Source organism: Spinacia oleracea, chromosome 5 (assembly GCF_020520425.1).
Source record: "Spinacia oleracea cultivar Varoflay chromosome 5, BTI_SOV_V1, whole genome shotgun sequence".
Taxonomy (NCBI): Eukaryota; Viridiplantae; Streptophyta; class Magnoliopsida; order Caryophyllales; family Amaranthaceae; genus Spinacia; species Spinacia oleracea.
In genome coordinates, this window is record NC_079491.1 from 82,852,197 (window position 1) to 82,924,285 (window position 72,089).

A 72,089-nucleotide genomic window follows, 5' to 3' on the forward strand; every position below is an offset into this window, starting at 1 on the left:
TAGTCTTACTTGTTGAAAGTAACAAAAGATATGAACTATTGTAAGAACGCCTAGACGATAGAGTTCAAAGCTAAAGAAAGGTTTTATGACTTTATTATTTCACACAGATTTGAGTGAATATAGGTTTATTTACTCAATGTGATATAAGTTTGAATCTGTTTGGCTAGTTCAAAGATTCAGAAGTATAAATCCCACTTGGCAAGAAATCATAAAGATCTAGGTTAGATCATGTTGATGATTAATTGAGACCAAAAATCATCATCAATGATAGCGTGTTGTAATTTCACGATCTAGCTGAAGGAAATAATGCCCTTGGTCCAATTATGCATTTAATGTTAAGTCTAATAAATGCGGTTCAGTATTCATTAAACAAGTTAATAATTCAGTGAGATCAAGTGAGTTGAATGCCTAGCTAGAGGCCGCTTCAGTTAAAGTGGAATTAATGATATTAATCCACAACTTACTCTTGACTGAACCCGTAGGGTCACACAAATAGTACGTAAACGGATCAAGTATTTAATGGCATTAAATACTCCATCTATGGATATTTGGAATCGACGGACCTTGGTTTCAGTGGGAGCTGAGATCGTCAAAGGCAAGTAAATGAATACTCCGAAAACGATGATATTGCCGGAAACGGAAATATGGATCGTATCGGAAATATAAATATTATCCAAGTCGTAGATGTTGCCAGAAACGGAAACATGGTACGTATCGGAAAATATTTTTGGAAATGGAAATATTGCCGGAATCGGAAATATTGCCGGAAACAGAAATATTGTCAGAATCGGAAATATTATCGGAATCGGAAAATAATTCCGGAAACGGAAATATTAAATATTTGTTCGAAACGGAAATTAATTCCGGAATCGGAAATGTTAAATATTGTTCCTATCGGAAATGAATTCCGGAATCGGGAATTTAATCGGAAGCGCATCGTACGAATTAGCATCGGACGAGACTTGCTAGACGAAGGCCCAGCATGAAGCCAGGCCGCGTCCAGCAAGCCAAGCGCCCAACACAATGCAGCCAAGGCCACGCCAGGCCCAGCGCAAGGCCAGGCCCAGCCTAATTAAACTAATTAGTATCCTAATAGGATTCTAAATCCCTTTCCATAGCCTCTATAAATATGTGGCCTAGGTTCACAATTTAGGCACGAGAATTGAAGTATTCAAAGGTAAGATTTTGAAGCAAAAAATCAGCCAAACACTTGCAACCATTTAGCCGAAAATCCTAGGAACCTTAAGGGCGATTCTAGTTGGTCAAACTTAAGGCGGATCCGGACATGCTGTGGACTATCTACGGAGGGACGACACTTGGAGTCCTAAACACTTGTTCTTGTTCGGTTTGGGCGCAGCTAGGGAGGGCACGCTACAAAGTGTATGCATCCTAGACTAATTATATGATTATGTGCAATTAATATGATTTCTGGCATTAAGGTTTTTCCGCATGATTTATGTTGTTCATATGTATCATAACCCAACTATGACAGCACGAGCCTATTATTATTTGCATAATCTATTATTGCTTAACATGGTTAAATTTTACAAATTTGCAAATAATTAAAAGGGGTGATTAATTTTCGTAATTGTTAATTAATTGCAAATTGCGTTTATTTAATTATATGTACGCAGTTTTTCGGCAGTTTATTCGTTACTCAACCAAATCGAGTGATTTTTGTGTCAATTCCGCATGTAAAAGGCATTCTAAAATTTTGACAACACTACTTTTTTCCGCCGCACGCAGAATTCCCAAATTCGAAGCCTAACTATGACTTTTCGGAGGTTTTAGTTTTTCTAACGCAAAAGTTTGTAAATTTAAGATGTTAAATTGAATATTTGCGATTCTTGTTGATAAATCTTGAATTTTTGATTGACCTACTGTATATGTTTAACAAATTTGAATGCCTAGACTTGTTAATTATACAACCTAATTTGTAATTATGATTAATTTGTTGAAATTCGAATAATTTAGAATTGATTTGATTTCATAATTAATTAATGATTTAATTAGGTATCCATGATTAAAAACCACCATAAAAATTGTTAATTTATGATAAATTTTTTATTTTTATGACCTAGATTTGAATCCAAGTTAATCGGAAATTAATTGATTAATAAATTTTCGATTTTTCGCCCTAAAATTATGAAATTAATATGATTTATTAATTTGTCATTGTTAATTTTGAATTAAAAATTTTAAATTTTTATGACAATGGCTCATAAATGTTGCACGCACAAAGCAATGTACGCTACGTGTTACCCTAAAGAGGTGTTGTATAGTGCGGGCACGCGACGACGAGCAAGGGAGCTCGTCGCCCGTGCGGTACGAATGCAACAAGCAACATAGCATGGTGCGCGTGCGAGGCAATGGTGCTGGCCGTGTGTGCTATGCGATGGGCGATGAGCGATGGGCGACAGGCAAGGCACTATGAGCAGTCGCGTGTGGGCAGCAAGCGTGCTGCGCCACAACCCGCACTCCCTCGCGCCAGCGAGCGTTGGCTCGCGTGCAGCGAGCGATGCCTCACGATGGGAGCTGCTGCGATGCGATGCGGACGAGCAGGCTGCGCGCAAGCGTTGCTTGGCTTGCTGCATTTGCGCGTGGCTGCTGCTACTCGTGCCTTGTGCAACGGTCAGTCGAGGGGCGATGCGGCCTAGTGGCTCGATGGGGCTTGGGCGCAAGCCCAAGTGCCTCTGAAGGAAATAATGCCCTTGGTCCAAGTATGCATTCTATGTTAAGTCTAATAAATGCGGTTCAGTATTAATTAACAAGTTAATAATTCAGTGAGATCAAGTGAGCTGAATGCCTAGCTAGAGGCCGCTTCAGTTCAAGTGGAATTAATGATATTAATCCACAGCTTACTCTTGACTGAACCCGTAGGGTCACACAAATAGTACGTAAACGGATCAAGTATTTAATGGCATTAAATACTCCATCTATGGATATTCGGAATCGACGGATCTTGGTTTCAGTGGGAGCTGAGATCGTCACAGGCAAGAAATGAATACTCCGGAAACGATGATATTGCCGGAAACGGAAATATGGATCGTATCGGAAATATAAATATTATCCAAGTCGTAGATGTTGCCGGAAACGGAAACATGGTAAGTATCGGAAAATATTATCGGAAATGGAAATATTGCCAGAATCGGAAATATTGCCGGAAACGGAAATATTGTCAGAATCGGAAATATTATCGGAATCGGAAAATAATTCCGGAAACGGAAATATTAAATATTTGTTCGAAACGGAAATTGATTCCGGAATCGGAAATATTAAATCTTGTTCGTATCGGAAATGAATTCCGGAATCGGGAATTTAATCGGAAGCGTATCGTACGAATTAGCATCGGACGAGGCCCGCTAGACGAAGGCCCAGCATGAAGCCAGGCCGTCGCCCAGCGAGCCAACGCGCACCATCGCACGCCAAGCCTCGACCAGGCCCAGCGCAAGGCCAGGCCCAGCCAAGGCCTTGGGCGCGCGCGCGAGAGCACAGCAGTGGGCCGAGCGCTGTGCGCCTAGCGTGGGCCGCAAGGCTTGCGCGGGTGTACGGTGCTCGTGCAATGCTTGTGCGGGAATCCTGAAGCAATCAGGATTCGAAGTGTGATTAAATCCTAAAACTATTAGATAATGATTATTTAATTAGAGTCCTAGTAGGGTTATAATTAAATAAATTAGTATCCTAATAGGATTCCAAAACCCTTTCCATAACTCTATAAATAGGTGCCTAGGGACACATATTTTGAGAGATTATTCAAGTATTCAAAGTGAGTTTTTGAGAGAAAATTCAGACACATTCCTTGACTAAAAGTGCCGAAAATCTTTAGTACCTTAAGGGCGATTCTAGTTGGTCAATCTTAAGGCGGATCCGGACGTGCTGTGGACTATCTACGGAGGGACGACACTTGGAGTCCTAAAGACTTGTTCTTGTTCGGTTCGGGCGCAGCTAGGGAAGGCACGCAACAAAGAGTATGCATCTAAACTATGCTATATGATTATGTGTAAATAATATGTATTCCTGGCTAAATGGTTTTTCCGCATGATTTATGAATTGTCATATGTATCATAACCTAACAGTGGTATCACGAGCCTCTTATTATTTTCATAATCTAAATTGCATGAACATGGTTAAATATTACAAATTTGCAAGAATTAAAAGGGGTGATTAATTTTCGTAATTGTTAATTAATTGCAAATTGCGTTTATTTAATTATACGTACGCAGTTTTTCGGCAGTTTCTTCGTTACTCATCCAAATCGAGTGATTTTTGTGTCAATTCCGCATGTAAAAGGCATTCTAAAATTTTGACAAAAATAGTGTTTTTCTGCCGAACCCAGAATTCTCAAATTCGAAGCCTAACTATGACTTTTCGAAGGTTTTAGTTTTTCGAATGCAAAATTTCGTAAATTTAAGATGTTAAATTAAATATTTGCGAATCTTGTTGATAAATCTTGAATTTTTGATTGACCTACTGTATATGTTTAACAAGTTTGAATGCCTAGCCTTGTTAATTATGCAATCTAATTTGTAATTATGATTAATTTGTTGAAAATTAGAATAATTTAGAATTAATTTGATTTTCATAATTAATTATAATTTAATTAGATACCTATGATTAAAAACCACCATAAAAATTGTAAATTTATGTTAAATTTTAAATTTTTATGACCTAGGCTTAAATCCATAATAATCGGAAATCAATTGAATAATAAATTTTCGATTTTTCGCCCTAAAATTATGAAATTAATATTATTTATTAATTTGTCATTAATTTTAAATATAAATTTTATATTTTTATGCGATTCGTTCATATAACTTGCACGCACAAAGCAATGGACGCTTCGTGTTACCCTTAAGGGGTGTTGTATAGTGCGGCACGAATGCAATGAGCAGGGGCATGGTGCACGAGCACAAGGCAGCAGCCCTGCCTTGTGTCGTGGGCCACGAGCTATGGATGAATGGGCATGGGCGAAGGCAAGGCATGGCAGTCGCGTGAGGGCAGCAAGCGAGCTGCGCCACAACGCGCACTGCCTCGCGCAAGCGCGCGGAGCCTCGCGCGCAGCGAGCGCAAGCTCGCGTGCCACGAGCGCTGCGCCCAGCGCTGGTCGCGCGCAGCAAGCAATTGCTCGCGCACAGAGAGCGATGGCTCGCGTGCAGCGAGCGCTGGCGAGCGCGCACAGCGAGCGATGGCTCGCGTGCATCGAGCGCTGGCGCGCGCGCAGCGAGCACCACTTGTGCGATGGCTTGCGATGGGAAGATGCAGCAGCTATGCGACGAGTGCATGGGCTGCGCGCACATGGCCAGTGATGGCTGTGTGTGTGTGGCCCATGGGCGTGCGATGCGTAGGGTGTTTGCGTTGCGATTAGATCGTTTTGAATGTTTAATTTGAAATTTTCAGTTTACTTAATTTTAATTAATTTTAAAATTAATAAATTATTTTCTTGTATTTTAATTTTGAATATTGTAATTATAATAAATTTTATTTATTCTAATTATTTTACTAAAATTAAAATCATGAATTAATTTAAATACGACTGAAATTCATATGAGCTTTAAATTTTAATTAAATTTGTATGTTTCCGGTTAGACTAGAAATACATTTTTATGTTTAAAATTAGTAAAACATACGAATTTATTGGTTTAAGTGGGAGCCCTTTTAGTCATAAACTCTTGATTAGGTCTACAAATCCTTAAGGTTAAAACAACTTGATTAGAATTAATAAGGACTGAATAATTGGTAGATTATTGGTGCCCTTGATTAATTGCTGCAAATGTTTACGTGATGCATAATGTGTTTTACTAACCAGCTATGTGGGCCATTCATGATAATGAATGGGTGAATGGTATATATTGTATATGTACTGTTTTGCAGGTTATGAAGTGACTAGTATGGCCCAAATAGGATAGAAAATATGGTCTGCGTACCATTAATTTGAATGTAATTGATCTAAAGTACCAAAGTCGTTTTTCAATTCAAATATGGTCTGCGTACCATCAAATAGTTGTAATTAGTTTTAATTATAGTTTATCCTATTTGAAGAAAATGGTGCCTCCCACGGAGATTTTCGAGACGGACTTTGAAGTTAAAGCTTCAAGATGAAGTCGGGCCATACTAGATCACATTTATCTTATGCATGCTTTAAGTTATTTATTGCTTTAAATATGTCTTAATTATGCATGAGATTGTGGCTTGATTATGTTGTATGATTAAGGATTTTAGTTCACTTAAAATCTAACCAACATAGTAAGACCCTTAAGTTCCAAATTTAAAAATTGAGTTAAAAGGTGCCATGCCAAAATATACACTTGCTTGGATATCCTTTACATCAATCTAGTAATAGTTTTCGCTCAGCGAGGTGTTACTTATTGGTCCTAAAGGGGCAAGGTACACAAATAATTGTGAGTACACGTTAGTTTTGGTGAAACTCAACGATATAAGTAAGGAGTCCTTTTATGTCGTGGCAAAATCGATAGGTTTACCTAATAAGTTCTTAGACGTACCTATCAACCAAGAGTAGTTTCTAGACTATTAGCAAAAGGCTTTTGCTTACCTAAAATGTTTTAGAATTGAGTCGACAAACTGTGCTTAATTCTTCAATGGTTTTAGGGTCTTGGAATCATTTTATTCACACCTGCCGGAACAATAAATTCGAATAAAATGCTAATAACTTGTTGAAATTGCATGATTGCTTTAATTTTCAAGTTATTACTCATGATAAATGTTTAGACTTTGCATGCTTCAATGTATGTTTTAATTATTGTTTATAATTAAATATCTTGCACTGCAGTAAATCCTTTTAGAAAGGTAACAGTAAATTTCCTCGATTGGTAGTGAATCCAAGAACGATTCACGGAAATGAGAAAAAGTGAGCAATTTAAAATGTACGTTTCTTATAGCGACTTTTATGGTTGTTTTCGAACATCAAAGTCGAATGGCAAACCAATTGGTGCTTGTGAATTCAAAATACACTGTAGTTTTGAGATCATAAAGCATTGAGTTTAATACGCTCAGCTTTACCAATGGTTAACAACCTAAACATCTTTGTCCATTTAATTCTCGAATGAGTCTAGTCCCTAGACATTCGAATAGATCGATGCTTAGAGAACTTTAGAAGCTTCTGGTAAGATCATCTAGTTGAAACAGAATATTCAACATAAATAAAATGGTAAGAACTCTGTTGGAATGACATCGGACATGTCTAACAAAGTATAAAAGTCAACGCTAAAGAATTCAATTCTTAAGACTATAAGAAAGGTTACAAGAAATAGGAAAACGAGGAACAAATGAAAGGAATTTACGATTCCGTTTCTACCTATAAGTTTATGTTTAAAGAGAAGTGACCTAGCAATCAAACTTCCTTGGTATCATATACCGCTTGAGGTTCTTACTTCAGTAATAACTCAAACAATGGAAGCTAGGATACACTAATGACCTACAAGTGGGAAATGAAGCATGGCAATGCTACAATAGTTGTAGGGTCATCTAGTTTGTTTTAAGTCCTTTCAAAGGCTGGAACTTAATGGCTATTTTGTTCCATAATCAGCATACCTAAATTTCTGCTTCAAACACAGAAAGACTCACATTCAGAAGAACAAAAACAATGCTTGTTTGTTTGTTTATTTGAATGAAATGGTCAATTACAGGTTGAGTCAATATGCTTGATTAAAACAAACAACTCTTTAAAGAACTTTACTAGGTTCAAATCAAGCCCTTGATTTGAGTTCCACTAATCTTTGGCATTGTTGCTTAGACCATGTCAACAAGTTAACATTCACAAGCTCTATTTTAATGGACTTTTGAAAGTTGATTGATTTCTAGTAACAAAAGATATGAACTATAGTTAGAACGCCTAGACAATAGAGTTCAAAGCTAAAGAAAGATTTTATGACTTTATTATTTCACATGGATTTGAGTGAATATAGGTTTATTTACTCAAATGTGATATAAGTTGAATCTGTTTGGCTAGTTCAAAGATTCAGAAGTATAAAATCCACTTGGCAAGAAATCATAAAGATCTAGGTTCGATCATGTTGATGATTACTTGAGACCAAATATGATCATCAATGATTGTGTGTTGTAATTTCACAATCTAGCTCCATAAGATATGGAATATCTACGTTGGAATGATCGAAGTCAATTGGTACTTGATTCGATCAATGATGAATCATAAAGACTTTTCCTATAATTTCTAAAACAAAATGCTCAACTACCACCAAACTAAACCAAATTCGTCAAAGCTATTGAAAAGAAATTTCAGAATAACTTTTCATAAAATATATCTAGAGAGTTGCAAAACTCAGTGGGAGCTTAGTGTTTGACAAACTAAGGCCCAAGTATAGATATATGTTTCATTGTGATTTATTCAAATGAGACACAAGGGTATTGTTTCTACCACGAATTTTTTAGAACATAATGTTTGTTTGCTCGAAATAATGTCCTTTTGGAGATTCGTTTCCAAAATGACAAGTGGGAGAAAATAGACCTCGAAAGTTTTCGAGGCGAACAACAAACATAAATGGACATTCCGGAGGCTTTTCGAAGTGCTTCATAAAATCCGAACTTATTCTTTAAGGACTTTAGAAGTGGCTTTTAAAGAATAGACATCTCTTAGAAGACTTTACAAGTGCTTCAAGGAGAACAGAATATTCAAAGGACTTTTAAGTGGCTATTGATATTCTGTTGTTTGATGTTCTATACCCTTGTAGGCATAGAGTTCAAGTCAATGAAACTATGAGATTCTTCTATTAGATAGTGAAGAAACATGGAGTTCAGGTCACTGAAACTATGCAATTCTTCTATTAGACAGTGAAGAAACCTACAACTTGCAGTCAAACTATTATCATGTAGATTAATGAGTTTGTGACCTGTAAGAAAGCTATGACGAAACCCAGATTCCCTAAAATGGTTAGAGGCCATATATAGACTCAAATGTTTTAAATGGTTAGAGGCCATAAAACATACTCAATGTTTTGATGATAAAATTCAAATTTTGTTGATTTGCAAGAATAGTTTCACACCTAATGGTTGCAAGTTTGTTTTAAGGATAAAAACCATCAAACATGAAATTGTGTTCACACACAAAGCTAGATTAGTTGCTAAAGGTTACAAGCAAATTCACGATATGGATTGTGTTGAAACCTCATGCAAAATCGTAATGCTTAAGTCTATAATTCAAGCAATGATTGCATATTGGTACATATGGCAATTGGATGACAAAACATCTTCCTCAGTCAAATGTTGGAAGAAACTATGTACATGGCATGTCATAGGATTTGTGGATCCAAATAAATACTTGAAAAGGAATGCTAACTTATGAAATCTAAGTACAGATTTAAGCAAGCAATTGGAATTGGAACTGTATTTTAGTGAAGCTAATAAGCATTTTAGTTTCATAAAATATACATAATTCTTATAGATATATAAGAAGTTTAGTGGGAGTACGTAAAACTTAATTGGTCCTATGTGTATCACACACATATCTCTCTATTGAGAAATAACATTCAAATACTAATGACTTAGATTTGAGATTATTCATCAATGATGGACCATGGCGGAACTTAGTACATACTGGGTATTAAGATCTATTTACAAAGATCTTATATTATTGTTTTGGATTAAGTAATGGCATTTACTAAATCAAACACGAAATACTCCATTGGAGATATTCGACCCATGTGAATAAATCTAAGTAATGAATGTTTGAACTATGTATAAGCATTTACTAAGTTAAACATCAAAGAATCTAATGAGATTCTTCACCTATATTATATGTCAAAGAATTTAGTTGGATTCAGTATCTACTGTAACTGAATGAGCTAAAGTTACATGAATAGAATTCAATTGGGAATTATTCTGCAAAAAATTTTATCATGTATGATATAATATGAGGATCGCCAAAAACGTATCGTATGACTTTAGCCATGACGAACATATACCAATCTCTATTGATCTAAGTAAAGATCAACTAGATTGAGATCAAGAATACTTATGGTACTTGAAAAGGTACATAGGAATAGTTCTTGATTCAAGGAAATAAAGATATGCTAAATATTGATGCTACACGCATAAACACTGGCAAAGGATCAAGCAAGACCCTTTGGAGTTAACCATTGATAAGGACGAGCTATAGAGCATCGTGTTTTGAAAATGGCAACATGGGTTGGAGACCATGAGTTGTTGCGTGGGAAATTAAAATATTAATTTCTATGTTCTAAGATACAGCTGGAAAGTCTTCCACATGTCTGTGAACTGCTTGGATAAGTAAATCCAAACAAAGCATCACTAGCAACCTAAACAGTTGAAGTAAAAGTACTTATTTCCTAAGAAACAATAAAACAGAGTTGTTTATATTAATGAGTTCTTCATTGAACTTGGGTAGATCACATGTCTGCTAACTTGATGGCTCTTCATTGCAAAATGCGTAGAACCACTATCGAAGTAAGAAAGACTAGATCACATAATAAACAAACTCAAAAGATCTTATCATCCTATCTCGAATATCATTCGATGAAAAGGATATTAAGATTGGCAAAGCATGATAACTAAACCTATGCAACAAGTGAGAAGCAACACTCACATTGTAGCACTGGAAATCAAGCATAGCTTTGAATTCCATGAAATGTTTTAAAGATGGGTTAGAGGCCCATGGTTGTAAAACATTGGGGTTGAACATTTATCATATATGAAATGTATTTTCATATTCCATTTAATCTTGGTTTAGTATTAAATGATGAGTCCCTTCAAATTTGACGAAATATTCAAGGTAGACTGTCAGGACCAGTCCTGTGACTAAGGAATGTCTATCAAGTGAACTTGAATGTCAAAGGTTGAAAATGGTCCCTAGTCGGAGTTTTCTATAAAATTGGACGCATAGAAAACGTTAGACGACTAGAATGCAAGATGACTAGTAGTTCTGTTTCTTGAACTATGTGGACATGGCAATGTCATAATCATTTGCATAGATACTTACTTTGAGAAGACTAGTATCGGACAAGACCTATGAAACTTTACTGTAAGAGATGAAAATCTGTCATAAGTAAATTTCATTAAAATTATTAGACACTAAATCCTCAATACCTGAGTGATTTGAGATTACTTGTTTGAGAACTGGTTGCTTTGACGTTGACCAACCGTCGCACCGTAAAAGGAGGCTATAAAGGCAACGCTCAGGTAATCACCTATCAAACGAAGTCTAATCTCAAGATTGCAAGATTGGGATTGTCCTCCCATAAATCGGGATGAGATGCTTAAAAGTTGTACAAGGCCACTCGGAGAGCTAGAAACTGTGAAATGCATGGCCGTGCTCGGATGAATCATAGGCTACGATTATCTGTTTATTTGATCAGTTTAACTCTGAAACCAAGAAACACCTCTAGACATAATAAGGATGACAACTCTTACCTTATGTTCAAGAGCAAGCATCGAGCGACAAAGGAATTAGGAAATGCACACTTGTCCCTAAGGACAAGTGGGAGACTGAAGGAAATAATTCCCTTGGTCCAAGTATGCATTCTATGTTTAGTCTAATAAATGCGGTTTAGTATTAATTAACAAGTTAATAATTCAGTGAGATCAAGTGAGCTGAATGCCTAGGTAGAGGCCGCTTCAGTTCAAGTGGAATTAATGATATTAATCCACAGCTTATTCTTGACTGAACCCGTAGGGTCACACAAATAGTACGTAAACGGATCAAGTATTTAATGGCATTAAATACTCCATCTACGGATATTCGGAATCGACGGATCTTGGTTTCAGTGGGAGCTGAGATCGTCACAGGCAAGAAATGAATACTCCGGAAACGATGATATTGCCGGAAACGGAAATATGGATCGTATCGGAAATATAAATATTATCCAAGTCGTAGATGTTGCCGGAAACGGAAACATGGTACGTATCGGAAAATATTATCGGAAATGGAAATATTGCCAGAATCGAAAATATTGCCGGAAACGGAAATATTGTCAGAATCGGAAATATTATCGGAATCGGAAATTAATTCCGGAAACGGAAATATTAAATATTTGTTCGAAACGGAAATTGATTCCGGAATCGGAAGTATTAAATATTGTTCGTATCGGAAATGAATTCCGGAATCGGGAATTTAATCGGAAGCGTATCGTACGAATTAGCATCGGACGAGGCCCGCTAGACGAAGGCCCAGCACGAAGCCAGGCTGTCGCCCAGCGAGCCAACGCGCACCATCGCACGCCAAGCCTCGACCAGGCCCAGCGCAAGGCCAGGCCCAGCCAAGGCCTTGGGCGCGCGCGCGAGAGCACAGCAGTGGGCCGAGCGCTGTGCGCCTAGCGTGGGCCGCAAGGCTTGCGCGGGTGTACGGTGCTCGTGCAATGCTTGTGCGGGAATCCTGAAGCAATCAGGATTCGAAGTGTGATTAAATCCTAAAACTATTCGATAATGATTATTTAATTAGAGTCCTAGTAGGGTTATAATTAAATAAATTAGTATCCTAATAGGATTCCAAAACCCTTTCCATAACTCTATAAATAGGTGCCTAGGGTCACATATTTTGAGAGATTATTCAAGTATTCAAAGTGAGTTTTTGAGAGAAAATTCAGACACATTCCTTGACTAAAAGTGCCGAAAATCTTTAGTACCTTAAGGGCGATTCTAGTTGGTCAATCTTAAGGCGGATCTGGACGTGCTGTGGACTATCTACGGAGGGACGACACTTGGAGTCTTAAAGACTTGTTCTTGTTCGGTTCGGGCGCAGCTAGGGAAGGCACGCAACAAAGAGTATGCATCTAAACTATGCTATATGATTATGTGTAAATAGTATGTATTCCTAGCTAAATGGTTTTTCCGCATGATTTATGAATTGTCATATGTATCATAACCTAACAGCCTCGTCTTGCGACGATTGACACGTTTTGGTTTTGGTTTTAATTTTAGATTTTCAGTTCGGAAATAATTTTAATTAATTTTAAAATTAATAATTTAAATTGTTTTCTCGGGATTTAATTTTGATTAATATAATTATTATAAATTTTAATTTATACTAATTATTTTACTAACATTAAACCTTGAATTAATTTAAATTCGTTTAAATCAACTGAAAATAAATTAAAATAAATGGATTCGATTATAATTTTATATGAGCTTTAAATTTTAATTAAACTTGTATGTTTCCGGTTAGACTAGAAATACATTTTTATGTTTAAAATTAGTAAAGCATATAAAGTAATTGGTTTAAGTGGGAGCAATTTTAGTCATAAACTCTTGATTAGGTCTACAAATCCTTTAAGGTTAAACAACTTGATTAGAATTAATAAGGACTAATAATTGGTAGATTATTGGTGCCCTTGATTAATTGCTGCAAATATTTATGTGATGCATAACGTGTTTTACTAACCAGCTATATGGGCCATTCATGATAATGAATGGGTGAATGGTATATATTGTATATGTACTGTTTTGCAGGTTATGAAGTGACTAGTATGGCCCAAATGGGATAGAAAATATGGTCTGCGTACCATTAATTTGAATGTAATTGGTCTAATGCACCAAAGTTTGTTTTTCAATTCAAATATGCACCAAAGTCGGGCCATACTAGATCACATTTATCTTATGCATGCTTTAAGTTATTTATTGCTTTTAAATATGTCTTAAATATGCATGAGATTTTTGGCTTGATTATGCTGCATGATTAAGGATTTTAGTTCACTTAAAATCTAACCAACATAGTAAGAGCCTTAAGTTCCAAACTTTAAAAATTGAGTTGAAAGGTGCCATGCCAAAATAACACTTACTTGGATAACCTTTACATCAATCTAGTAATAGTTTTACGCTCAGCGAGGTGTTACTTATTGATCCTAAAGGGGTAAGGTACACAAATAATTGTGAGTACATGTTACTTTTGGTGAAACTCAATGATATAAGTAAGGAGTCCTTTTATGTCGTGGCAAATTCGATAGGTTTACCTAATAAGTTCTTAGACGTACCTATCAACCAAGAGTAGTTTCTAGACTATTAGCAAAAGGCTTTTGCTTAGCTAAAATATTTTAGAATTGAGTCAAAATACATAAGTGCTTAATTCTTCAATGATTTAAGGGTCTTGGAATCATTTTATTCACACCTGCCGGAACAATAAATTCGAATAAAATGCTAATGACTTGTTTAAATTGCATGATTGCTTTAATTTCAAGTTATTATTCATGATAAATGTTTAGACTTTGCATGCTTCAATGTATGTTTTAATTATTGTTTATAATTAAATATCTTGTACTGTAGTAAATCCTTTTAGAAAGGTAACAGTAAATTTCCTCGATTGGTAGTGAATCCAAGAACGATTCAAGGAAATGAGAGAAAATGAGCAATTTAAAATGTACGTTTCTTATAGCGACTTTTATGGTTGTTTTCGAATATCAAAGTCAAATGGCGAACCGATTGGTGCTTGTGAATTCAAAATACAAATGTAGTTTTGAGATCATAAAGCATTGAGTTTAAACGCTCAGCTTTACCAATGGTTAACAACCTAAAATATTTTTCCATTTAATTCCCGAATGAGTCTATTCCCTAGACATTCGAATAGATCGATGCTTAGAGAAATTTAGAAGCTTCTGGTAAGATCATCTAGTTGAAACTTAATATTCAACATAAAATGGTAATAACCTTGTTGGAGTGACAATGGACATGTCTAACAAAGTATAAAAGTCAACACTAGAGAATTCAATTCTTAAGACTATAAGAAAGGGTACAAGAAATAAGAAAACAAGGAACAAATGAAAGGAATTTACGATTCCGTTTCTACTTATAAGTTTATGTTTAAAGAGAAGTGACCTAGAAATCAAACTTCCTTGGTATCATATACCGCTTGAGGTTTTTACTTCGGTAATAACTCAAACAATGGAAGCTAGGATACACTACTGACCTACAAGTGGGAAATGAAGCATGGCAATGCTACATTAGTTGTAGGGTCATCTAGTTTGTTTTAAGTCCTTTCAAAGGCTGGAACTTAATGGCTATTTTGTTCCACAATCAGCATACCTAAATTTCTGTTTTCTAACACAAAAAGACTCACATTCAGAAGAACAAAAACAATGTTTGTTTGTTTATTTGAATGGTCATTTACGGGTTGAGTCAATATGCTTAATTCAAAAAAAACAACTCTTTAACAATAAAAACTTTACTAGGTTCAAATCAAACCCTTGATTTGAGTTCCACTAATCTTTAGCATTGTTGCTTAGACCATATCAACAAGTTAACATTCATAAGCTCTATTTTGATGGAGTTTTGAAAGTTGATTGATTTCTAGATCAATTCAAGACAAGCTAGTCTTACTTGTTGAAAGTAACAAAAGATATGAACTATTGTTAGAACGCCTAGACGATAGAGTTCAAAGCTAAAGAAAGGTTTTATGACTTTATTATTTCACACAGATTTGAGTGAATATAGGTTTATTTACTCAACGTGATATAAGTTTGAATCTGTTTGGCTAGTTCAAAGATTCAGAAGTATAAATCCCACTTGGCAAGAAATCATAAAGATCTAGGTTAGATCATGTTGATGATTACTTAAGTCAAGAATGATCATCAATGATTGTGTGTAGTGAAATTCACAAATCTAGCTCCATAAGATATGGCATATCTAAGTTGGAATGATCAAAGTCGATTAGTACTTGATTCGATCAATGATGGACCATAAAGACTTTTCCTATAATTTCTAAAACAAAATGCTCAACTACCACTAAACTAAACCAAATTCGTCAAAGCTATTTGAAAAGTAATTTCAGAATATCTTTTCAACAATATATATATCTAAAGAGATGCAAAACTCAGTGGGAGCTTAGCGTTTGTTATTCAACAAACTAAGGCCCAAGAATAGATATATGTTTCATTGTGATTTATTCAAATGAGACACAAGGGTATGGTTTCTACCACGAATTTTTGAGAACATAATGTTTGTTTGCTCGAAATAATGTCCTTTTGGAGATTCGTTTCCAAAATGACAAGTGGGAGAAAATAGACCTCGAAAGTCTTCGAGGCGAACAACAAACATAAACGGACATTCCGGAGGCTTTTCGAAGTTCTTTAGAAAATCCGAACACGTATTCTTTAAGGACTTTAGAAGTGGCTTTTAAAGAATAGACATCTCTTAGAAGACTTTACAAGTGCTTCAAGGAGAACAGAATATTCAAAGGATTTTCAAGTGGTCGTTGATATTCTATTGTTTGATCGATGTTCTATACCCAAGTAGGCATAGAGTTTCTTCTATTAGATAGTGAAGAATCATGGAGTTCAGGTCACTGAAGCTATGCGATTCTTCTATTAGATAGTGAAGAAACCTACAACTTGCAGTCAAACTATTATCATATAGATTAATGAGTTTGTGACCTGTAAGAAAGCTATGACGAAACCCAGATTCCCTAAAATGGTTAGAGGCCATATATAGACTCAAATGTTTGAAATGGTTAGAGGCCATAAAACATACTCAATGTTTTGATGACAAAATTGAAATTTTGTTGATTTGCAAGAATAGTTTCACACCTATTGGTTGCAAGTTTGTTTTAAGGATAAAAACCATCAAACATGAAATTGTGTTCACACACAAAGCTAGATTAGTTGCTAAAGGTTACAAGCAAATTCACGGTGTGGATTTTGTTGAAACCTCATGCATAATCGTAATACTTAAGTCTATAATTCAAGTAATGATTGCATATTGGTACATATGGCAATTGGATGACAAAACGTATTCCTCAATAAAATGTTGGAAGAAAACTATGTACATAGCATGTCATAGGATTTGTAGATCCAAATAATGCTTGAAATGAATGCTAGCTTATGAAATTTAAGTACAGATTTAAGCAAGCAATTGGGAATTGGAATTGTATTTTAGTGAAGCTAATAAGTATTTTAGTTTCATAAAATGTACATGATTCTTATAGATATATAAGAAGTTTAGTGGGAGTACATAAAACTTAATTGGTCCTATGTGTATCACACACATATCTCTCTATTGTGAAATAACATTCAAATGCTAATAAGTTAGGTTTGAAATAATTCATCAATGATGGACCAAGGCGAAACTTAGTACATACTGGGTATTAAGATCTATTTACAAAGATCTTATGATATTGTTTTGGATTAAGTAATGGCATTTACTAAATCAAACATGAAAGACTCCATTGGAGATATTCGATCCATATGAATAAATCTAAGTAATGAATGTTTGAACTATGTATAAGAATTTACTAAGTTAAACATCGAAGGATCTAAGTGAGATTCTTAACCTATATTATATGTCAAAGAATTTAGCTGGATTTAGCGTCTACTAAAACTAGAATGATCTAAAGTTACATGAATAGAATTCAATTGGGAATTATTCTGCAAAAGAATTTATCATGTATGATATAATATGAGGATCGCCAAAAACGTATCGTATGACTTTAGGCATGACGAAGATATACCAATCTCTATTGATCTGAGTAAAGATCAACTAGATTGAGATCAAGAAAAACATATGGTACTTGAAAGATACATAGGATTAGTTCTTGATTCAAGGAAATAAAGATGTGCTAAATATTGATGCTACACGCATAAACACTTGCAAAGGATCAGGCAAGATCCCTTTGGAGTTAACCATTAACCAGGACGAGCTATAGAGCATCGTGTTTTAAAAATGGTAACATGGATTGGAGACCATGAGTTGTTGTGTGGGAAATTAAATATTAATTTATATGTTCTAAGATACAGATGGAAAGGCTTCCACATATCTATGAACTTCTTGGATAGGTAAATCCAAACAAAGCATCACTAGCAACCTATACAGTTGAAGTAAAAGTACTTATTGCCTAAGAAGCAATAAAATAGGGTTGTTTATGTTAAAGAGTTCTTCACTGAACTTGGGTAGATCACATGTCTGTTGACTTAATAGTTCTTCATTGCAAAATGCGTAGAACCACTATTTAAGTAAGAAAGACTAGATCACATTATAAACAAACTCAAAAGATCTTATCATCTATCTCGAAGAACATTCGATGATAAGGATATTAAGATTGGCAAAGCTTGATAACTAAACCTATGCAACAAGTGAGAAACAACACTCACATTGTGGCACTGGAAATCAAAGCATAGTTTTGAATTCCACTAGTTGTTTTAAAGATGGGTTCGAGGCCCATGGTTGTAAAACATTGGGGTTGAACATTTATCATATATGAAATGTAATTTCATATTCCATTTAATCTTGGTTTAGTATTAAATGATGAGTCCCTTCAATTTGACGAAATATTCAAGATAGACTTTCAGGACCAGTCCTGTGACTAAGAAATGTCTATCAAGTGAACTTGAATGTCAAAAGTTGAAAATGGTCCCTGGTCGGAGTTTTCTATAAAGATGGACGCATAGAAAACGTTAGACGACTAGAAGGCAAGATGACTAGTAGTTCTGTTTCTTGAACTATGTGGACATGGCAATGTCATAATCATTTGCATAGATAATTACTTTGGGAAGACTAGTATCGGACAGACCTATGAAACTTTACTTTAAGAGATTAAAATCCGTCATAAGTAAATTTCATTAAAATTATTAGACATTAATCCTCAATACCTGATTGATTTGAGATTACTTGTTTGAGAACTGCTTACTTTGACGTTGACCAACCGTCGCACCGTAAAAGAAGGCTATAAAGGCAACGCTCAGGTAATCACCTAACATACGAAGTCTAATATCAAGATCGCAAGATTGGGATTGTCCTCCCATAAATTGGGATGAGATGCTAAAAGTTGTACAATGCCACTCGGAGAGCTAGAAACTGCAAAATGCATGGCCGTGCTCAGATGAATCATAGGCTATGATTATCTGTTTATTTGATCAGTTGAAATCTGAAACCGAGAAACACCTCTGGACGTAATAAGGATGACAACTCTTACCTTATGTCCAAGAGAAAGCATCAAGCGACAAAGGAATTAGGAAATGCACACTTGTCCCTAAGGACAAGTGGGAGACTGAAGGAAATAATGCCCTTGGTCCAAGTATGCATTTAATGTTAAGTCTAATAAATGCGGTTCAGTATTAATTAAACAAGTTAATAATTCAGTGAGATCAAGTGAGCTGAATGCCTAGCTAGAGGCCGCTTCAGTTCAAGTGGAATTAATGATATTAATCCACAACTTACTCTTGACTGAACCCGTAGGGTCACAAAAATAGTACGTCAACGGATCAAGTATTTAATGGCATTAAATACTCCATCTATGGATATTCAGAATCGACGGATCTTAGTTTCAGTGGGAGCTGAGATCGTCAAAGGCAAGTAAATGAATACTCCGGAAATGATGATATTGCCGGAAACGGAAATATGGATCGTATCGGAAATATAAATATTATCCAAGTCGTAGATGTTGCTGGAAACGAAAACATGGTACGTATCGAAAATATTATTGGAAATGGAAATATTGTCGGAATAGGAAATATTGCCGGAAACGGAAATATTGTCAGAATCGGAAATATTATCGGAATCGGAAAATAATTCCGGAAACGAAAATATTAAATATTTTTTCGAAACGGAAATTAATTCCGGAATCGGAAATGTTAGATATTGTTCGTAACGGAAATGAATTCCGGAATCGGGAATTTAATCGGAAGCACATCGTACGAATTAGCATCGGACGAGACTTGCTAGACGAAGGCCCAGCACGAAGCCAGGCCCATGTCCGGCAAGCCAAGCGCCCAACACAACGCAGCCAAGGCCACGCCAGGCCCAGCGCAAGGCCAGGACCAGCAAGGCCAAGGCGCGTGCGCGCGGGCTGACGCTCGTAAGCTGCGAGTAGCGCCTGCTCGTGTGGGCCGCAAGGCCTGCACGGGCTGTGCGTTACGCTCGTGGTCGTGCAACGTTTGTGTTCGATACGAATCCTAAAGCTGATGGAATTCGTTCATTGATTAAATCCTAATCCTAATAAAGATAGAATTAGTTTAAAAGAGTTTTAATGAAATTCTAATTAAACTAATTAGTATCGTAATAGGATTCTAAATCCCTTTCCATAGCCTCTATAAATATGTAGCCTAGGTTCAAAATTTAGGCACGAGAATTGAAGTATTCAAAGGTAAGATTTTGAAGCAAAAAATCAGCCAAACACTTGCAACTATTTAGCCGAAAATCCTAGGAACATGAAGGGCGATTCTAGTTGGTCAAACTTAAGGCGGATACGGACATGCTGTGGACTATCTACGGAGGGACGACACTTGGAGTCCTAAAGACTTGTTCTTGTTCGGTTCGGGCGCAGCTAGGGAGGGCACGCTACAAAGTGTATGCATCCTAGACTAATTATATGATTATGTGCAATTAATATGATTCCTGGCATTAAGGTTTTTCCGTATGGTTTATGTTGTTCATATGTATCATAACCCGACACTAGCTCCACAAGATATGGCATATCTAAGTTGGAATGATCGAAGTCAATTAGTACTTGATTCGATCAATGAGGAATCATAAAGAATTTTCCTATAATTTCTAAAACAAAATGCTCAACTACCACCAAACTAAACCAAATTCGTCAAAGCTTTTGAAAAGTAATTTCAGAATATCTTTTCAAAATATATATCTAAAGAGTTGCTAAACTCAATGGGAGCTTAGCGTTTGTTATTCAACAAACTAAGGCCCAAGAATAGATATATGTTTCATTGTGATTTATTCAAATGAGACACAAGGGTATTGTTTCTACCACGAATTTTTGAGAACATTATGTTTGTTTGCTCGAAATAATTTCCTTTTGGAGATTCGTTTCCAAAATGACAAGTGGGAGAAAATAGACCTTGAAAGTATTCGAGGCGAACAACAAACATAAACGGACATTCCGGAGGATTTTCGAAGTTCTTTAGAAAATCCGAACACGTATTCTTTAAGGACTTTAGAAGTGGCTTTAAGAATAGACATCTCTTAGAAGACTTTACAAATGCTTCAAGGAGAACAGAATATTCAAAGGACTCACAAAGTTCCTGTTGATATTCTTTTGTTAGATGTTCTATACCCAAGTAGACATAGAGTTCAAGTCACTGAAACTATGAGATTCTTCTATTAGATAGTGAAGAAACATAAAGTTCAGGTCAATGAAACTATGAGATTCTTCTATTAGATAGTGAGGAAACCTACAACTTGCAGTCAAACTATTATGAAGATTAATGAGTTTGTGACTTGTAAGAAAGCAATGACGAAACCTAGATTCCCTAAAATGGTTAGAGGCCATATATAGACCCAATGTTTTAAATGGTTAGAGGCCATAAAACATACTCAATGTTTTGATGACAAAATTGAAATTTTGTTGATTTGCAAGAATAGTTTCACACCTATTGGTTGCAAGTTTGTTTTAAGGATAAAAACTATCAAACATGGAATTGTGTTCACACACAAAGCTAGATTAGTTGCTAAAGGTTACAAGCACATTCATGGCATGGATTATGTTGAAGCCTCATGCATAATCTTAATGCTCAAGTCTATAATTCAAGCAATGATTGCATATTGGTACATATGGCAATTGGATGACAAAACATCTTCCTCATTCAAATGTTCGAAGAAACTATGTACATGGTATGTCATAGGATTTGTGGATCCAAATAAATGCTTGAAAAGGAAAGCTAGCTTATGAAATATAAGTACAGATTTAAGCAAGCAATTGGGAATTAGAACTGTATTTTAGTGAAGCTAATAAGTATTTTAGTGAAGCTAATAAGTATTTTAGTTTCATAAAATGTACATGATTCTTATAGATATATAAGAAGTTTAGTAGGAGTACATAAAACTTAATTGGTCCTATGTGTATCACACACATATCTCTCTATTGTGAAATAACATTCAAATGCAAATGACTTAGATTTGAATTATTCATCAATGATGGACCATGGCGAAACTTAGTACATACTGGGTATTAAGATCTATTTACAAAGATCCTATAATATTGTTTTGGATTAAGTAATGGCATTTACTAAATCAAACACGAAAGACTCTATTGGAGACATTCGACCCATATGAATAAATCTAAGTAAAGGATGTTTGAACTATGTATAAGCATTTACTAAGTTAAACATCAAAGGATCTAAGTGAGATTCTTAACCTATATTATATGTCAAAGAATTTAGCTGGATTTAGTATCTATTGAAACTAGATGAGCTAAAGTTACATGAATAGAATTCAATTGGGAATTATTCTGCAAAAGAATTTATCATGTATGATATAATATAAGGATCGCCAAAAACGTATTGTATGACTTTAGGCATGACGAACATATACCAGTCTCTAATTGATGTAAGTGAAGATCAACTAGATTGAGATCAAGAAAAAAAATTATGGTACTTGAAAAGGTACATAAGAAAAGTTCTTGATTCAAGGAAATAAAGATATGCTAAATATTGATGCTACACTCATAAACACTGGTAAAGATTCAAGCAAGATTCCCTTGGAGTTCACCATTGGCACGAATGAGCTATATGCATTGTGTTTAGAAATGGCAACATGGATCGGAGACCATGAGTTGTTGCGTGGGAAATTAAATATTAGTTTTTGTGTTCTAAGATACAGCTGGAAAGTCTTCCACATATCTGTGAACTGCTTGGATAAGTAAATGTAAACAAAGCATCACTAGCAACCTAAACATTTGAAGTAAAAGTAATTATTGCCTAAGAAGCAATAAAACAAGGTTGTTTATGTTAAAGAGTTCTTCACTGAACTTGGGTGGATCACATGTCTGCTGGCTTAATGGTTCTTCATTGCAGAATGTGTAAAACCACTATTGTAGCAAGAAAGACTAGATCACAAAAAAAACATACTCAAAAGATCTTATCATCTATCTCGAAAAATATTCGATGAAAAGGATATTAAGATTGGAAAAGCATGATAACTAAACCTATGCAACAAGTGAGAAACAACACTCACATTGTGGCACTGGAAATCAAGCATAGCTTTGAATTCCATTAATTGTTTTAAAGATGGGTTTGAGGCCCATGGTTGTAAAACATTGGGGTTGAACATTTATCATATATGAAATGTATTTTCATATTCCATTTAATCTTGGTTTAGTATTAAATGATGAGTCCCTTCAATTTGACGATATATTCAAGATAGACTGTCAGGACCAGTCCTGTGACTAATAAATGTCTATCAAGTGAACTTGAATGTCAAAAGTTGAAAATGGTCCCTGGTCGGAGTTTTCTATAAAGATGGACGCATAGAAAACGTTAGACGACTAGAATTCAAGATGACTAGTAGTTCTGTTTCTTGAACTATGTGGACATGGCAATGTCGCAATCATTTGCATAGATACTTACTTTGGGAAGACTAGTATCGGACAGACATATGAAACTCTACTGTAAGAGATGAAAATCTGTCATAAGTAAATTTCATTAAAGGCATGGCCGTGCTCAGATGAATCATAGGCTATGATTGTCTGTTTATTTGATCAGTTGAACTCTGAAACCGAGAAACACCTCTGGACATAATAAGGATTACAACTCTTACCTTATGTTCAAGAGCAAGCATCGAGCGACAAAGGAATTAGGAAATGCACACTTGTCCCTAATGACAAGTGGGAGACTGAAGGAAATAATGCCCTTGGTCCAAGTATGCATTTAATGATAAGTCTAATAAATACGGTTCAGTATTAATTATGCAAGTTAATAATTCAGTGAGATCAAGTGAACTGAATGCCTAGCTAGAGGCCGCTTAAGTTCAAGTGGATTAATCCACCGCTTACTCTTGACTGAACCCGTAGGGTCACAGAAATAGTACGTAAACGACTCAAGTATTTAACGGCATTAAATACTCTATCTAATGCATATTCGGAGTCGACGGATCTTCGTTTCAGTGGGAGCTGTGATAGTCAAAGGCAAGTATGGATGATATTGCCGGAAACGGAAATATGGATCGTATCGGAAATATAAATATTATCCAAGTCGTAGATGTTGCCGGAAACGGAAACATGGTACGTGTCGGAAAATATTATCGGAAATGGAAATATTTCCGGAATCGGAAATATTGCCGGAAACGGAAATATTGTCAGAATCGGAAATATTATCGGAATCGGAAAATAATTCTGGAACCGGAAATATTAAATATTTGTTCGAAATGGAAATTAATTCTGGAATCGGAAATGTTAAATATAGTCGTATCGGAAATGAATTCCGGAATCGAGAAATTAATCGGAAACGCATCGTACGAATTAGCATCGGACGAGCTTGCTAGACGAAGGCCCAACATGAAGCTAGGCCCGCGTTCAGCAAGCCAGCGCGCCACACGAACAGCCAAGCCCAAGCCAGGCCCAGCAGGCCGTGGCTGCGCGCGCAGTTGCGAGCAGTGGGCTGCGAGCAATGTTGCTGCGCTCGCGTGGGCTTGTAGCTCGCGTGGCCGAGCGGCCATGTGGGCTGTGCGCGGCCATGGCCTGCACGCTTGCGGGTCATGCTCGTGTAGTGTTTGTGCTTCCATATGAAACCTAAAACGTATAGGATTTGTTTGTTGATTAAATTCCTAATCCTATAAGATAAATTAATTAAATAAGAGTTCTGCTAGGATTCAAATTTAATTAATTCGTATCCTAGTAGGATTCGATTGCTTATTCCATGGACTATAAATATGAGATCAAGGCTTATAATTTATAACTAGTTTGAAGTATTCAAAGTTAAGAATTTGAGCAAAAATTCAGTCATACACTTGCCCATAATAGCTGAATATTTTAGTACCTTAAGGGCGATTCTAGTTAGTCAATCTTAAGGCGGATCCGGACATGCTGTGGACTTTCTACGGAGGGACGACACTTGGAGTCCTAAAGACTTGTTCTTGTTCGGTTCGGGCGCAGCAAGGGAGGGCACGCTACAAAGAGTATGCATCCTAATTATGCTAATTGTTATGTGGCAATTAATTTGGAATCCTGGCTTTTATGGTTTTTCCGCATGATTTATATTCAATTATATGTATCATAACCTAACAATTGGAACTTTAGTATAACCAGAATAAACATCAAGAAAAAAGAAAAATGACTGACCAGCAAGTTTTTCTAGCATTTGGTCGATAAAATGCAAGGGAAAGTGGTCTTTCCTAGTAGCTTGATTAAGTTTCCTATAGTCTATGCATACTCTCCAACCATTAGGAACTCTAGTGGGGACAAACTCGCCTTTGTTATTCTCAACAACTGTTATTCCACTTTTCTTAGGGACCACATGAATAGGACTTACCCATTGAGAATCAGAAATAGGATAGATCACATCCGCATTTTTTTTTTGGCAAGCAAGTAATAAAATTTATTGATCACCCAAAACAGTTTACACACAGGCTAACCTGTTATCAACAGGAGCATACAAAAAAGCTAAGAAACCTTACCTAAACAGACCCACCCTTTACAGGTTGAAAAACCAGTCCCTATCCCTTGTACTTGCTTTACTACTTATGAGATTAGTCACTCTACCCTTCACTTCAGTTTGTACAGCCTGAACAATACACTTGATACTAGGAACCTTCAAGTTCCACACTGTAGAGTTCCTTGCCTTCCATATGTGGTACACCAGACATGCAATTTCAGTGTATAAGATGGTTTTATGAACCTTGCTTCTACCATATCTCTGGATCCACTTCAAGAGAGGTAACATGGAGTTTCTGCCTTGTTGGAATCCCAACCAGGCCAAGACCTGCTGCGTGCAAGCAGTGCCAAAAGAGCACTCAAAAAAGAGATGCATTGTGGATTCAGTGCCAGTCCCACACACAGGGCACAAATCATCAGTGCTGATATTTAACTTATACAATCTGTCTTTAGTCTTTAATCTGTCCAAAAGAGCAAGCCATAGAATGAATCTATGTTTAGGAACACTCAACCTGTTCCAGACATAAGATTGCCATTGAACTTTGGCTCCTTGAGTGCAAACTCACTGTAGGTGTCCCTGATGGAGTACTTGGGCTTAGCCAGCCATTGAGTAGAATTGAGTTGGTGATTGCAGTGGCTTTTGATTTTGCATAGTACCTTTACTACCCAGCTAGCAGCAGTGGGGGCAGTGAAATGGCTCCAATCTTTGTCTTTCACATAGACAGTATGGATCCACTTGACCCATAGGTTGTCTTGCTTTTGAGCAATAGCCCATACCTGTTTCCCAACAGCTGCTTGGTTCCAAATTAAGATGTTCCTAAACCCAAGACCCCCCTGTGCTTTTGGTTGACATAAATTATCCCAGGCAACTGCTCCTGGTCTGCTATCATCATAGGTGCCAAACCAGAGGAAAGATCTGCATACAGCTTTAATTTTTTTAAGAATAGCACTAGGAAGCAAAAACATTTGAGACCAGTATACACAGATGCTCATCAGGACAGAATTCACTAGTTGAGCTCTACCAGCAAAGGAGAGATTCCTAGAGCTCCAAATTTTGATTTTGGAGGTCATTTTATCAATGAGGCAATCACAATCCTTAGCTTTCATTTTCTATGGACTGACTGGAACACCAAGATAAGAAAAAGGAAGAGATCCCAACTTGAAACCAGTAAGAGTGGCCATTTCCTGTGATTGAGAATCAGACATGCCACGGCAATAAAGAGATGATTTATTGGCATTAACCTCTAGCCCAGTGGTGTCAGAAAACCATTTCAAACCTTGTAGAGCTAAATTCACAGACTGAGCATCACCTTTACAGAATAGAAGAAGGTCATCTGCAAAGCAAAGGTGGTTAAGCTTTAATCTTCTCCATCTAGAGTGGAATCCAAAATCAGTTTGATCACCAATGGATGTCATTGCTCTTGTGAGATACTCCATGCAAAGAGTAAAGAGCAATGGTGACAAAGGGTCACCTTGTCTCAACCCTCTTCTTGGGTGAATCAGTTCTGTAGGTGCTCCATTGATCAGAATTGAGTATTGAGTGGTTGTCAGGCAAGTCATGATCAATTGAATAAAATGAGTAGGAAAACCCAGGTCCAGTAGAACTTCCTCAATAAAGTCCCACTCAACTATATCATAAGCTTTTTTGAGATCCAGCTTCATCATACAGTTAGCTTGAAGTTGACCTTTCCTGTACATCTTGATTATATCCTGGCACACCAGGACATTGTGGAGAATGGATCTCCCTTTCACAAAGGCTCTCTGGTTAGGACAAATGATATCTGGCAGCACTGAACCCAACTTATCACACAAAAGCTTGGATATGCATTTGTACAGAACTGAGCAACAGGCTATTGGTCTGAAATCACTTACTGTAGAAGGAACATTTATTTTTGGGATCAAGGTGATTGAAGTGACATTAATCTCTCTTAGCATTTTCCTAGTTTCAAAGAAGTCATTCACTGCAGCAAGGAGATCATTCTTGATGATGTCCCAGGACCTTTTGTAGAAGTGGCTATTGAAACCATCTAAACCAGGAGCTTTATTGCTTGGTATGCTATCCAGAACTCTCTTGACATCATTCAAAGAGGATTTACAACTGAGAGAATTCCTGTGGGTCTCAGTGAGCCTTGGCCCTCTATCCATGATGCTTTTCTGGATGGGAATCCTGTTGTCTTTTTTGTAGCAAAAAAGGTTCCTGTAAAAGTCCAAGAAAGCAACTTGGACCTCCTTAGGTGAATTCACCCACACCCCTGCAGCATTTTGAATGGAATGGATGGTATTGTATTTCCTTCTTTGTTTGATGCTCTGATAAAAGGCTTTGGTGTTTTCATCTCCCTTTTCAAGCCAATGCACTTTGGCTGTTTGGTGTAGGAAAGACAACAGATTGTCTTGTGCTTTCCTTAGTCAGCTGCAGCATTTTTCCCTGCTGTAGATAAATCAATGTTGGTGGGATCAGAGTTAAGTTTATCCTGAATCTTAGCCAGATGGGCTTGTATCTGAACTTTGGTTGCCTCAACATTGCTGTAACCAGTTTTGTTTAGGAGTTTCAGATCATGCTTGATCTATTTCAGCTTCTGAATGATTCTGAACATCACACAACCATAAATATATTTTGACCAGTTCCTTTCCACAATGGGTATGAACTCATCTGATGATGTCCACATGTTATAAAATCTGAATGGCTTCTTCTGGTGTATGGTGGGGTAGGAACTCAGAACCATGGGGCAATGGTCATAGGTGCCTCAGGGAGGTATAAAGCTTCTGCATTGGGGAACATAACATCCCATGCAGAGTTGGAGAGAACTCTGTCAATTCTAGAGAACATAACATCACATCCGCATTTATCCATTTAGTAATTTCCTTTTGAACAACTTCCCTCATTGAAGGGTTTAACCTTCGTTGAGTCTCTCTAGTTGGTTTAGCATTCTGTTCAAGAAATATTCTATGCATGCATAAGGTGGGACTAATACCTTTTATGTCTGCTAAAGTCCATCATATTGCCTCTTTATAATTTTTAAGCACATTCAACAACTTTGCTTCTTGAATTTCATTTAATGAGCTTGAAATAATCACAGGCAATGTCTCATTAGCATCCAAATAAACATATTTCAGATTAGAGGGCAAGGGTTTTAACTCTAAAATAGGTGCTTGCACAATAGAAGGAATCAATTTAGGCACAGATAAAGGCAAAGAAAAATCTGACTTTTCATTCACATCAACCACATCAGACGCGGCTAGAACAGAAGAATAAGAAATTTCACGCATATAATCAGGAACATCATTTTCAAACAGTTTGTCACACCACTTATCAAATACATCTTGAGCCATCCAATCAAAAGCATCAAAATTATCTATAGAACTGACATTATTGATATCACTTGGGTATCTCATAGCATCAAAAATATTAAATATAATTATTTCCCCATCAAATTCCATAGTTAAGTTACCCTCATGAACATCAATTTTAGTCTTAGAAGTTTTTAGGAATGGTCTACCAAACAACAGTGGAACACTATCGCTTCTATAACCCATATCAAGAACATAAAAATCAGCAGGAAATACCAATTCATTCACTTGCACAAGTACATCTTCTAAGACTCCTATTGGAAATGCGTTAGATCTATCAGCTAACTGAATAACAATAACAGTTTTAGACAACGAACCCACATTTAAAGTATCATAAACAGATTTCGGCATAACTTTAATGGAGGCTCCTAAATCTAGCATACACCTATCAAACTTAGAATCTCCAATTTTGCAAGGAATACAAAACATGCCAGGATCCTTACACTTAGGGGGAAGTTTCTTTTGAATAATAGCTAAAATATTTTCCCCCATACTTACCTTTTCAGAAGGACGAAACTGTCTTTTGTTAGTACATAGTTCCTTAAGAAACTTTGCATAACGAGGTACTTGTTTAATGGCATCAAGAAAGGGAATATTGACTTCAATTTTCCTAAAGTTTTCTAGAATTTCATTGTCAAGACTCTCTTTCTTAGCTTTAGCAAATCGAGAAGGGAAAGGAGGCAATTCTTTAAAACGAGAAACAACAGAATCAGATTCGGTTTTACTCTTCCCTTCATTTTCTTTTTCATTGTCCTTCACAGTACCCTCACTTTCCACTCTTTCCCCTGATCCAACTTTAGGATTGACTTCTATCTCTTTTTCAACTTCATGACTTTTCATTTTAGGCCCAGTTAATACTTTACCACTCCTAAGTGTGATAGCTTTAACATGACCATTGGGATTAGGGATTGTTTGTGATGGAAGTTTACCTGATAGTTGAGTTTCAAGATTACTCAGAGAAGTGCAAATCTAACCTATTTGAGTGTCTATGTGATGAAGGCGCGTGTCAGTTTTCTTTTGATACTCAACACCCTGGTTATGAACTTGCCCTATTTGATTAGTGAGTTGTTTAACTAAGTCTTCTAGTGAAGGACCAGATTGGGGTGGATGATTAGGTTAACCATATTGCCTTGGTTGATTAGATTGTGGAAGTTGTGGTCTATTTCCAAACCTTAGATTAGGGTGGTCTTTCCAACCTTCATTATAAGTCTGTGAGTAAGGATCATATTTTCATTGACCAGAATAACCACCTATAGCATTCACATCTTCAGATTGCAGGTCAGGGAATTTATCAGTAGGATGAGACTCATTATAGCAAATTCCACAAACTCTATCTTTAGACTCGTTACTAGCAACAAATTTAGACACGGGAGTAGTTAAGGTAGCAATTTGTTGAGCATTTTCTTGTAATTGATTCTGAATACCAATTAAATCAACTCCATTTACTCTTTTAACATCATTTCTAGTACCATGTTGTTGGGTGTTTTGAGCCATATTAGAAATTAAATCCCTAGCTTGGGTTGGTGTTTTATCCACTAATGCACCCCCACTCAAAGCATCTATCATAGCCCTATCAGTAGGCAATAGGCCTTCATAAAAGTATTGAATTAATAGTTGGTCACTAATCTGATGTTGGGGACAGGATGAACATAATCTCTTAAAACGTTCCCAATACTCATACAAGGAGTCATTATCATGTTGCCTAATGCCACATATCTCCTTCTTGATGGATCCAATTAGACTTGCTGGAAAGTACTTTCCTAGAAAAGTTGATACCATAACATTCCAAGTCGTAATTGATCCAGCAGGAAGATCATACAACCAATCTTTAGCCAAATCTTGCAAAGAAAAAGGAAAAGCATGCAATCTAATATGATCTCGTTCAACTCCTTCAAGATTCATAGAAGAACTAACAACCTTAAACTCTTTAAAATGTCGATGAGGATTCTCACCTGATTTCCCATAGTATTTGGGAAGAAGATTAAGGAAACCTGAATTCAGTATGAGGGGTTTGTCTAGCTCTGGAAACACAATGGACAGAGGATCATCACCCGTATTTGGGGCTGCCATCTCCTTCAAAGTTCGTTCACCCATTTTCGCTCCTTTTAGACTATCTTCTGTTGGTTTAACTTCCTATGGTTTCACCTCTTCTGGTTGATCTATTTGAAAGGCGTGGATTAATCTCTCGTGACTTATGATGTTCACAGAATCGATATACTTCCTGATTCGCTTGAGTTTAGGATTAGGTGTTCCACCGCTCATTCACCTGAAAAGTAAAAACTTAAAAAGTTAGTTACTATTCTCAAGATTTAAATGAATGCATTTAAAAAAAGAAACTGGACATTCTAAAAAGCCTTATTTGTTGTTATGATTTAATCTTTCTGAATATGGGGTACAAAATATAAACTGAATACATAATGGATTTAAAACAGATAAAACTTTCACAATCTTAATTATGGGGTGGTACGGTAGACCTGCAATATAATTCAACATAGAATCCTAGACAAATTCAAAAGTTCAGGATTTCGGGTCATAGACATAACTCAATAAGAACATAACCCTTAGTGATACTTAGGATTCAAGAATAACCTTGTATTGATGCTTTTATACTTTCTGAAATCCCAAATTTATGTGAGAAAGGGATACAGAACGTTCAAGGAATTTAAATAAGACTCCTATCATGCCATTAAGTTAATGAAAGGTAGTAATGAAAGCAGGTAGCAGATTGCTATTTAGTTAAAGCCAGTGCTTTATGTTAAAACAATACATTAGCTAACTGAGAAAGTGCCTTTAGTTTTAGTTGTCTTTTTGAAAATAAGAAAATAAACATGAGCTAGTTTTAGACTCATACTAAAAGATAAGACAAGCACTTGTTAATATTTAGAACAATCATCCTAATCATATCAGAGTTTTCACTTCGTACACAATGTTAAAACAAGATAATATCATGCAAAAAGAAAATCACGCAAACAAGACATTAATATGTTACTGTTATGTACTAGAAAATGGCAATTTCATTAAAACAAAGTTGCTTACAAAAATTAGCCAAAGTGAAAAAACGTAGAGTATATACATGTACTCACAAAAAAAGAAAAAAGAAAAAAGAACCGGCTACCATAGAAATTACAAACTTGGCCCATAGCACAAGACAAATGCCTACATTCCAATTTTTCCTTTCACCTACTTTTATTAAAATAAAAAAAACCACATATTAAGATATACAAAGACATATTAATTATCAAACTTGGTATAAATTATCTACGTCTAAACTGATATGATTTCACCAATACAGATCATCGCAAATACCGAAAATACGGTGTCAATTAGACCAAGCAGACAAATTCAGATTCTATAAGTTCTCATTATTAAATTCCAAAGGTTCCTAGATAATTCAACCCTTATAGCCATCTTCCAGTGAGCTAACCACAGTACAAGACACTTGAAAACTAGATATTAAAATAAAAACTAATAGCACCAGTCACTCAACAGAGTCAAAATAAACCAATTTAATTGCTTAAGAGCCAAAAACGGGGAGTGTAGATGGAACTTATAAGTCACATAATAAGCTCATTAAGAAATACATACTTATATAAAGCATCCAGACCCCCCCCCCCTTTTTTTTTGTGCTACGCAAATGTAAAATAATTATGTCATTAGGAATCATTTCAAGAACACTCAAATTCTTAAAAATATATATACTAAGCTATAGAACCTGATACTAATGACATAATATAAACTAACTAGCAGGCATAAAACAACAAAAATAGAAAGGATTCAAGTAACTTACACACATCATTTAATTAGTTACTCATGGAAATTTGTATACGTAGTGCATGATTGAACCTTAGGTAGAGCTATGAAGGAAGTTATCTACTGACTATACAAGTATATTTATAAAGGATTAACTAGACTTTGACATTTAAATTAAAAATAGTCTCCCCGGCAACGACGCCAAAATTGATACGTGTCGTTTACCGTATTAAATTAAAAACCTGTCTTAGACCTTTAAAAATATTAACAAGTAGTAAAAGGGTAAGAAATAGTCGATCTCACGAAGAGACTACTAATTTCTAACATCAAAGTTTAACTAATCAGAGTCTTAAAACCAAACCGACATAATCATAGGATACACAACTTATACAATTATTTACCTATTCACATAGAGGGGGGGGTGTTTGAAATTCATACTAACAATCTAAGTGAACGTTAAATTACTAACTAAACAATTATTTACAAATGACAAGAAAACAAGCCCAATTGGTATGGTTTGATTATAGAGAAATCAGACAATTTAAAGTTCCTTCTTCCATGTACCAAAATCTTATTTAATACTTCGTTTGGCAAATAGGTCGTGCATTTACCGCCACGATAAATCCAACCCTAATAAACTTGTTTCATTAGAACAATTTATATACTTAATAAAATTAAAGTGATCCGCTCACTCCTAACAATACTAAGTTGTTTACTCTAAATAATCACTTAACGCCGCGTCAAGTAGTAATCTAGCATAGTCTAATTACACTATACCTGTGATCGTGCACTATCACAAATATAAATATCAAACACAAAAAGATGAATCCAACAATCATATAACTTGAATAAATACCAAACTCAATATTAATCATGAAATACTCAACGTTTTTCAAGTAAGACCACTCCATGAACATCAAAACTGAAAATTAAATCTGATTGTAATGAATTGTAAGTACAAAGAAACAATATAAAAACTCTTAATTGAAGGTAGAGAAGGAGAAAACTCATTAATTAGGAACTAGACCGATGCAGCAGCTGCCTTCCGGTCCGCCGTCAATGGAGATCGCTCACCTTCAATACTGTCAATATCAACAATCCAATCTCACAAACCCTCCTAATTTTTGCTGTGTTCCCTGTGTATTTCTTGACGGTTTGAGTAGCAACTTTATAGGAGATAAACCCTAGTTTGAACGGAGATCTCGGAACCAGAAAATCACCCATGTGATGATTGAAATAATTGATAACCGTGCTCCGAATTTGCAGCAGATATGCCGATCAGATCTTTAGAGGAGGAGTTTGTTATGCCCATGATAAATGTTTGACAAATTCAACTCCCTATTTGATGCCTCTAGCAGAAGGAATTTGAAAGGAGTTGAGAGTGATTGCTGATTTCTAGCGTGATGAAGAAGCATTAACTTGGGCTCTTTGTTTTCTCGGAGATGGAGCTGCGGTAAGTGAAAGTAATGGGCTTTTGGAAGTTACTTTGTGTGCTCAAGGGAATTAATTACTCCGTAGTACTTAACTTTCCCATTAATTTTCATTAATTCTCATGTGTAACCCAATTACCAAGAGTTGACTCTTTTTGTATTCTTCGATTCCCTTATTAATGTTGTTATCGTTAATGTCTCGTGTGCAACCAACAGGCATGAAATTAGCACCGGTAACATAACCGAGTAATATTTAGGCTAATTTAACAATAAAATATAAAACAAAGAAAAATATATTTATAATTATTAAACGTAATTAAAGACCCAAAATGATAAATAAAGGATTACTACATAGCTAAAATAAGGGAATAAATATATGGTAAATAATGCCCTTATCAATATATTAAAGATAGACTGTCAGGACCAGTCCTGTGACTAAGAAATGTCCATCAAGTGAACTTGAATGTCAAAAGTTGAAAATGGTCCCCGGTCGGAGTTTTCTACAAAGATGGACGCATAGAAAACGTTAGACGACTAGAATGCAAGATAACTAGTAGTTCTGTTTCTTGAACTATGTGGACATGGAAATGTCATAATCATTTGCATAGATACTTACTTTGGGAAGACTAGTATCGGACAGACCTATGAAACTTTACTGTCAGAGATGAAAATCCGTCATAAGTAAATTTCTTTAAAATTATTAGACACTAATCCTCAATACCTGAGTGATTTGAGATTACCTGTTTGAGAACTGCTTACTTTGATGTTGACCAACCGCCGCACCGTAAAAGGAGGCTATAAAGGCAACGATCAGTTAATCACCTAACAAACGAAGTCTAATCTCAAGATCGCAAGATTGGGATTGTCCTCCCATAAATAGGGATGGGATGCTAAAAGTTGTACAAGACCACTCGGAGAGCTAGAAACTGTAAAATGCATGGCCGTGCTCAGATGAATCATAGGATATGATTATCTGTTTATTTGATCAGTTGAACTCTGAAATCGAGAAACACCTCTGGACGTAATAAGGATGACAACTCTTACCTTATGTTCAAGAGCAAGCATCAAGCGACAAAGGAATTAGGAAATGCACACTTGTCCCTAAGGACAAGTGGGAGACTGAAGGAAATAATGCCCTTGGTCCAAGTATGCATTTAATGTTAAGTCTAATAAATGTGGTTCAGTATTAATTAAACAAGTTAATAATTCAGTGAGATCAAGTGAGCTGAATGCCTAGCTAGAGGCCGCTTCAGTTCAAGTGGAATTAATGATATTAATCCACAGCTTACTCTTGACTAAACCCGTAGGGTCACACAAATAGTACGTAAACGGATCAAGTATTTAATGGCATTAAATACTCCATCTATGGATATTCAGAATCGACGGATTTTGGTTTCAGTGGGAGCTCAGATCTTCAAAGGCAAGTAAATAAATACTCCGGAAACGATGATATTGCCGGAAACGAAAATATGGATCGTATCGGAAATATAAATATTATCCAAGTCGTAGATGTTGCCGGAAACGGAAACATGGTACGTATCGGAAAATATTATTGGAAATGGAAATATTGCCGGAATCGGAAATATTGCCGGAAACGGAAATATTGTCAGAATCGGAAATATTATCGGAATCGGAAAATAATTCCGGAAAGGGAAATATTAAATATTTTTTCGAAACGGAAATTAATTCCGGAATCGGAAATGTTAAATATTGTTCGTAACGGAAATGAATTCCGGAATCGGGAATTTAGTCGGAAGCGCATCGTACGAATTAGCATCGGACGAGACTTGCTAGACGAAGGCCCAGCACGAAGCCAGGCCCGCGTCCAGCAAGCCAAGCGCCCAACACAACGCAACCGAGGCCACGCCTGGGCCAGCGCAAGGCCAGGCCCAACAAGGCCAAGGCGCGCGTGCGCGCGCTGACGCTCGTGGGCTGCGAGCAGCGCCTGCTCGTGTGGGCCGCAAGGCCTGCTCGGCCTGTGCGGTACGCTCGTGGTCGTGCAACGTTTGTGTTCGATACGAATCCTAGAGCTGATGGAATTCGTTCATTTATTAAATCCTAATCCTAATAAAGATAGAATTAGTTTAAAAGAGTTTTAATGAAATTATAATTAAACTAATTAGTGTCCTAATAGGATTCTAAATCCCTTTCCATAGCCTCTGTAAATATGTGGCCTAGGTTTACAATTTAGGCACGAGAATTGAAGTATTCAAAGGTAAGATTTTGAAGCAAAAAATCAGCCAAACACTTGCAACTATTTAGCCGAAAATCCTAGGAACCTTAAGGGCGATTCTAGTTGGTCAAACTTAAGGCGGATCCGGACGTGCTGTGGACTATCTACGGAGGGACGACACTTGGAGTCCTAAAGACTTTTTCTTGTTCGGTACGGGCGCAGCTAGGGAGGGAACACTACAAAGTGTATGCATCTTAGAATAATTATATGATTATGTGCAATTAATATGATTCCTGGCATTAAGGTTTTTCCGCATGATTTATGTTGTTCATATGTATCATAACCCAACACTAGCTCCACAAGATATGGCATATCTAAGTTGGAATGATCGAAGTCAATTAGTACTTGATTCGATCAATGATGAATCATAAAGAATTTTCCTATAATTTCTAAAACAAAATGCTCAACTACCACCAAACTAAACCAAATTCGTCAAAGCTTTTGAAAAGTAATTTCAAAATATCTTTTCAAAATATATATCTAAAGAGTTGCTAAACTCAGTGGTAGCTTAGCGTTTGTTATTCAACAAACTAAGGCCCAAGAATAGATATATGTTTCATTGTGATTTATTCAAATGAGACACAAGGGTATTGTTTCTACCACGAATTTCCGAGAACATTATGTTTGTTTGCTCGAAATAATTTCTTTTTGGAGATTCGTTTCCAAAATGACAAGTGGGAGAAAATAGACCTCGAAAGTATTCGAGGCGAACAACAAACATAAACGGACATTAGGAGGCTTTTCGAAGTTCTTTAGAAAATCCGAACACGTATTCTTTAAGGACTTTAGAAGTGGCTTTAAGAATAGACATCTCTTAGAAGACTTTACAAATGCTTCAAGGAGAACAGAATATTCAAAGGACTCTCAAAGTTCCTGTTGATATTCTTTTGTTTGATGTTCTATACCCAAGTAGACATAGAGTTTAAGTCACTGAAACTATGAGATTCTTCTATTAGATAGTGAAGAAACATAAAGTTCAGGTCAATGAAACTATGAGATTCTTCTATTAGATAGTGAGGAAACCTACAACTTGCTGTCAAACTATTATGAAGATTAATGAGTTTGTGACTTGTAAGAAATCTATGACGAAACCTAGATTCCCTAAAATGGTTAGAGGCCATATATAGACCCAATGTTTTAAATGGTTAGAGGCGATAAAACATACTCAATGTTTTGATGACAAAATTGAAATTTTGTTGATTTGCAAGAATAGTTTCACACCTATTGGTTGCAAGTTTGTTTTAAGGATAAAAACTATCAAACATGGAATTGTGTTCACACACAAAGCTAGATTACTTCCTAAAGGTTACAAGCAAATTCATGGCATGGATTGTGTTGAAGCCTCATGCATAATCTTAATGCTCAAGTTTATAATTCAAGCAATGATTGCATATTGGTACATATGGCAATTGGATGACAAAACATCTTCCTCATTAAAATGTTGGAAGAAACTATGTACATTGTATGTCATAGGATTTGTGGATCCAAATAAATGCTTGAAAAGGAAAGCTAGCTTATGAAATATAAGAACAGATTTAAGCAAGCAATTGGGAATTAGAACTGTATTTTAGTGAAGCTAATAAGTATTTTAGTTTCATAAAATGTACATGATTCTTATAGATATATAAGAAGTTTAGTAGGAGTACGTAAAACTTAATTGGTCCTATGTGTATCACACACATATCTCTCTATTGTGAAATAACACTCAAATGCTAATGACTTAGATTTGAAATTATTCATCAATGATGGACCATGGCGAAACTTAGTACATACTGGGTATTAAGATCTATTTACAAAGATCTTATAATATTGTTTTAGATTAAGTAATGGCATTTACTAAATCCAACACGAAAGACTCTATTGGAGACATTCGACCCATATGAATAAATCTAAGTAAAGGATGTTTGAACTATGTATAAGAATTTACTAAGTTAAACATCAAAGGATCTAAGTGAGATTCTTAACCTATATTATATGTCAAAGAATTTAGCTGGATTTAGTATCTATTGAAACTAGATGAGCTAAAGTTAGACGAGTAGAATTTAATTGGGAATTATTCTGCAAAAGAATTTATCATGTATGATATAATATAAGGATCGCCAAAAACGTATCGTATGACTTTAGGCATGACGAACATATACCAGTCTCTAATTGATCTAAGTGAAGATCAACTAGATTGAGATCAAGAAAAAAACTTATGGTACTTGAAAAGGTACATAAGAAAAGTTCTTGATTCAAGGAAATAAAGATATGCTAAATATTGATGCTACACTCATAAACACTGGCAAAGGATCAAGTAAGATTCCCTTGGAGTTAACCATTGGCACGAATGAGCTATATGCATTGTGTTTTGAAATGGCAACATGGATCAGAGACCATGAGTTTTTTGCGTGGGAAATTAAATATTAATTTTTGTGTTCTAAGATACAGCTGGAAAGTTCTTCACTGAACTTGGGTGGATCACATGTCTGCTGGCTTAATGGTTCTTTATTGCAGAATGTAGAACCACTATTGTAGCAAGAAAGACTTAGATCACAAAATAAACATACTCAAAAGATCTTATCATCTATCTCGAAAAACATTAGATGAAAAGGATATTAAGATTGGCAAAGCATGATAACTAAACCTATGCAACAAGTGAGAAACAACACTCACATTGTGGCACTGGAAATCAAGCATAGCTTTGAATTCCATTAATTGTTTTAAAGATGGGTTTGAGGCCCATGGTTGTAAAACATTGGGGTTGAACATTTATCATATATGAAATGTATTTTCATATTCCATTTAATCTTGGTTTAGTATTAAATGATGAGTCCCTTCAATTTGACGATATATTCAGGATAGACTGTCAGGACCAGTCCTGTGACTAAGAAATGTCTATCAAGTGAACTTGAATGTCAAAAGTTGAAAATGGTCCATGGTCGGAGTTTTCTATAAAGATGGACGCATAGAAAACGTTAGACGACTAGAATGCAAGATGACTAGTAGTTTTGTTTCTTGAACTATGTGGACATGGAAATGTCGCAATCATTTGCATAGATACTTACTTTGGGAAGACTAGTATCGGTCAGACCTATGAAACTCTACTGTAAGAGATGAAAATCTGTCATAAGTAAATTTCATTAAATGCATGGCCGGGCTCTGATGAATCATAGGCTATGATTGTCTGTTTATTTGATCATTTGAACTCTGAAACCGAGAAACACCTCTGGACATAATAAGGATGACAACTCTTACCTTATGTTCAAGAGCAAGCATCGATCGACAAAGCAATTAGGAAATGCACACTTGTCCCTAATGACAAGTGGGAGACTGAAGGAAATAATCCCCTTGGTCCAAGTATGCATTTAATGATAAGTCTAATAAATACGGGTCAGTATTAATTATGCAAGTTAATAATTCAGTGAAATCAAGTGAACTGAATGCCTAGCTAGAGGCCGCTTCAGTTCAAGTGGATTAATCCACAGCTTACTCTTGACTAAACCCGTAGGGTCACACAAATAGTACGTAAACGGATCAAGTATTTAATGGCATTAAATACTCTATCTAATGCATATTCGGAGTCGACGGATCTTCGTTTCAGTGGGAGCTGAGATCGTCAAAGGCAAGTAAATGAATACTCCGGAAACGATGATATTGCCGGAAACGGAAATATGGATCGTATCGGACATATAAATATTATCCAAGTCGTAGATGTTGCCATAAACGGAAACATGGTACGTGTCGGAAAATATTATCGGAAATGGAAATATTGCCGGAATCGGAAATATTGCCGGAAACGGAAATATTGTCAGAATCGGAAATATTATCGGAATCGGAAAAGAATTCTGGAAAAGGAAATATTAAATATTTGTTCGAAACGGAAATTAATTCTGGAATCGTAAATGTTAAATATAGTTCGTATCGGAAATGATTTCCGGAATCGGGAAATTAAACGGAAGCGCATCGTACGAATTAGCATCGGACGAGCTTGCTAGATGAAGGCCCACCATGAAGCCAGGCCCGCGTCCAGCAAGCCAACTCGCCACACAAACAACCAAGCCCACGCGAGGCCCAGCGCAAGGCCAGGCCCAGCAGGCCGTGGCTACGCGCGCAGCTGCGAGCAGTGGGCTGCGAGCAATGCTGCTGCGCTCGCGTGGGCCGAGCGGCCGTGTGGGCTGTGCGCGAGCATGGCCTGCACGCTTGCGGGTCATGCTCGTGTAGTGTTTGTGCTTCCATACGAAACCTAAAACGTATAGGATTCGTTTGATGATTAAATTCCTAATCCTATAAGATAAATTAATTAAATAAGAGTTCTGCTAGGATTCTAATTTAATTAATTCGTATCCTAGTAGGATTTAATTGCTTACTCCATGGACTATAAATATGAGATCAAGGCTTATAATTTATAACGAGTTTGAATTATTCAAAGGTAAGAATTTGAGCAAAAATTCAGTCATACACTTGCCCATAATAGCTGATTATTTTAGTACCTTAAGGGCGATTCTAGTTGGTCAATCTTAAGGCGGATCCGGACATGCTGTGGACTTTCTACAGAAGGACGACACTTGGAGTCCTAAAGACTTGTTCTGGTTCGGTTCGGGCGCAGCAAGGGAGGGCACGCTACAAAGAGTATGCATCCTAATTATGCTAATTGTTATGTGGCAATTAATTTGGAATCCTGGCTTTTATGGATTTTCCGCATGATTTATATTCAATTATATGTATCATAACCTAACAATTGGAACTTGAGTATAACCAGAATAACCATCAAGAAAACAGAAAAATGACTGACCATCAAGTTTTTCTAGCATTTGGTCGATAAAAGGCAAGGGAAAGTGGTCTTTCCTAGTAGCTTGATTAAGTTTCCTATAGTCTATGCATACTCTCCAACCATTAGGAACTCTAGTGGGGACAAGCTCGCCTTTATTATGAAGGAAATAATGCCCTTGGTCCAAGTATGCATTCTATGTTAAAGTCTAATAAATGCGGTTCAGTATTAATTAACAAGTTAATAATTCAGTGAGATCAAGTGAGCTGAATGCCTAGCTAGAGGCCGCTTCAGTTCAAGTGGAATTAATGATATTAATCCACAGCTTACTCTTGGCTGAACCCGTAGGGTCACACAAATAGTACGTAAACGGATCAAGTATTTAATGGCATTAAATACTCCATCTATGAATATTCGGAACCGACGGATCTTGGTTTCAGTGGGAGCTAAGATCGTCACAGGCAAGAAATGAATACTCCGGAAACGATGATATTGCCGGAAACGGAAATATGGATCGTATCGGAAATATGAATATTATCCAAGTCGTAGATGTTGCCGGAAACGGAAACATGGTACGTATCGGAAAATATTATTGGAAATGGAAATATTACCAGAATCGGAAATATTGCCGGAAACGGAAATATTGTCAGAATCGGAAATATTACCGGAATCGGAAAATAATTCCGGAAACGGAAATATTAAATATTTGTTCGAAACGGAAATTAATTCCGGAATCGGAAATATTAAATATTGTTCGTATCGGAAATAGATTCCGGAAATGGAAATTTAAACGGAAGCGTATCGTACGAATTAGCATCGGACGAGGCTTGCCGGACGAAGGCCCAGCACGAAGCTGGGGCCATCGCCCAGCAAGCATGCGCACCACAAGCCCAGCCAAGGCAGCGCCCAGGCCTACCGCAAGGCAGGCCCAGCGCGCGCCAAGGGCCACGGATGCGTGGGCCGTGCTGCGCGGGGCTGCTGCTCGCACGCGCATGGGCAGCCCTTGTGGCTGCCGTGTGTGTGTGAGTTTGTGCTCATGCGTGATTCCTGAATCTACAAGAGTCAGTGTATGATTAAATTTCTATTCCTAATTGGATAAATTAATTAAATAGAATTCATGTAGGATTCTAATTTCAATTAATTCGTATCCTACTAGGATTACGATTCCTTTTCTATAACTCTATAAATAAAGGCCTAGGGGTCATAATTTATACACAAGTTTCAAAGTATTCAAAAAGTGAGTTTTTGAGAGAAAATTAAAACACACATCTTGCTCATAAAGTGCCGAAATTTTCTAGTACCTTAAGGGCGATTCTAGTTGGTCAATCTTAAGGCGGATCCGGACGTGCTGTGGACTATCTACGGAGGGACGACACTTGGAGTCCTAAAAGACTTGTTCTTGTTCGGTTCGGGCGCAGCTAGGGAGGGCACGCAACAAAGAGTATGCATCTAAATTATGCTATATGATTATGTGTAAATAATATGTTGTCCTGGGTTAATGGTTGTTTCCGCATGATCTATGTAATGTCATATGTATCATAACCTAACAGTGGTATCACGAGCCCCTTATTATTTTCATAATCTAAATTGCATGAACATGGTTAAATATTACAAATTTGCAAGAATTAAAAGGGGTGATTAATTTTCGTAATTGTTAATTAATTGCAAATTGCGTTTATTTAATTATACGTACGCAGTTTTTCGGCAGTTTCTTCATTACTCATCCGAATTGAGTGATTTTTGTGTCAATTCCGCATGTAAAAGGCATTCTAAAATTTTGACAAAAATAGTATTTTTCTGCCGAACCCAGAATTCTCAAATTCGAAGCCTAACTATGACTTTTCGAAGGTTTTAGTTTTTCGAATGCAAAATTTCGTAAATTTAAGATGTTAAATTAAATATTTGCGATACTTGTTGATAAATCTTGAATTTTTGATTGACCTACTGCATATGTTTAACAAGTTTGAATGCCTAGTCTTGTTAATTATGCAATCTAATTTGTAATTATGATTAATTTGTTGAAAATTAGAATAATTTAGAATTAATTTGATTTTCATAATTAATTGTAATTTAATTAGAAACCTATGATTAAAAACCACCATAAAAATTGTAAATTTACGATAAATTTTAAATTTTTATGACCTAGACTTGAATCCATAACAATCGGAAATCAATTGGATAATAAATTTTCGATTTTTCGCCCTAAAATTATGAAATTAATAATATTTATTAATTTGTCATTAATTTTAAATATAAATTTTAAATTTATATGCGATTCGTTCATATAACTTGCACGCACGAAGCAATGGACGCTTCGTGTTACCCTTAAGGGGTGTTGTATAATGCGGGCATGCGACGACGAGCAAGGGAGCTCGTCGCCCGTGCGGCACGAATGCAATGAGCAAGGGCGTAGTGCACGAGCACAAGGCAGCAGCCCTGCCTTGTGTCGTGTGCCACGAGCAATGAACGAATGGGCATGGGCGAGGGGCGAGCCAAGGCAGTCGCGTGTGGGCAGCAAGCGAGCTGCGCCACAACGCGCGCTGCCTCGCACAAGAGCGCGCAGCCTCGCGCGCAGCGAGCGCAAGCTCGCGTGCCACGAGCGCTGCGCCCAGCATCACTCGCGCGCGCCAGCGAGCGATGGCTCGCGCCAGCGAGCGATGGCTCGCGCGCACAGCGCGCGATGTCGCCCGCCCAGCGAGCGATGTCGCGCCCCAGCGAGCGATGTCTCGCGCGCACAGCGAGCGAGCCAGCGCGCCCAGCGAGCGATGTCGCGCGCCCAGCGAGCGATCTCGCGCGCGCGCACTGCGAGCGATAGCTCGCGTGCGATGGGGCGCTGTGCGGAGGCTTGCGATAGGACAGCAGCAGCTATGCGACGAGCGCATGGGCTGCGCGCACATGGCCAGCAATGGCTGTGTGCGTACGGCCCATGGGCGTGCAACGCGTAGGGTGTTTGCGTTACGATTAGATCGTTTTGAATGTTTAATTTGAAAATTTCAGTTCACGTAATTTTAATTAATTTTAAAATTAATAATTTGAATTAATTTTTGGATTTTAATTTTGAATATTATAATTATAATAAATGGAATTTATTCTAATTATTTTACTAAAATTAAAATCATAAATTAATTTAAATGCGACTGAAATTAAATTAAATTTTTGGATTCAATTATAAATTGATATGAGCTTTAAATTTTAATTAAATTTGTATGTTTCCGATTAGACTAGAAATACAATTTTATGTTTAAAATTAGTAAAGCATATGAATTTATTGGTTTAAGTGGGAGCGCCTTTTAGTCATAAACTCTTGATTAGGTCTACAAATCCTTAAGGTTAAAACAACTTGATTAGAATTAATAAGGACTGAATAATTGGTAGATTATTGGTGCCCTTGATTAATTGCTGCAAATGTTTACGTGATGCATAATGTGTTTTACTAACCAGCTATGTGGGCCATTCATGATAATGAATGGGTGAATGGTATATATTGTATATGTACTGTTTTGCAGGTTATGAAGTGACTAGTATGGCCCAAATAGGATAGAAAATATGGTCTGCGTACCATTAATTTGAATGTAATTGGTCTAAAGTACCAAAGTTATTTTTCAATTCAAATATGGTCTGCGAACCATCAAATAGTTGTAATTAGTTATAGCTTATCCTATTTGAAGAAAATGGTGCCTCCCACGGAGATTTTCAAGACGGACTTTGAAGTCAAAGCTTCAAGATGAAGTCGGGCCATACTAGATCACAAATATCTTATGCATGTTTTAAGTTATTTACTGTTTTAAATATGTCTTAAAATGCATGAGATCAAAAGCTTGATTATGTTGCATGATTAAGGATTTTAGTTCACTTAAAATCTAACCAACATAGTAAGAGCCTTAAGTTCCAAACTTAAAAATTGAGTTAAAAGGTGCCATGCCAAAATATACACTTGCTTGGATATCCTTTACATCAATCTAGTAATAGTTTTCGCTCAGCGAGGTGTTACTTATTGGTCCTAAAGGGGCAAGGTACACAAATAATTGTGAGTACATGTTAGTTTTGGTGAAACTCAACGATATAAGTAAGGAGTCCTTTTATGTCGTGGCAAATTCGATAGGTTTACCTAATAAGTTCTTAGACGTACCTATCAACCAAGAATAGTTTCTAGACTATTAGCAAAAGGCTTTTGCTTACCTAAGATGTTCTAAGATTAAGTCGACAAACTGTGCTTAGTTCTTCAATGATTTTAGGATCTTGGAATCATTTTATTCACACCTGCCGGAACACATAACTTGAATAAAATGCTTAATAAACATTGAATTATGCATGTATGCTAGAATTTAAGTTTATTAAGAGAAACTGTGAATGGTTATTTATTTGTTTATTCTTTTCAATTGTAGTTTTAATATGGCAAACAACAATCAAAACATCATCATGGGTTCTGAGCTTATGGTCAAGCTGAACCTGACAAATTTTCTTGAATGGGAAGCTAAGCTAGTTGAAATAGTCAAACTCAATGGACTTGAGTATGTACTGTCACATCCCATGCCAAGCTACTATGCCAGAGACATGACCCCTGAGAGATTTTACGCCTGGGATGCGGATCTCAAAAAGGTTATGAGTCTCATGCTGAACAATATCCCTGATGATTGGGCTAGAAGGTTTGTAGCCTATGAACCTTTTACGCTCATCAAGAATCTGAGGGATATCTGTCGTGGAAGTACGGAGGACAGGGACCTGAACGTCCATGAGTTGATTGAATCAATGTCTGGTCTAAAGGTTAGTTCTCCCAACAGGTGTTATAGGATGGAGGTCCAAGAAACACATGTTCAGCTCCTTCGCACTAAACAGAGGGTAGGCGTCCCACTGAGGTTCCATGTGGATCTTATGTGTTCATATTTTGATCGCCTAAGTCTACTAGGAACACCAATAAGCGAAAGGATGGCAGTCTCTGTCTTGCTCAATTCACTACACAGTGGGTTTGGTCGCTTCAAGCAACAATACCTAAGTGAACCAAGAGAAGAAACAGTTGCAGAATTTATTCACCTTGTCAGAAAGGCTGAAATAGTACTGGACTGTGAAGCCAAAGATTTACTCAAGGCTAGAAAGAGACCATTCAAGAAAGGTGGAAAGTCCAAGGGCAATGCTAAATCAAAGCAGGACAAGTCCACATCAAGCTGTCTTTATTGTGATGGAATAGGCCATTACAAAAGAGAATGTCCAAAGCTAAAGGAAGATCAGAAGAACGGAACAGTCGTTCCATCTTCAGGTATTTTCGTTATAGACTGTATACTTGCTAATTCAACTTCTTGGGTATTAGATACAGGTTGTGGCTCACACTTATGTTCCAATCCACAGGGACTAAGAAGAAGTAGAAAGTTAAGCAAGGGTGAAGTCGACCTACGAGTGGGAAATGGAGCACGGATTGCTGCATTAGCCGTAGGAACTTACTATTTGTCGTTGCCCTCCGGGCTAGTTTTGGAACTGGAAGAATGTTTCCATGTTCCAAGTCTTACTAAAAACATCATTTCAGTTTCTTGCTTAGATGCTAAGGGATTTTCCTTTATAATAAAAGACAATAGTTGTTCGTTTTATTTTAAAGAGATGTTTTATGGATCTGCTAGATTAGTCAATGGACTTTATTTATTAGATCACGACAAACAAGTATATAACATAAATACCAAAAAGGCCAAAAAGGATGATTCAGATCTCACCTATCTGTGGCATTGTCGATTAGGCCATATAAACTTGAAACGCTTAGAAAGACTTCAAAGAGAAGGAATTCTAGAACCATTTGACTTAGAGGATTATGGTAAATGCGAATCATGTTTATTTGGCAAAAATGACAAAGCAACCTTTCTCTAAAGTTGGAGAAAGAGCAAATGAACTATTGGGTTTAATCCATACAGATGTATGTGGACCAATGAGTACAAATGCTAGAGGTGGTTTCAGCTACTTTATCACTTTCACTGATGACTTCAGTAGGTATGGTTATGTCTACCTAATGAAGCATAAGTCTGAATCCTTTGACAAATTCAAGGAATTTCAGAGTGAAGTAGAGAATCAATTAGGCAAGAAGATCAAGGCACTGCGGTCTGATAGAGGCGGTGAATATCTGAGCTATGAATTTGATGACCATCTGAAAGAATGTGGAATTCTATCAGAATTGACTCCTCCTGGAACACCACAATGGAACGGTGTGTCAGAACGGAGGAACAGAACCTTGCTAGACATGGTCAGGTCAATGATGGGTCAGGCCGAACTTCCATTAGAATTTTGGGGACATGCACTAAATACAGCTGCACTCACTATAAATAGAGCTCCGTCTAAAGCTGTCGAAAAGACTCCATACGAATTATGGTTTGGAAAGCCTCCAAATGTGTCTTTTCTTAAGATTTGGGGATGTGAAGTATACGTCAAACGATTAATTTCAGACAAACTTCATCCAAAATCTGACAAATGTATCCTTGTGGGCTATCCAAAGGAAACAAAGGGGTATTACTTCTACAATACATCTGAGAACAAAGTGTTTGTTGCTCGAGATGGTGTCTTTTTGGAGAAAGATCACATTTCCAAAATGACAAGTGGGAGAAAAGTAGACCTCGAAGAAATTCGAGTCGAACAACAAACTCTAGAGAATGCTCAAGATGACATTCAGGATGAAACTCAGAGATCTTTAGAAGAATCTGGTGAGAATCATGGTCAATCTAGAAATGTTACCCCGCGTAGATCGCAAAGATATAGATCTCAACCGGAAAGGTACTTAGGTATTTTGACGAACGAGAGCTATGACGTTCTATTACTTGAAAGTGATGAACCTGCGACTTACAAGCAAGCTATGACGAGCCCTAGCTCCAAGCAATGGCAAGAAGCCATGCAATCTGAATTAGACTCCATGTCTGAAAACCAAGTATGGGATTTGGTCGATTTGCCAGATGGCTACCAAGCCATTGGAAGCAAATGGGTTTTCAAACTGAAAAAGGACAAGGATGGGAAACTTGAAGTTTTCAAAGCTAGATTGGTTGCAAAAGGTTACAGGCAAGTCCACGGTGTGGATTACGATGAAACCTTTTCACCAGTTGCAATGCTAAAGTCTATTCGAATAATGTTAGCAATCGCTGCATATTACGATTACGAAATATGGCAGATGGATGTCAAAACTGCTTTCTTAAACGGCGTTTTAACAGAAACTGTGTTTATGACACAGCCTGAAGGTTTTGAGGATCCAAAGAATGCTAAAAAGGTATGCAAGCTAAAGAAGTCAATCTACGGATTGAAGCAGGCATCCAGGAGCTGGAATATACGTTTTGATGAAGCAGTCAGTGACTTTGGTTTCATCAAGAACGCGGACGAATCTTGTGTATACAAGAAGGTCAGTGGGAGCAAAATTGCTTTCCTAGTATTATATGTCGACGACATATTGCTTATCGGAAATGACATTCCTATGTTGAACTCTGTCAAGATTTGGCTTGGGAAATGTTTTTCGATGAAGGATCTAGGAGAAGCACAGTACATATTGGGCATCAAGATTTACAGGGATAGATCTAAAAAGATGATTGGACTTAGTCAAAGCACTTATATCAATAAGGTGCTTGATAGGTTCAAGATGGCGGACTCCAAGCGAGGCTACCTACCCATGTCTCATGGAATGACTCTAAGCAAGACTCAGTGCCCAAAAACACTTGATGAGCGTAGACGAATGAATGGGATTCCATATGCATCATTGATTGGTTCAATAATGTATGCTATGATATGTACACGCCCGGATGTTGCGTACGCACTCAGTGCTACGAGCAGATACCAGTCAGACCCAGGAGAGGCGCATTGGACTGCTGCCAAGAACATTCTGAAATACCTGAAAAGGCACAAAGATGACTTCCTGGTCTATGGTGGAGATGATGAATTAATTGTTAAAGGCTATACGGACGCAAGTTTCCAAACCGACAAAGATGATTTCAGATCACAGTCTGGGTTTGTCTTCTGCCTCAACGGAGGAGCAGTAAGCTGGAAAAGTGCTAAGCAAAGCACCATTGCGGATTCTACAACTAAAGCGGAGTACATTGCTGCACATGAAGCAGCAAAGGAAGCTATATGGCTAAGGAAGTTCATAGGAGAACTTGGTGTAGTCCCCTCCATTAAAGGACCAATAGCCCTGTATTGTGATAATAACGGAGCTATTGCACAGGCAAAAGAGCCTAGACACCACCAGAGAGTCAAGCATGTACTTCGTAGATTTCACCTTCTACGAGAGTTCGTTGAAAGAAAAGAAGTCGAGATAAGCAAAATTGGAACTGATGACAACATATCAGATCCATTAACTAAACCTCTGCCGCAAGCGAAGCACAACTCGCACACTGCAGCTATGGGAATCAAGCATATTGGAGAATGGCTTTGATGTCTCTGTTTAATGTTTTAAAGTTTTAGAGTTTAAATCTTTGTAAAACATTATTGGTTAATCATTCACAATAAATGAAAGAAATTCATTTTTTCCATTTAATTTGTGGTTTATTAAATGATGAGTCCCTTCAACTTGACGATATATTCAAGATAGACTGTCAGGACCAGTCCTGTGACTAAGAAATGTCTATCAAGTGAACTTGAATGTCAAAGGTTGAAAATGGTCCCTAATCGGAGTTTTCTATAAAATTGGACGCATAGAAAACGTTAGACGATTAGAATGCAAGATGACTAGTAGTTCTGTTTCTTGAACTATGTGGACATGGCAATGTCATAATCATTTGCATAGATACTTACTTTGGGAAGACTAGTATCGGACAAGACCTATGAAACTTTACTGTAAGAGATGAAAATCTGTCATGAGTAAATTTCATTAAATTATTAGACACTAAATCCTCAATACCTGAGTGATTTGAGATTACTTGTTTGAGAACTGGTTGCTTTGACGTTGACCAACCGTCGCACCGTAAAAGGAGGCTATAAAGGCAACGCTCAGGTAATCACCTATCAAACGAAGTCTAATCTCAAGATCGCAAGATTGGGATTGTCCTCCCATAAATCGGGATGAGATGCTTAAAAGTTGTACAAGGCCACTCGGAGAGCTAGAAACTGTGAAATGCATGGCCGTGCTCGGATGAATCATAGGCTATGATTATCTGTTTATTTGATCAGTTGAACTCTGAAACCGAGGAACACCTCTGGACATAATAAGGATGACAACTCTTACCTTATGTTCAAGAGCAAGCATCGAGCGACAAAGGAATTAGGAAATGCACACTTGTCCCTAAGGACAAGTGGGAGACTGAAGGAAATAATGCCCTTGGTCCAAGTATGCATTCTATGTTAAAGTCTAATAAATGCGGTTCAGTATTAATTAACAAGTTAATAATTCAGTGAGATCAAGTGAGCTGAATGCCTAGCTAGAGGCCGCTTCAGTTCAAGTGGAATTAATGATATTAATCCACAGCTTACTCTTGACTGAACCCGTAGGGTCACACAAATAGTACGTAAACGGATCAAGTATTTAATGGCATTAAATACTCCATCTATGAATATTCGGAACCGACGGATCTTGGTTTCAGTGGGAGCTAAGATCGTCACAGGCAAGAAATGAATACTCCGGAAACGATGATATTGCCGGAAACGGAAATATGGATCGTATCGGAAATATGAATATTATCCAAGTCGTAGATGTTGCCGGAAACGGAAACATGGTACGTATCGGAAAATATTATTGGAAATGGAAATATTACCAGAATCGGAAATATTGCCGGAAACGGAAATATTGTCAGAATCGGAAATATTACCGGAATCGGAAAATAATTCCGGAAACGGAAATATTAAATATTTGTTCGAAACGGAAATTAATTCCGGAATCGGAAATATTAAATATTGTTCGTATCGGAAATAGATTCCGGAAATGGAAATTTAAACGGAAGCGTATCGTACGAATTAGCATCGGACGAGGCTTGCCGGACGAAGGCCCAGCACGAAGCTGGGGCCATCGCCCAGCAAGCATGCGCACCACAAGCCCAGCCAAGGCAGCGCCCAGGCCTACCGCAAGGCAGGCCCAGCGCGCGCCAAGGGCCACGGATGCGTGGGCCGTGCTGCGCGGGGCTGCTGCTCGCACGCGCATGGGCAGCCCTTGTGGCTGCCGTGTGTGTGTGAGTTTGTGCTCATGCGTGATTCCTGAATCTACAAGAGTCAGTGTATGATTAAATTTCTATTCCTAATTGGATAAATTAATTAAATAGAATTCATGTAGGATTCTAATTTCAATTAATTCGTATCCTACTAGGATTACGATTCCTTTTCCATAACTCTATAAATAAAGGCCTAGGGGTCATAATTTATACACAAGTTTCAAAGTATTCAAAAAGTGAGTTTTTGAGAGAAAATTAAAACACACATCTTGCTCATAAAGTGCCGAAATTTTCTAGTACCTTAAGGGCGATTCTAGTTGGTCAATCTTAAGGCGGATCCGGACGTGCTGTGGACTATCTACGGAGGGACGACACTTGGAGTCCTAAAAGACTTGTTCTTGTTCGGTTCGGGCGCAGCTAGGGAGGGCACGCAACAAAGAGTATGCATCTAAATTATGCTATATGATTATGTGTAAATAATATGTTGTCCTGGGTTAATGGTTGTTTCCGCATGATCTATGTAATGTCTTATGTATCATAACCTAACATATTATTCTCAACAACTGTTAGTCCACTTTTCTTAGGGACCACATGAATAGGACTTACCCATTGAGAATCAGAAATAGGATAGATCACATCCGCATTTATCCATTTAGTAATTTCCTTTTGAACAACTTCCCTCATTGAAGGGTTTAACCTTCGTTGAGTCTCTCTAGTGGGTTTAGCATTCTGTTCAAGAAATATTCTATGCATGCATAAGGTGGGACTAATGCCTTTTATGTCTGCTAAAGTCCATCATATTGCCTCTTTATAATTTTTAAGCACATTAAACAACTTTGCTTCTTGAATTTCATTTAATGAGCTTGAAATAATCACAGGCAATGTCTCATTAGAGGGAAAGGGTTTTAACTCTAAAATAGGTGCTTGCACAATAGAAGGAATCAATTTAGGCACAGATAAAGGCAAAGAAAAATCAGACTTTTCATTCACATCAACCACATCAGACGCGGCTACAACAGAAGAATAAGAAATTTCACGCATATAATCAGGAACATCATTTTCAAACAGTTTGTCACACCACTTATCAAATACATCTTGAGCCATCCAATCAAAAGCATCAAAATTATCTATAGAACTGACATTATTGATATTACTTGGGTATCTCATAGCATCAAAAATATTAAATTTAATCATTTCCCCATCAAATTCCATAGTTAAGTTACCCTCATGAACATCAACTTTAGTCTTAGAAGTTTTTAGGAATGGTCTACCAAACAACAGCGGAACACTATCGATTCTATCACCCATATCAAGAACATAAAAATCAGCAGGAAATACCAATTCATTCACTTGCACATGTACATCTTCTAAGACTCCTATTGGAAATGCGTTAGATCTATCAACTAACTGAATAACAATATCAGTTTTAGACAACGAACCCACATTTAAAGTATCCAGAAGGACGAAACTGTCTTTTGTTAGTACATAGTTCCTTAAGAAACTTTGCATAACGAGGTACTTGTTTAATGGCATCAAGAAAGGGAATATTGACTTCAATTTTCCTAAAGTTTTCTAGAATTTCATTGTCAAGACTCTCTTTCTTAGCTTTAGCAAATCGAGAAGGGAAAGGAGGCAATTCTTTAAAACGAGAAACAACAGAATCAGATTCGGTTTTACTCTTCCCTTCATTTTCTTTTTCATTGTCCTTCACAGTACCCTCACTTTCCACTCTTTCCCCTGATCCAACTTTAGGATTGACTTCTATCTCTTTTTCAACTTCATGACTTTTCATTTTAGGCCCAGTTAATACTTTACCACTCCTAAGTGTGATAGCTTTAACATGACCATTGGGATTAGGGATTGTTTGTGATGGAAGTTTACCTGATAGTTGAGTTTCAAGATTACTCAGAGAAGTGCAAATCTAACCTATTTGAGTGTCTATGTGATGAAGGCGCGTGTCAGTTTTCTTTTGATACTCAACACCCTGGTTATGAACTTGCCCTATTTGATTAGTGAGTTGTTTAACTAAGTCTTCTAGTGAAGGACCAGATTGGGGTGGATGATTAGGTTAACCATATTGCCTTGGTTGATTAGATTGTGGAAGTTGTGGTCTATTTCCAAAACTTAGATTAGGGTGGTCTTTCCAACCTTCATTATAAGTCTGTGAGTAAGGATCATATTTTCTTTGACCAGAATAACCACCTATAGCATTCACATCTTCAGATTGCAAGTCAGGGCATTTATCAGTAGGATGAGACTCATTATAGCAAATTCCACAAACTCTAGCTTTAGACTCGTTACTAGCAACAATTTTAGACACGAGAGTAGTTAAGGTAGCAATTTGTTGAGCATTTTCTTGTAATTGATTCAGAATACCACTTAAATCAACTCCATTTACTCTTTTAACATCATTTCTAGTACCATGTTGTTGGGTGTTTTGAGCCATATTAGAAATTAAATCCCTAGCTTGGGTTGGTGTTTTATCCACTAATGCCCCCCCACTCAAAGCATCTATCATAGCCCTATCAGTAGGCAATAGGCCTTCATAAAAGTATTGAATTAATAGTTGGTCACTAATCTGATGTTGGGGACAGGATGAACATAATCTCTTAAAACGTTCCTAATACTCATACAAGGAGTCATTATCATGTTGCCTAATGCCACATATCTCCTTCCTGATGGATCCAATTAGACTTGCTGGAAAGTACTTTCCTAGAAAAGTTGATGCCATAACATTCCAAGTCGTAATTGATCCAGCAGGAAGATCATACAACCAATCTTTAGCCAAATCTTGCAAAGAAAAAGGAAAAGCATGCAATCTAATATGATCTTGTTCAACTCCTTCAAGATTCATAGAAGAACAAACAACCTTAAACTCTTTTAAATGTCGATGAGGATTCTCACCTGATTTCCCATAGTATTTGGGAAGAAAATTAAGGAAACCTGAATTCAGTTTGAGGGGTTTGTCTAGCTCTGGAAACACAATGGACAGAGGATCATCACCCGTATTTGGGGCAGCCATCTCCTTCAAAGTTCGTTCACCCATTTTCGCTCCTTTTAGACTATCTTCTGTTGGTTTAACTTCCTCTGGTTTCACCTCTTCTGGTTGATCTATTTGAAAGGCGTAGATTAATCTCTCGTGACTTATGATGTTCACAGAATCGATATACTTCCTGATTCGCTTGAGTTTAGGATTAGGTGTTCCACCGCTCATTCACCTGAAAAGTAAAAACTTAAAAAGTTAATTACTATTCTCAAGATTTAAATGAATGGATTTAAAAAAAGAAACTGGACATTCTAAAAATCCTTATTTGTTGTTATAATTTAATCTTTCAGAATATGGGGTACAAAATATAAACTGAATACATAATGGATTTAAAACAGATAAAACATTCACAATCTTAATTATGGGGTGGTACGGTAGACCTGCAATATAATTCAACATAGAATCCTAGACAAATTCAAAAGTTCAGGATTTCGGGTCATAGAAATAACTCAATAAGAACATAACCCTTGGTGATACTTAGGATTCAAGAATAACCTTGTATTGATGCTTTTATACTTTCTGAAATCCCAAATTTATGTGAGAAAGGGATACAGAACGTTCAAGGAATTTAAATAAGACTCCTATCATGCCATTAAGTTAATGAAAGGCAGTAATGAAAGCAGGTAGCAGATTGCTATTTAGTTAAAGCCATTGCTTTATGTTAAAACAATACATTAGCTAACTGAGAAAGTGCCTTTAGTTTTAGTTGTCTTTTTGAAAATAAGAAAATAAACATGAGCTAGTTTTAGACTCATACTAAAAGATAAGACAAGCACTTGTTAATATTTAGAACAATCATCCTAATCATATCAGAGTTTTCACTTCGTACACAATGTTAAAACAAGATAATATCATGCAAAAAGAAAATTACGCAAACAAGACATTAATATGTTACTGTTATGTACTAGAAAATGGCAATTTCATTAAAACAAAGTTGCTTACAAAAATTAGCCAAAGTGAAAAAACGTAGAGTATATACATGTACTCACAAAAAAAGAAAAAAGAACCGGCTACCATAGAAATTACAAACTTGGCCCATAGCACAAGACAAATGCCTACATTCCAATTTTTCCTTTCACCTACTTTTATTAAAATAAAAAAAACAAAAACCACATATTAAGATATACAAAGACATATTAATTATAAATCTTGGTATAAATTATCTACGGCTAAACTGATATGATTTCACCAATACAGATCATCGCAAATACCGAAAATACGGTGTCAATTAGACCAAGCAGACAAATTCAGATTCTATAATTTCTCATTTTTAAATTCCAAAGGTTCCTAGATAATTCAACCCTTATAGCCATCTTCCAGTGAGCTAACCACAGTACAAGACACTTGAAAACTAGATATTAAAATAAAAACTAATAGCACCAGTCACTCAACAGAGTCAAAATGAACCAATTTAATTGCTTAAGAGCCAAAAAGGGGGAGTGTAGATGGAACTTATAAGTCACATAATAAGCTAATTAAGAAATACATACTTATATAAAGCATCCAGACCCCCCCCCCCCTTTTTTTTTGTGCTACGCAAATGTAAAATAATTATGTCATTAGGAATCATTTCAAGAACACTCAAATTCTTAAAAATATAGATACTAAGCTATAGAACCTGATACTAATGACATAATATAAACTAACTAGCAGGCATAAAACAACAAAAATAGAAAGGATTCAAGTAACTTACACACATTATTTAATTAGTTACTCATGGAAATTTGTATACGTAGTGCATGATTGAACCTTAGGTATAGCTATGAAGGAAGTTATTTACTGACTATACAAGTATATTTATAAAGGATTAAAGACTTTGACATTTAAATTAAAAATAGTCTCCCCGGCAACGACGCCAAAATTGATACGTGTCGTTTACCGTATTAAATTAAAAACCTATCTTAGACCTTTAAAAATATTAACAAGTAGTAAAAGGGTAAGAAATAGTCGATCCCACGAAGAGACTACTAATTTCTAACATCAAAGTTTAACTAATCAGAGTCTTAAAACCAAACCGACATAATCATAGGATACACAACTTATACAATTATTTACCTATTCACATAGAGGGAAGGGGTGTTTGAAATTCATACTAACAATCTAAGTGAACGTTAAATTACTAACTAAACAATTATTTACAAATGACAAGAAAACAAGCCCAATTGGTATGGTTTGATTATAGAGAAATCAGACAATTTAAAGTTCCTTCTTCCATGTACCAAAATCTTATTTAAAACTTCGTTTGGCAAATAGGTCGTGGATTTACCGTCGCGATAAATCCAACCCTAATAAACTTGTTTCATTAGAACAATTTATATACTTAATAAAATTAAAGTGATCCGCTCACTCCTAACAATACTAAGGTGTTTACTCTAAATAATCACTTAACGCCGCGTCAAGTAGTAATCTAGCATAGTCTAAATACTCTATACCTGTAATCGTGCAATATCACAAATATAAAGATCAAACACAAAAAGATGAATCCAACAATCATATAACTTGAATAAATACCAAACTCAATATTAATCATGAAATACTCAACGTTTTTCAAGTAAGACCACTCCATGAACATCAAAATTGAAAATTAAATCTGATTGTAATGAATTGTAAGTACAAAGAAACAATATAAAAACTCTTAATTGAAGGTAGAGAAGGAGAAAACTCATTAATTAGGAACTAGACCGATGCAGCAGCTGCCTTCCGGTCCGCCGTCAATGGAGATCGCTCACCTTCAATACTGTCAATATCAACAATCCAATCTCACAAACCCTCCTAATTTTTGCTGTGTTCCCTGTGTATTTCTTGAAGGTTTGAGTAGCAACTTTATAGGAGATAAACCCTAGTTTGAACGGAGATCTCGGAACCAGAAAATCACCCATGTGATGATTGAAATAACTGAGAACCGTGCTCCGAATTTGCAGCAGATATGCCGATCAGATCTTTAGAGGAGGAGTTTGTTACGCCCATGATAAATGTTTGACAAATTCAACTCCCTATTTGATGCCTCTAGCAGAAGCAATTTGAAAGGAGTTGAGAGTGATTGCTGATTTCTAGCGTGATGAAGAAGCATTAACTTGGGCTCTTTGTTTTCTCGGAGATGGAGCTGCGGTAAATGAAAGTAATGGGCTTTTGGAAGTTACTTTGTGTGCTCAAGGGAATTAATTACTCCGTAGTACTTAGCTTTCCCATTAATTTTCATTAATTCTCATGTGTAACCCAATTACCAAGAGTTGACTCTTTTTGTATTCTTCGATTCCCTTATTAATGTTGTTATCGTTAATGTCTCGTGTGCAACCAACGGGCCTGAAATTAGCACAGGTAACATAACCGAGTAATATTTAGGCTAATTTAACAATAAAATATAAAACAAAGAAAAATATACTTATAATTATTAAACGTAATTAAAGACCCAAAATGATAAATACAGGATTACTACATAGCTAAAATAAGGGAATAAATATATGGTAAATAATGCCCTTATCAATATATTAAAGATAGACTATCAGGACCAGTCCTGTGACTTCGAAATGTCTATCAAGTGAACTTGAATGTCAAAAGTTGAAAAATGGTCCCTGGTCGGAGTTTTCTACAAAGATGGACGCATAGAAAACGTTAGACGACTAGAATTCAAGATGACTAGTAGTTCTGTTTCTTGAACTATGTGGACATGGCAATGTCGTAATCATTTGCATATATACTTACTTTGGGAAGACTAGTATTGGAAAAACCTATAAAACTTTACTGTAGGAGATGAAAATCTGTCATAACTAAATTTCATTAAAATTATTAGACACTAAATCCTCAATACCTGAGTGATTTGAGATTACTTGTTTGAGAACTGCTTACTTTGACGTTGTCAACCGTCGCACCGTAAAAGGAGGCTATAAAGGCATCGCTCAGGTAATCACCTATAAAACGAAGTCTAATCTCAAGATCGCAAAATTGGGATTGTCCTCCCATAAATCGGGATGAGATGCTAAAAGTTGTACTAGGCCACTCGGAGAGCTAGAAACTATAAAATGCATGGCCGTGCTCAGATGAATCATAGGCTATGATTATCTGTTTATTTGATCAGTTGAACTCTGAAACTGAGACATAATAAGGATGACAACTCTTACCTTATGTTCAAGAGCAAGTATCGAGTGACAAAGGAATTAGGAAATGCACACTTGTCCCTAAGGACAAGTGGGAGACTGAATGAAATAATGCCCTTGGTCCAAGTATGCATTTAATGTTAAGTCTAATAAATGCGGTTCAGTATTAATTATGAAAGTTAATAATTCAGTGAGATCAAGTGAACCGTATGCCTAGCTAGAGGCCGCTTCAGTTCAAGTGGATTAATAATATTAATCCACAGCTTACTCTTGATTGAACCCGTAGGGTCACACAAATGGTACGTAAACAGATCAAGTATTTAATGGCATTAAATACTCTATCTAATCAATATTCGGAATCGACGGATCTTGTTTTCAGTGGGAGCTGAGATCGTCAAAGGCAAAGAAATGAATACTCCGGAAACGATGATATTGCCGGAAACGGAAATATGAATCGTATCGGAAATATAAATATTATCCAAGTCGTAGGTGTTGCCGGAAACGGAAACATGGAACGTATCGGAAAATATTATCGGAAATGGAAATATTGCCGGAATCGGAAATATTGCAGGAAACGTAAATATTGTTAGAATCGGAAATATTATCGGAATCGGAAAATAATTCTGGAAACGGAAATATTAAATATTTGTTCGAGACGGAAATTAATTCCAGAATCGGAAATGTTAAATATTGTTCGTATCGGAAATGAATTCCGGAATCGGGAAATTAATCGAAAGCGCGTCGTGCGAATTAGCATCGAACGAGCTTGCTAGACGAAGGCCCAGCACGAAGCCAGGCCCGCGTCCAGCAAGGCAAAAAGCGCACCACACACGCCCAGCCCAAGGATGCGCAAGGCCCACCGCAAGGCAGGCGCAGCGCGCACCAAAGGGGCAGGCAGCTCTTGGGCTTCGTGGCCGAGTGGGCTGCGTCGCTCGGGCTTCGAGCGCGCGCGCATGGCGCCCCTCTTTGGATGTTGTGCGTGCGTGTGTGTTTGTGTTCACATACGAAACCTAAAGCGTATAGGATTCGTTTGATGATTAAATTTCCTAATCCTAAAAAGATAAATTAATTAAATAAAAGTTCTGCTAGGATTCTAATTTAATTAATTCGTATCCTAGTAGGATTCAATTGCTTATTCCATGGCCTATAAATATGAGATCTAGGCTTATAATTTATAACGAGTTTTGAAGTATTCAAAGGTAAGAATTTGAGCAAAAATTCAGTCATACACTTGCCCATAATAGCCGAATATTTTAGTACCTTAAGGGCGATTCTAGTTGGTCAATCTTAAGGTAAGAATTTCAAAGGTAAGAATTTCCCGACGTGCTGTGGACTTTCTACGGAGGGACGACACTTGGAGTCCTAAAGACTTGTTCTTGTTCGGTTCGGACGCATCAAGGGAGGACACGCTACAAAGAGTATGCATCCTAATTATGCTAATTGTTATGTGGCAATTAATTTGGAATCCTGGCGTTTATGGTTTTTCCGCATGATTTATATTCATTTATATGTATCATAACTTAACACCACCCCTGGGGAGAACGAGAGGAGGGGGCAATATCTACAAGCCTAATGAAAGCGGGAAAAGAAGGAGTGACGCCGCTCAATGCACACTTGGCAATGAACCCAAAGATGTTTTCCCAAGAGTTAGGGGTCAGCTAAGCAAGACCAATGTCATACCCCTCCAAGACGTCCATCACAAAGGGATGTAGAGGAAATCTAAGACCCAATCTAAAAGCAGCTGTGTAGACAGCGACCTCACCCAGAGAAAGTTGGTCTACAGAATGATGAGGACGTGGACATTTAAAACTAAACCCTTGAGCAGGAGTAAGAAGCGCTCGAAGTCGCGTCCCTGCTCTCTCAGATACCTCAGCCATTTCATGCTGGGAAAGATGTCAGAAGGAAACAAATCAACATCTTCTTTTCCCCGAACCATGGGAGGAAGGTTTTATGCAAACTCCTCGTCAGAAGAGCTAGAGGAGTCATCCTCAGGAGGAATACGAGGACGGCGAGCCACGCTCTTCCTTCCCCTTGAAGAACGTGCCGCCCTTATCGCCCTGTCTCCTGAATGATGGGAGGAGCTGACTCCACCCCTTATTTCCCTAGGACGGGCTAGAAAAAGGAACCCTGTTGTCCCTCTCTCGTGGCGCTGCCCATGCACCCACATTGGCTGTTTGCCTAATTCGAGCCATGCCATCCTGCATAAGGAACAGGACGTCTGACTTTAGCGAAAGGAAAGGAAAAAGAGTGTCGCAACTAACAGGACGCCTCCCCAAGAAATCGTAAACATAAAGGAAAATCCATAAACATGCAGAAACAAGAAGTCGATAAAAATGCTTACCAAAGAGTGATCAAACTGACAGAAAGGCTGAACAAAATCGTACAAGCTCCAAGAACACTGAATGAAGAATCCAAGAACACCAAACGAAAGCACAACAAATCTTTGACAAAAAAAAATTCGCTTTCTCTCTCTACGAAATCACTTTGAAATAACAAAAGGAAAATGAGAGATTTCTGAAGGTTTTAAAGGGGGAATTTCAAGCTCTGAAAAACAACCACACGTGGCACTCCACCATGTCAAGCAGCCTACCCCACATAGGCGAGGGGCACCCTCCTTGAGGGGAAAATGATGTGGCCTGGAGAGCGCCACCTGGCCGTACTATGATAGCCTAGAAAGAAGGCCCAAAGGCCCACCGCGAATCGTCTCATAAACTCACATACACCTCCAGGTCCAAGGCCCATCAGTAGGTCATGAGACCCATCTGCTCAGGAAGATCCTGATGCGCTATACCCAAAAAGCCCTAACGCTCAAGAGGCCCACCAGGCCTAAATCAAGTCTCCAATATAGCGGACACGTGTCCCAATCTTACAAAGCACCCAATCATGCAGCTATGAGGGGCCAATTCACAAGAAACCCTAGCACTATAAATAGTGCAGATCCTTAGGTAGAAGGGCATTCAATTCATTCCCACCTACCTAAAAACTACCTTTGCCTTGCCTTCTCTCTAAAATTACTTCTCTCTCTAGCATATACTTACTTAAGCGTCGGAGGGAATATTCCTACGGGAATATTCTTGTTTTGCAGGTTGCCAGAAGTTTGTGCCAGCTCATACTTGGTACCTTCGAGGAACGCGTGACACGTCATCACCGTAAAAGATCCCACAACAATAGTAACTCTAAAATTAAAGTTGTGGCTCTCAACAGAAACACCTCGTCTATTTGTAAAGAAAGTCGTGTTTGGATGTGAATATTTTGCTAGAATACAAAACCAACCCATCTTAATGAGGGAAGACACCATAGCATCCACTATCGTTCATTGCTTACCTAACAAAATGACATACCTAGAGCTCAAAGATAGGTTTAAAGACATGCATTTTGAGGATGGAACACCAAATTTGACCAAGTATGGGACTAGGAATGGTAGGTGGAGATACGACTCTGAGATTATGACCACCAATATTGAAGCAGTAGAAAGTAGTTTCAAGGAGGGTAAGGACATAGGGAGTCATGCTTGGGACGCATTTATTGAGGAGCCTATGGGAGTTGGTGTAAACAATGACCCAGAAGGAAATGATGTAGCCGTTGAGAATGAGAATGTAGGGATTGAGGCAGAAAACCCTAACCCAGAGGTCCATGAGCCTACCATTAAGATCTCTAGTGATTCAGATGTGGAGCCTAAAGCTGATGGTGAAATGACAAGTGAATCTATCAAGATGAAGGCATAGAAGAAGACTCAGACTTGGAAAAAGAGTTCGATGAATACTGAAAACAAGTTTCCAAAGAAAGAACATATAGGCAAAATGCCTTAAACATTTGAGGTTAGTTAGTTCTTTTATATGTTATAGAATAAGTAGCAAAGTTATAACAGTTTAAAGTTAAAGCAATAGAAGTTTGATTATTCGTTATTCATTTCAAGGATGTACTAAACCTTTATAGAGTTAGCAATAAAAGTTAAAGTATTCGTTTCCAATTTGAGAACTCCATAATTCGCCAACAATAATTTATGTTTATATCATAGAACTTTTATGTTATTTTGAGGACAAGTACGTTATTATGGTTTAGAAATGGTTATTAACACTATTTTGAGGAATAAAAGTGAGATTATTGATTATCCAAAGGATCAAGAGTTTATTTTGGGACGCAAGGGGAATATTTTCTTACTTTTATCCTACCTTATTATTCGTGATGATTGAATGTTGTTCCTTGTTTCTCAGTGAGATTATTGATTATCCAAAGGATCAAGAGTTTATTTTGGGACGCAAGGGGAATGTTTTCTTCCTTTTATCCTACCTTATTATTCGCAAAGGGCTAAGTGTTGTTGAAGGATTTAATTGGGACTCATTTGTTGTTGCATTGATGGAAAAGTTTTATCCTCCTTTTATAACAAAACGAAAAGCGTAGGAATTCATAAACCTTGGGATGAGAAGTATGACCATCGCTGAATATTATAGCAAATTTATAGCGCTGTCGAGGTTTGCACCTGAGGTTGTAGCCACAGAGGAGATAAAGGCTCAGAGGTTTGAGCAAGGGTTGACCGATGAGATCCAGTTCGGATTAGGTGGAGAAACCCTTACATCTTTAGATAATGTGTATGAGAGAAGGGACAGGAAAAATGCTGTTGGGGAGAAGAGAAAAGAGTTTAATGCCCGGGAAAACCAAGGGAATTTCAAGAAGAATATGAATGAGAATAGGAATGGGAATGGAAATGGAAATTTTCGAGAAAGAAACAATCAGGGGCACAACAATAGGAGTCAATCCGAGAGAGTGTATCACTGCAAGAGGTGCAACAATAACCACCCTGGGAAGGACTGTAAGGGAGAATTGGTGAATTGCCGCTACTGCCAGAAAAGGGGGCATAGAGAGTTTGAGTGCTTCACTAAGCAGAAGAGGGGGCAGAATGGTAGTGAGAGTGGTAACCAAGGGAAACCAGGGTTTAACCAATCCGGAAATCAGAGTTCGAAGCCTATTGGGTCGCAAAATACCCAGGGAAACCACAATAAGTCTGCCAATGAGAACAACAACCAGAACAAGGCTCCGGGAAAACTGTTTGTGATGAGTATAAATGAAACTGAACATTCTGCAGACGTAGTTCATGGTCATTTTCTATTAACTTTGTGCTAGTTAAAACGTTGTTTGATTCAGGGGTAATTCATTCTTTTGTTTCGTCATCTGTTGTTAAGAGTCTAAATTTAGTATATTTTGAGGTGATTGATTTACCTGTTAGTATACCTACTAGTGTAACCATAAGGTGTATAAGATTATTTAAGAACTTTCCTTTGAAGATAAAATTTTGCGTTTTTATTCTGATTTGATAAAAGTTTAATCTGAGGGACCTAGATGTAATTCTGGGGATGGGTTGGCTAAGTTTGTACAAGGCTAAGGTAGAGTGTGAAAATTCAGAAAGTAAGTTTAAGGAAACCTATTGGAAAGTTGACCTCATGTAGACATTTTGAGAAGTGCAAGAACCTTTCGTTATTTCTGTAACGCAAGTGAGGAAGTTGATGAATAGGGAGTGTGAATTATTTTTCTGTAGTGTGTTAGAGGTGAGTAAAGAAGTTGGAGTGATCGAGGATGTTTCCATTGTAAGTGGATTCATTGATGTGTTTCCGAGTGAAATTGCAAGTATGTTACCTGTTAGAGCCTTTGAGTTCACTATAGACTTAGTTCCTGGTACGACACATATATCTAAAGCACCATATAGAATGACACCTCCTGAAATGAGCGAATTAAGACACAATTGCAAGAGTTATTTCGTTAAGGGGTATATTAGGCCTAGTGCATCACCATGGGGAGCTCCTGTGTTGTTTGTTAAGGAGAAAGATAAGATTATGGAATTATGCATCGATTTAGGGAATTAAAAACCAACAAGAACAAGTATCCTTTTCCTAGGATAGATGACATATTGGATCAATGGAATTGGGCGAGTGTGTTCTCGAAGACTGAGTTGTGTTTGAAGTATCACCAATTGAGGATAGCTGATAAGGTCCTAAGACCTCATTCGGACTCGTTATTGTCATTATGGGTTTAGAGTAATGTCTTTTGGGTTAACCAATGCACCTGCCATAATTATGGATTTGATGAATAAAATTTTCCACGAATTCCGAATTAAGTTCGTTATTATGTTATTGATGATATCCTGATTTATTCAAGGAATGAGAAAGAGCATGACAAACACTTGAGAATTATATTGGAGACGCTTAAAAAGAATTTAGTTTTATGTGAATGAAGTATACAAATCTTGAAGTCATGTGTGTATAAGTGACACCGACGGAAAAGTGAGGGACTAAATTGATTGAAAACTATATTACGTGAGGGAATAAATTTAAGAGAAGCTTTGAGTGGTCCAGGATCGTTTTAAATCATTTGTTGTCTTGAAAATATGGGAATGTATGAATTGGTGAAAGTTCTAAGAGTGAAGCCCAAGAGTTATACATCCATGAAAGGCGTAATGAGGTTCACTAGAAAGGGAAAGCTGAGTAGAAGGAGTTTCTGTAGATCCTACTAAGAATCAAGCTGTGAGTGAGTGACCTACTCCAAAGGAACGTGTCTGATATCTGAAGTTTCCTATAGGGGGTTTGTGAAAGACTTTTCGAACAACGAAAAACCAATGACCAACTTGATGAAAAAGGAATCGAAATTCGAGTGGAGTGAGAAATGTGAGAAAACTTTCTAGATTTTAAAAGAGCGTTTGACCTCCGAACCTGTCGTCGCGACAATTCAAACCTTATGAAATCAATTACCCTACCCATGACCTAGAGTCAGCTGTTATTGTGTTCACTTTGAATGATTTAGAGACATTATCTTTATGGGGCAACATCTGAGATCGTTACCGACCATAAAAGTCTGAAACTTTAGCAAAAGGGTCCAGTTAATCTTGGGGACAACATTGAAAATGATACTGCTTTCCACCCTGCAACCGATCGTCAGCCTGAGAGCACTAACCAAACCATGGGAGATATGTTAAGAGCATGTACTATTGACTTTAAAGAGAAGTTGGGAGATCATTTAGATTCGATTGAATTTCTTGCAACAATAGTTACTAGGCGAGCCTTAAGATGGCACCTGTTGAGGCATTGTGTGGAAAGAAGTGTAGAAATCCCACTTACTATGATTTTAGTGGAAATATTGCATTGAGGACATAATTCGTTGAAGTAGAAATATCCAAAGTTATTCTCTGAGATGAGATACGAGGGCGTAACTCGTTTTCTTGAAGGGGGTAGAATGCGATAGAAATTCGCGCTTTTTACCTATTTTATGGTATTTTTATGCATTTTATGCTTATTTTTAGCAACTTATATATGTTGATGCAAGTAAATAGATTCTCCCCATAAGGAAAATGTGTCCGTGAATATTACAAGTAACCTTAAGTTGGCAAAAAAGTGCACATGAGTGGCACAAAGTACTTCTCCAATAAGAATAAGTTGAAAAGTTTAGAAAAATATGCGAATTTTCATGTCAAGTTTCGGGACGAAACTTCTTTTAAGAGGGGTAGATTTTAATCCCCCGTAATTTTATACATTATTTATATATTTTAACGTATAGATTATTATATTTAAATTAGAATTTAAGGATTCTAGAAATAAATATATATTTAACGTATATTTATTTTATTACATTTTAAATATTTTTTTAATGATTTATGAAATCAAAAGTAATTTTAGAATTTTACGTTGAAAAGAAATTGAATTACGAAAACTGGTTGAATTTAGAAAAAGATCCTATTTGATTTTGGGATTCGAATCCTAAAACAATAAACCCCATACTCCCTCTCCACCTCTAATTCACGTGAAAATAAACAAGACACAAAACATCAAACCCCTCTCTTACTTCAGCAATTAACGTGAAACCCAAAACACTCAAAACTCATCCCTCTCCTTCCCTTCGACGCTGCCCTTGCTGCTGTCCAGCCGCCGCCGCCACAGCCACCGGCGCGCCTTACCGCCGGTAACTCGTTCTTCTCCTTCGATCCCCTTCTTCTTCGTTCTTTTTTTTCTTTCTTTCGTTCCCCTTCTTCTTTGCGTCTTTCCTTACCATTTGCTCCCTCTCCCCTTGCTAGCTTTTCACGCAGCAACCACTACTCCGTAAGTTTTCTCGGTCAGCGCAACCACCAGCGCAGCCCCGCCGACCGCCGCAAGGTAGTGTTCCGTTCTTCTTTCCTTTTCCTTTTCGTCCTTTTCTGGTAGTTGCTTGCTCCTCAATTTACTCCCGGTTTGTTTTTCGTCAGCCACCATCGCAAGCAGCCACCTTGCTCAGCCGTCGCCGCCCTTGCGACCACCTGCCGTCGTGCCCTATCCGCCGGCCAACCCTTCTCTCTCCTCCCTACTTGGTTATTTCTTAAACCCTAAGTGAACTAAATATTTTGATTATATTTTGTTTATTTAATTTATGCTTTAATTTAATAAATTTATGATTTTTATGAGTTAATTAGATTTTCAGATTTATATATTATGTTTAAATAATAGATTTAATTTTCAGATTATATAATTGGTTTGAAACGGGAATTCGAATTATTTAAAGCACGAATTTTAAGGTTTTAATATTTTTAATTCATTTTAGGATGATTATAAGTTATTAAATTATAATTTTTATGATTTCAAACATGTTAATTATGTTTTGGAGTAGTTTGAAATTAGTTATATTGCTGGAAATTTAAAGTACGACGTTTACGAAAAGCTTTCAACGAATTTCAATCACTAATTCAATAATTATGATGCTAGGAAATCAAATATTCAAGTTTTGATATTGGGGAAGGTTCTAAATATGTTTAGGACGCGTTTAGAATGCTTTATTATGGTTTCCAATGATTAGAACTTGATTGGGATTATTTGTTGGTTGTTTTAGGCGGAGAATTCTCTTTAGGCGACTTTTGAAAGTGTTAAAGTGGCCTATTAGTTTCTTTACACAAGGTACGTACATACCTGTGTGCTTGGAATGTGTGTTATTTGTTGAATCCATGTTGAAATTTGTTGATGAACTTGGTTATGCTGGAATTACATGTTTAATATTGTTGGATGGACGTGTTGAACATATATATTTCGTTAAGAGAATTATAACATGTTAGTAGATGATTGATGCAAACATGTTGGTTGGGAACATTAGATTATTATATATATATATATATATATATATATATATATATATATATATATATATATATATATATATATATATTGATTCAGATCGATTGTTCGTTGTTCCCTTTTAGTTTTTCACTACTTTATGAGGGTCGAGGACCTTGTTTAGTAAGTTGAAACCTTATACCCATATAAAGGGTTGATCAGTATTAAAGGAAATGTTGAATTAATTGGAATAAGTCTTGATTGATACCTTTGTGGTCACTTACTTAATTCCAAGATAAAAACAATTGTGATTAATTGTTGATTGTATGACTTATGTGATCGTTGAGTCATAACAGAGTTTTAATCTGTAAATCATGTAAAGTGAAACTGAGTAGCAATAGCTTTAGACTGTGCACATCTTAAGTGACGGACAATCAGGAGTTGGTGTCATTGGTTGCCTATGGCTTTTCCTGGGACCGGATTGATCACCGGTTCTATTTCAGTCAAACGTTCCTCGATATCGCAGGTCATTGGGGTTACGGAGTCGCGCCCGTACCTCGTCTTCCTTAGTGAAGGCTTCTAGTAGCAACTCGGTCCATTGACTATTTCAATTAAAATAATGTTAATGATACAAAGGTCTAGTTCAGTCAAATATAGTCTTCAAGTCAATATGTTTTGGTTATCCTTACTTATGTTTTATTAAGATCATGTTAGGGTTGTTCGTTTAATAGAATCATGTTAGGATTATTATTGTTTTATGATGTAGTACTCAGCTTTGCTGATTGCGTCCTTTGTTTGTGTGTGTGTTGATCATGGCTATGCCTTATTGATCCTGTGATGACCCATTTTGGTGAGCGGTCTCTAAGAATCAATAAGCGTTGTCCATCTAAAGGTTTGAAGATGATGCATCATTGGGATCGGGATTAGAGAGCTTGTATTTATTTTGTTTTGCTAAGTGACTTGGGTTTGTTAAATTGGACTTTAAACTTGTCGTACTATTTACATTTCCTTATTTTCGATGATTGGTTTTTGGGGTTAAATCTGTAATCGATTATTTATAAACCTAAAAGTTAGTTTTATGTTTTCCGCTGCAAAATTCTGAATAAGCCGTTACGTTTTCACACGGGCGATAATACTTCGATAATTCTCTATAGTTATATTTATAAAAAGAGTTATTTTAGAAAAAGGGGAATTGTCGGGGTGTTACAGATAAGCATTGTTGACCTTAAACTAAGTGTCTGGTTGATTAGTTTCACATAGCACATAAAAATTTACATCAAACGAACAACGAGCATGATTTCAGGTATAATGCGCACTTAATTTATGCTAGTCTCTAAGTGTCAAAAAGAAAGGCTTGGGTGTCAAATTAAAAGTGTACCAAACGTATCGCCAATTCCCCAACAGGCTCTTATCAAAGTAGCCAGGTTCATGACGAATTTTATCAAGGCTTATCCAGTACGTGTTGGAGTGGCATATATCGTGAATGTACCTAGGAGATAAGAGGTTTAGTTTCGGTGGATGTGCTACATTGTGAATGCATCGAGTGGATAACATCCGAAGCGCGGGCACCCCCGGGCTAATAGGTGTCCTTAGTCTGCATTTCCGAGATGGAACATGCCAAGGAAGCAAAGATTCGTTTATGCGGTTCTGTCGCGGGTCATTCGTCACATTGAATATTCGGGTCGTCCCAACTTAATATGGAAATAATTGTGGTGTAGCGTTCGATTTCTGCTATACGGCTTCCTCACCGACGCACAACTTGCATAGATTATTTCAATATTGTCCCCAGTGGGGTTTCCACTGTGAGGGGGTCGGAAAACACGACGGGACGCCTCTTGGGAAGATTGTCCGGCGCGCACGACTTTTCCCCTCTGGATGTGGCAAGCATATTAAGTAAATAAGGATTAAGTGTGGGCGTTAACCTCTTTTTACTAGTCTTTAGGAGTCGCCATTCAGTTTAAGAAAACTGACAAAATCCGGTTGTCGTGATATGCCTGGAGTGCAAACATATGTGATTCACAACGGTCATAGATTCCCTTGTGATCCCTAGTGTGGAGATCCCTCAACGTACATCCAGCAGAGCAGAGATTGAGAATTCAGGGGACGTTTACTAATACAAGTGCCCAGCATTAGCCTACGCGGCGCGGTCCTTACTATTTCAAGTGTGACGATGATGGGACATGCGTTATGCTACATTATTACTCTTGATTGATTTTAATGCACAGATATTACTAAACAGATGTCAAAACGCTGATTTAGGTTGATTAAAGGAGCTTAACAATACCGATTTGTCCAAGAGTTATCCAATTTAGGCGTGAGCAATATAAAAGATTAAATTTAGCAAATTCATATGGTGGGGAAAGAAATAAAAATATAAATTCACGTTACAGCAAAGCGTTGGCTTTACTGCGGCTCTCAGGAACACCTACCACTTGACTTTGCTAGCTTTTCGTTTGGCTTTAGAACTTTCTGATGACTGACTAACTATGGGACGGGATTCTTCCAGAGTTTTGAGTATGTTAGGCTTAAGGACTGTGTTTAGGTTACAACAGCACTTCGACAATATTCAGCGAGCAGGAGGTCGTGCGGGCAAGGTCTGCTTAACAGTGTGTTAAATACGACAGGCGCACGAATACGGGACAGAGAAAAGCTTCGGTCAATACTCAAGCTTAAGGGTTTAGGGTTGGAATTGTGTGTTATTTTCCGGTTTCAGAGGCCCTACTTATAGTAAAATAGGCCAGAATAAGATAATTTTCGGAATGGGAATTTTCCATCTGAGATCTGCTGAGCGCTAGAAAATTGCAGCGCTTGGATCAGGAGCACTGGTTATTTCTATCGCTTGCATTTTGTGCGCCAGATCTGTTCTGGTGACAGCTGGATCAATTCTATCTTTTGCGTGATTGTGTAAGAAGCAAACTGCAGCGCTGGAATAAAGCAGCGCTTATGGTTTGAGCGCTAAAATAAAATGACGCTCCGGCTGCCAGCGCTGGTGTTTTACTTCACTTTTCCAGTCTTATCGATTTTTACCGAATCTTACTCATGTTTTCTATCCTTTAGGAACATAAGTTGGTCTGCAACTCTTAGTCCTTACCTAATGATGAATCGTAAGGCGATTCAAACACATAGATATTTTATCTTACATGGTTGCTATTCTTGGCGGCGTTCAAGCATAGCAGTTACTATAAATACCAGTTTCTAAAAATGGAAATATGGTTTACGGGATTATCAGTCAGTCATGGATCGTTCGCGGCATATTTAGGAAAGCTTAGTCAAGCGATGTTTGGATTCATCATTGAACACACCGTGTCGGGCCTAGGGACAAATGTAGGCGTCTACAATTATATTCATTGAATACTCAAATTATGGATATTCGGAAATGACGGATTTTAATTTTGGTGGGAGCTAAACAAACAGTCAAAAGGAAAAGAAAGAATATTTGCCGGAAATGAAGATATTACCGGAAACGGAAATATGGTTCATAACAGAAATATAAATATTATCGAAGTTGGAGATATTGCCGGAAACGGAAATATAGTTCGTATCGGAAATATTATCGGAAATAGAAATATTGCCGGAATCAGAAATATTACCGGAAACGGAAATATTATCTGAATCGAAAATATGGTCGGAATCGAAAATATTGTCGAAATCGGAAATATTATCGAAAACGTAAATATTGTTCGAATCGGAAATAAATTACGGAATCGGAAAAACCAATCGGAAGCACGAAACGAGCGACGAACCGTTGCACGAAGCAACGGCCCATCGCTCATGGGCCATGGCGCAGCGCCTTGTGCCATGGGCCAGCAGGCCAGGGCACGACAACAAGGCCAGCGCCGCTGGCCAGCATGCATGGGTCAGCGCTACTGCGCCTACTGCCTTAGGCCAACGCACGAAGCAAGCCTCGTGCCTTGCTTGTGCACCAAGCCTGGGCATCTTGCTTGCTATGCAAGCAAGGATGCCGGCCAGCCCTAAGGGTTTTAGGGGTTTTGGTTTTTGGTATATTTCCAAGACTTTCCTAAAACCTTGCTAGGGTTTTGGCTCCTAGGATTTTTCCTATTTCCTATAAATACATGGCCTATGGTTATGAATATATACATCAATTGAAATACAATTCAATACACTTTTCCTATCACCTAAAAGTGAGAACCCGAAGTCATAAACCTTATATTATATCGTAGTTGGTACGATCTAAGGCGGATCCGAACGTACTATTGACTTCCTTCGGAGGGATGACGTTTGGCGTTCTAACTTGTTCTCGTTCGGTTCAGGAGAAGCTAGGGAAGGCACGCATCACAAAGTGTGTTCACTAAATTATGCTAAATTGATTATGTGCATTTAATTTGGATTCTGGCATTTATGGTTTTTCCGCATGACATTGGATTATTCATAACCTAACAGTGGTATCACGAGCCTCTAATTAATTGCATAATCATTTAAATTAATATGGATTAATCTTATAAATTTGCAAAGAATTAAAGGGGTGAATTAATTTGGTACAATTAATTGCAAATTCATGCGGAATCTCATGATTTTATAGTGAATTCTGCATGTAAACGGCGTTTTAAAATTTTGACAAAAGACTACTTCCCGGCCGAACTCAGAATTCTCAAATTCGAAGCCTGACTATGACTTTTTGGAGGTTTTAGTTTTTCGAATGCATAATTATAATTTTAATGATATTAAAAATTAATATTTGCAAATCTTGTTTAATAATCTTGAGCTAATAAAAGACCTACTTCATAAAATTAAAAAATTTAAGTTTTAAATTCGTTAATTATGCTACCTAATTTGTAATTATAATTAATTTGTTAAAATTCAAATAATTCGGAATTTGTTTTGATTTTCGTAATTAATTAGTAATTTAATTGGGATCTTATGACTAACACACCACCTAAAATTTTTTAAAGTTTGAATGTTTAAAATTTTTGAAACCTAATTTTAATCTCTAATGTATATCGGAAATTATTTTTATTATTGATTTTCCGATTAATCGCCTGAAATCTTAT

General features: G+C 37.0%; 1 protein-coding gene and 1 non-coding gene across 3 annotated transcripts; one reads left to right on the forward strand and one right to left on the reverse strand.

Annotated features, from left to right (window-relative positions):
- Window positions 1-25,330: 25,330 nt before the first annotated feature.
- On the reverse strand, window positions 25,331-57,038 carry LOC130461964 (uncharacterized). 2 transcript variants are annotated; one of them, XM_056830284.1, is made up of 3 exons: window positions 56,657-57,038; window positions 53,786-54,099; window positions 25,331-30,899 (listed from the first exon to the last, which is right to left on the reverse strand). In XM_056830284.1, the coding sequence occupies exon 3, from the start codon at window positions 29,471-29,473 to the stop codon at window positions 28,280-28,282; it is 1,194 nt and encodes a 397-aa protein (XP_056686262.1). In that variant the 5' UTR covers window positions 29,474-30,899; window positions 53,786-54,099; window positions 56,657-57,038; the 3' UTR covers window positions 25,331-28,279. The 2 variants fall into 2 exon arrangements, with proteins under 2 accessions (XP_056686262.1, XP_056686261.1); XM_056830283.1 differs by having other exon boundaries at window positions 56,610-57,038.
- LOC130462284 (small nucleolar RNA R71) lies at window positions 30,257-30,365 on the forward strand. The gene has a single exon (XR_008922381.1). It is a non-coding gene; the product is annotated as a small nucleolar RNA R71 (small nucleolar RNA).
- Window positions 57,039-72,089: the final 15,051 nt, after the last annotated feature.

Excerpts from the sequence above, each read along its gene's own strand:
- LOC130461964 (XM_056830284.1), bottom strand. The coding sequence starts at position 29,473 with ATGAAAAGTCATGAAGTTGAAAAAGAGATAGAAGTCAATCCTAAAGTT.